The 68,438-nt window shown below is 52.4% G+C and overlaps 2 protein-coding genes across 7 annotated transcripts; one reads left to right on the plus strand and one right to left on the minus strand.

Moving 5' to 3' along the window:
- The first annotated feature begins 554 nt into the window (after positions 1-554).
- On the plus strand, positions 555-31,962 carry COL2A1 (collagen type II alpha 1 chain). Of its 3 annotated transcripts, XM_019748445.2 has the most exons (54): positions 555-1,188; positions 5,288-5,494; positions 6,963-6,979; positions 7,180-7,212; positions 7,325-7,357; positions 7,455-7,508; positions 7,667-7,768; positions 8,755-8,832; positions 9,463-9,507; positions 9,607-9,660; positions 10,062-10,115; positions 10,884-10,937; positions 11,332-11,385; positions 11,517-11,570; positions 11,862-11,906; positions 12,419-12,472; positions 15,059-15,103; positions 15,560-15,613; positions 17,143-17,241; positions 17,550-17,594; positions 17,690-17,788; positions 17,965-18,018; positions 18,410-18,517; positions 18,908-18,961; positions 19,058-19,156; positions 19,308-19,361; positions 19,799-19,897; positions 20,287-20,340; positions 20,731-20,784; positions 21,140-21,193; positions 21,364-21,417; positions 21,641-21,685; positions 21,875-21,973; positions 22,179-22,286; positions 22,624-22,677; positions 22,958-23,011; positions 23,389-23,442; positions 23,840-23,893; positions 24,203-24,310; positions 24,891-24,944; positions 25,352-25,405; positions 26,151-26,312; positions 26,544-26,651; positions 26,895-27,002; positions 27,341-27,394; positions 27,570-27,677; positions 27,789-27,842; positions 27,999-28,106; positions 28,372-28,425; positions 28,870-28,977; positions 29,333-29,621; positions 30,062-30,249; positions 30,583-30,825; positions 31,369-31,962. In XM_019748445.2, exons 1-54 carry the CDS (start codon positions 1,104-1,106, stop codon positions 31,513-31,515), a joined length of 4,464 nt encoding a protein of 1,487 aa, XP_019604004.1. In that variant the 5' UTR covers positions 555-1,103; the 3' UTR covers positions 31,516-31,962. The 3 variants fall into 3 exon arrangements, with proteins under 3 accessions (XP_019604004.1, XP_074181880.1, XP_019604003.1); XM_074325779.1 differs by lacking the exon at positions 5,288-5,494; XM_019748444.2 differs by lacking the exons at positions 555-1,188; positions 5,288-5,494 and adding an exon at positions 6,115-6,553.
- Positions 31,963-35,480: 3,518 nt separating this feature from the next.
- On the minus strand, positions 35,481-41,192 carry TMEM106C (transmembrane protein 106C). Of its 4 annotated transcripts, XM_019748438.2 has the most exons (9): positions 41,052-41,073; positions 40,806-40,899; positions 40,357-40,568; positions 39,000-39,063; positions 38,353-38,512; positions 38,121-38,261; positions 37,619-37,668; positions 37,132-37,185; positions 35,481-36,213 (listed from the first exon to the last, which is right to left on the minus strand). In XM_019748438.2, exons 3-9 carry the CDS (start codon positions 40,538-40,540, stop codon positions 36,117-36,119), a joined length of 750 nt encoding a protein of 249 aa, XP_019603997.2. In that variant the 5' UTR covers positions 40,541-40,568; positions 40,806-40,899; positions 41,052-41,073; the 3' UTR covers positions 35,481-36,116. The 4 variants fall into 4 exon arrangements, with proteins under 4 accessions (XP_019603997.2, XP_019603996.2, XP_019603998.2 ...); XM_019748437.2 differs by lacking the exons at positions 40,806-40,899; positions 41,052-41,073 and adding an exon at positions 41,119-41,192; XM_019748439.2 differs by lacking the exon at positions 40,806-40,899 and having other exon boundaries at positions 41,052-41,121.
- Between the last annotated feature and the right edge of the window lie 27,246 nt (positions 41,193-68,438).

Here is a 68,438-nt window from a genome sequence, read left to right on the forward strand (position 1 = left end):
CAGCCGGCAGCGCCCACTCCCCCCCGGGACTCCCGGAGCTGGGCCAGGAAGAGCAGACACCACGTCTGAGCCTGTAACTAGACGGTCTCCCACCTCGGCAGCGTGCACGGTTTAATCTCGGCTTCCTCTGTCCTCTCTGGCTCCTCGAGCCCCCTTCCCAGGACCTGCCCCCGCTCCCCTCCCCCCTTCACACAGGTCTCCCTCTGTGCTGTAACACACCGGCCCTTTTCCTGGCGATCGGCTCCCGCCAACGTCTGCCCAGGCTCCAGAGGAGGCTCTTTCATCGCATAGCTGGATGGGGGAGGGGTTGGGGGCACTACCGTTCTGAATTTCCAGGTGGGAGCTCGGGGGCCAGGTACCCCGAGAAAGGGCCCCAAAACCTGTCCCTGCTTGCCAGTCTCCAAGATTTTGGACTCCAGATACCTTCACGGGCTCCCCCTGCGCCCTACCCCACCCCATCCCCGCTGCCCAAGGTCCCAATACGGTGCCCCTCTTCCTCCCCCGCTGCTCCCTTCTACAGCATTTCCCTCCTCCCTCCCAAGTCTTTTCCGTCCGGGTCTAGGGCTCGCGGCCTGTGCCTGTGCAAACACCCCCCGCCCCTCCAATCCGGGCAGAACTCCGAGGGGAGGGGCCGGAGGCCCCCCTTCCCGCCTGTGGTCAGAGGGGCCAGCGCTGCAACCCCGGGTGGGGGGAGGACAGGGGCCGTTTCAGTGCCCCGCCCGATCAGACCACTGGGCTCACTAGAGCTGGGGGGCGGGAAGCCCGGCTAGCAGTGAGGGGAGTCCGGCCCAGGCAGGTGCGGGCTCTGGCTGGGCCTGGGCGGGCTCCGGGGGCGGGGTCTCAGGTTACAGCCCCGTGGGGGGCCAGGGGCGGCCCGCGGTTTGGGCCAGTTCACCAGCCTCGAGTGGGGCCGGGCGCATATAACGGGCGCTGCGGCGGGGAGAAGACGCAGAGCGCTGCTGGGCTGCCGGGTCTCCTGCCTCCTCCTCCTGCTCCACGGGCCTGCTGCATGAGGGCACGGTAGAGACCCGGACCCACGCCGTGCTCCTGCCGCCTCGCTGCGCTCCGCTCGGGCCCGGCTCCGCCAGGCCCCGCGGTGAGCCATGATCCGCTTCGGGGCTCCCCAGACGCTGGTGCTGCTGACGCTGCTCGTCGCCACTGTCCTTCGGTGTCACGGCCAGGATGTCCGTAAGTCGCCCACCAATCCTGCTTGCCACCCTTCCGTGCCGTCCCTCCGCATCCTTCTCCTCGGCCCTCTGCCGCTCTGGAGCCCGCGGGTCCTGGTTAGAGAGGCTCCTCGGATCATAGCGCGCCGACACTTGGGCGCAGGATGCGCAGGAGTTCATCCAGCGGAGTTCTGCAACCTCTGTCCAAGCGTCCTCCGTGCGGGCGGCGGTTGGAGGCGTTTGCTGGTCCCTACGCTGCGTAGGAATATTAAACGTGCAAAGTGTAGAATTGGAGAGGTTTGCACACAGATTTAAGCGCTGTCTTTTACACCAGCTTTGATAAGTAAGCGCACACGCACACAACTTGCCTCGCTGAAGCACTCGCAGTTCAGCAAAACAGGTCGTGGCCCATCGTTCTTAGAAGTAGGAGAGAAAGAGCACCAGCGAAGGAGCGAGCAAGCGCCAACGGGTATACTTCGCAGTCGAGTCCAGGGGTTGGTGGCTGGGGCGTTCAAAAGGGAGTTAGACAAAGGAGATGCTCTGAAACTGGTGGGCTGAAATCCGAGGCCACAAAGAAAGGCTTCGGAGGGGCGCTCTGAGATCCCAGCGCCTCTCGCGGTTCCCTCCCCCTCCCGGCGGGCCCTGGAGCAAGGTGCAGCCCTCGTTCGCATCTCGGCTTTCCCCCTGAAACTTCCCGAAGGGGAGGCCATCTGAAAGGCGATAACATTCCAACCAGACCGTGCTTTTCAAACGCCCCGGAAAATAGCGCCCCCTCCCCGCGGTTTTCCCCCCTAAATCCCCGAGGTACTACAATGAGTTACTTTTCTAAGTTTCTGGAACTCACCGAGCCAGGCTGCAGGCCGTGTGTGTGTGTGTGTGTGTGTGTGTGTGTGTGTGTGTGTGTAGCAGGGGAGAGGGGCACGGCTGGTCAATTGCTATAACTATTTCAAACGAATATAGTTAGAGATGGCAGTTTTACAATCTGGTCCAAAGTCCGTTCGGACCGCATCGTTCCTTTGGTAATGTCCCACTGTCTGGGATTATATTCAGAACAAACGAAGCCTGGAAAGTGTATTAGGTAGAGAGATTTTTTTCCACGTGTTTGGGCACGTTTCCGAAGGCTGGGATTCCAGCCCTGTCTTTGTATGTTACAGATTGTAAATCAATCGCAGGGAAAACTTTTTTTTTGGGGGGGAGGGGAGGAAGAAATCAAAGTCCCTCTGTCAACGAGGCTCTATGCGGTCTCGCCTGCCACCAGGCTGTCTCCAGAGATGGTTTGGCAGGCTGCGGGCTGGGGAGGACCTTCCGTCCTTAGAGCGGCTGACCCGGGCAGGGTCAGGAGTGGAGCCCCGCGGCTCAGCCGCAAGGAGCCCGGGGCAGGAGATCCTGGCCAGGTAGTCACGTAGCGCGCCAGTTGGCAGCGCGCTCCGGGGCACCTGTTGAAATACGGTGTGTCTATAAGTGGCCAGGGCTCCACCAGGCTATATTTTTGTCCTAAATCTGCATGTACATACCCACAAAGCTGTCTTCTTGATTGACCTCTGCTTTTAGTGTGTAATGGAATTAGCTAAGTGACTAAAATAATTCCTAAATTCTCCATCTGGTATTAGAGGGTCTCACTTAAGTGGCTAGAGCCCTCTCACCGCCGCCGCTTTCCCAGGAGGGAGTGAATTCCACAGTTCCTTGGGCCCAGCTCTTCCAGGCGCTTCTCCTCCTCCCCAGAGAGAGTGCATCCCAGCGGCTGATTTTGCGCCCTGGCGCATCCCAGCTCCATAACCCCCTCCCCCGGGCCAGCGGACCCAAAAATGTGACGTGGGAAAAGACGCAGTCCGCTCGGACGTCAGGAATGTCAGAAACCTGGAGCTCGGGCACGCCCCTCCTCCCCATCTTTCCACGAGCTTGAGACACTTATTGGCGGCGGCGTCTTTGACCCACATCTGCATTTCACAGCCCTCGCCTCCGAAAGTGCCCCTCGGCTCGGGGGAGAGACCTCAATCCTCCTTTGTGAGGCTTGTTTGCGTTGGGAGATTGGCAGCGATGGCTTCCAGATGGAGCTGAAACGCTGCCCGTATTTATTTAAACTGGTTCCTTGCGGAGACCTGTGAATCGCGCTCTGTGTGCGCTCGAGAAAAGCCCCATTCATGAGAGGCGAGGTCCAGTGGGTTCCCCCGGATTCCCCGACCCCCTCTCTCACAATGCCCCCCTGTGCCCGCCCGCCGCCACCTCCTGGGCTCCAGCCCTGAGCACAGCGGCGGCGGAACGAAACAGTTCCCCGAAAGAGGTAACTTTTTAATTGGCCTGCTACAAAGAATCACTTATGCAGCGCTGCGGTAATGAGCGGAATCCGATCGGGCGCGCCGGGATGCTATCTGCAGCGGTTTGGAACAGCAATTATGGTAGTGTTGGGCTCCTCCGTCCACACCTAGGGGATCTGGTTACGAAGCTGGCTCCTTTCTGGGGCAGTCATTTAATCCCACTTTTCACCCTCCCAGTGTCTGAGGGCGAGCCATGTCCAGAGCCGCAGCCACAAAGAGTCACCCAGCGGCTCTCACACGCAGCGCCGCCTGGTCCCGCCCCCACGCCCGCGCATCCTGGCTGCCTTGCCAAGCGAAATCCGATCCGCGTTCGGGGTGCTCCCCCCTCTCCCTGCATTTCCCTCTCTTTCCATCCTGGGCCCTCTTGGGTGAGGGTGGGCTCTTCCTTAGTCCGAACGGGAGACCATTGACCTGTACGCCAGCCCCTTCCCGGCTGCGGGCTTTATACAGCTCCAGCAATTTTAGCGGTGGGTGTGTCCCAGAGGCTTCCGTATATTCCCTGAGATCCCGGGATCTACCCCCGCCACCCGTGATTGTCTTGACTAAAGGATAAGTGCATTTCTTCTAGTGGAAAAGAAAAAAAAAAAGGTTTATCTTTAGATTTTCAGTCTCCTTAAAGAGCAGGAGGCAGGCCCATTTCTGGCTCCGCCCACTTGGTTTGTGGCTCTTTCCTATTATTCATCTCCTGCAGTTGCCATTGCTTTGGGGATTTTGATGAGAAAAACAGCGCTGGGCGCTCCCTAGCATGTGGTGCGGGCTCTTCAGATCTTGGCGCTCTCCAGAGCGCTCTTGTCAGCACAGGTTTCATTTGCACGGTGGATTCCAGGCGGCAGAGCCCTTGTGGAAGACACTAGTCCCTGCCTTGCTTGATCTGCATTCTGGGTGAAGGTCTGGCCTGGACGGCTAATCTTAGCCCAGGCTCTGCATTCAAAGCCCCCAGCCAAGCAAATTGGGGTATTGTCTTCAGGTGGAGGCAGGATCTTTCCAGGGATATCAGAACCCTCAGGGATATATGAGGGTCCTCTGGCTCTGCTTGCCTCCCCAAGGCATTTTATTAGCCTGCTTGGGTCCCAAATGTGTTGTTTGAATGGGCCTATTCCCCCTCCCCCTCCTCACCCCCAATTCGCCCTGATCCTAATATGGTTTAAAGAACGGGACAAGGTTCTAATTCTAATAGTTCATCCTTTCAGCTACCCCTCTCCCCCCCCCCATATCTACTGTTGGAACCTGGCTATTTATAGACTCTAAATTTTGTGGGTGGAATTTTCTACATGCCTTCTGAATTTTAGCTGTCAGTTGTATTTAGCAAATCCAAATTCCTGGAGGAAGGCAGGAAAAAAAGGCCTCTGTTCCTGTGCTGGGGGGTTTCTCTGTTTTTCTCTCTTCTCTGTTTTTATAGTCCGTGAGTTCCCATTCAGGGTTTCATCTTCTCCTGCTCCCTCTAACTTGCACTTGCCCCTGCCCCCAAACATCACCAGGTCTCCCCAATGTTAGGTGCATGAAGTGAATAGAGTACAGTCGTCCCACCAACCCACCCCCACTCCTGGACTTCAACGCTGCGTCAGGATTGTCATTGGTGATAGACAGCATCGTGCACAGCGCACAAATATTTGTTGACTACATGGTAAAATGAATGATGTCTTAGAAAAATAATATTCGCGTTCTCTATGCTTGGGTGGCCCGAGTCCACATTCTTAAGCCTTTGAATTATGTCAAGTTGACTGCAACCTCTTTCTCTTTTTCTCTCTGGCTCCCACCCCCTCCTTCCCTTTGCGCTCTGCTTCCCCTGCTCCACCCTTGGTGCAGAGAAGGCTGACAGCTGTGTGCAGGACGGGCAGAGATATAATGATAAGGATGTGTGGAAGCCCGAGCCCTGCCGGATCTGTGTCTGTGACACTGGGACTGTCCTCTGCGACGACATAATCTGTGAAGACATGAAAGACTGCCTCAGCCCCGAGACCCCCTTCGGAGAATGCTGCCCCATCTGCTCAACTGACCTCGCCACTGCCAGTGGTCGTAATTTATTTATTTCCTGTTCCACATAAATAAATTACTTGCAGGTGCAGCAAATGCCCTCCCATGGATGCTGGTCATCTCTGTGACGCAGAGGTGCTGGTTATCCATGGGACCCCAGCAGCGGAGGCTGAAAGGAAAGGTCACTTCTTGCTTGCAGGTTGAAACTGAGTGAGCCTGAGCCACTAGGGGTGCGTGTGGGGGGGTCCTTCCTCACCTAACACCTCCAAAATATGTGCTACCCAGATACATGCAAGGACAGATGTGCATCCACAAAGTATACTCTCTGGAATTATCTCTGAAAATTATTAGAGCCACAGTGGAGATTAAATGTTTCATCTGGCCAAACCACAGATTAATTCCAACTCTGTGATCCACACTTGGTCTTCCCCTTAGAAGACCTCTAGCTATACGGTCTTCAGTGAGAAGAAACTTCTGCTGGCTACTGGGAGACAGAGGGCAGGCTCCCTCATTGAGATGGAGAACATTGGTGGCAGTTTTCTTCTGTTTCTACCTCTCTTGGAGTTGACTGCCAGTTAAGAAGCACACTAATAGGAGAAGAACGAGCTGGGCTCTGAGAGTGCTAGTGGTGAAGGGTGGGGCTGGGGCTGGGACAGAGCTCCCTGTGCCTGTACTCAGGTGGGCAGTTGTTACCTCCCAGCTAGAACCAGTGCTGGTGGGTGACCTGTGTGCAGAGAACCACCCCAGCATTCAAACACTTGCCGGCAGTGTGGGTGGGGACCCATGTCTAGGCCTCATGTGGCTCTCACTGCTCTCTTCCTGCTTAAGTAGAGAAAAAGTTGAAAGGGAGGGGAGAAGTTGCCTTTCCTGAACACTTCATCAACACTGGGAAACTGCTTGGGGAAACTGCTTTTATTCCAAGTTCCCAGATCATTTCTGAGGGGGGCCCTCTGTGAGTGAAGTGTTGGTTGCCTTTACTGTTGCTGCTACAAAGGGCAAGGGGTTACTGATTGGGGGTGGCACTGGCTGCAATGCCCTTTATAACTCCTGTGCCCTGCTGTTTTTTTTGTGCTTGCTTCAAGGAGACCCAGCTTGAATGTAAGACCTTTTTAACTACCTAATTCTTCCTCTGGGAGGGCTTGGGCTGCGGGAAGGGCTTCCTATATCCTTTGGGGAAAACAAGAGACTGACAGTTCTGCCAGCTTCTGGTGCTTTCTTCTCTGGCAGCTGATTAGATCTTGAGCTCTTCTTACTGTCCCTGCTCCCTTCTTTTGCATGCTGACTGCTTTTTGAATAACAAAGTCTGGGTCATCTTCCTCATGGGACCTCAGCCACCCCAGGACTCCTGTGACTCTAACACCCCAACAGAGGGTTCAGTAGAGGACCAGGAAGCTGCCTCCTTCCTTGGTTGTGTTTGATTCCTTAAAGACTGTTAGAGTGACAAGAACTTGTATTTCTCCATCTCACAAATCTTACATTCTCCTTCTCTATTTTTTTCCACTTACAGGGCATCCAGGACCAAAGGTGAGGGTTTTTTCTTTTTCGCTTTTGCCTTTATAGTTTTCTTCAGAAGCAATGCTATGCTCATTCAGCCTGTCATTTTTTAGATGTCAGCAGAGGTGTGTTTCAGAGGGCACCTTGATGCAGGGGCTGCTGGGCAGGATTTTGTGCTTGGGGCTTGGTGGGCTTGCTCAGCTCAATCCTGAGAATGTGTCAAATTTCAGGGACAGAAAGGAGAACCTGGAGACATCAAGGATGTAAGTAAAAATTATTCTCACACCGTGTTGCTTCTGCTGCTCTCATTGGGTCATTTCCTTGTGGTCTCCTTTAACATGCCACCCTGTGGGTCTCTCTCTCTCTCACACACAGATTGTAGGACCCAAAGGACCACCTGGGCCTCAGGTAAGAAAGGGAGAAAGTCTTTCCTTCACCTCTTCCTTGAGTTACTGATCTGCAGGCCCCTGGCCTTGCTGTCATCTCAACATTTCTTCGCCTTCAGGGGCCTGCAGGTGAACAAGGACCCAGAGGTGATCGTGGTGACAAAGGTGAAAAAGTGAGTAGAGAAACAATACTGTTTCATCCTTGTGGACCCCCCACCCTGTTCTCTAAGGCCCCGCGACATGTCTGACAATGCCTCACAAGCAGCCCATGGACAGATGGTTCTTGCATAAACACTGCTTCTCATCGGTGCCTTTGCTTCTTTCTGCCAAGGGTGCTCCTGGACCTCGTGGCAGAGATGGAGAGCCTGGGACCCCTGGAAATCCCGGCCCCCCTGGCCCTCCTGGCCCCCCTGGTCCCCCTGGCCTTGGTGGAGTAAGTATCCTTACATCCCCTTTCTTCAGGCTGTCCCTGCAGAAATGTGGCTTCCAAATTGCTACTCACACTTACCTGGCTGACTCCCAGGGCTGCCAGCAGTGTGTACACAGCCTGACCATGAGCTTCTCCCCCAGGCCTATAATTCAGTGGAATCACATATTAGGCATGAGGCTATGGCACTAAGGGTTGACTTTTTCCACTCGCTGGGTTTCTGCAAAGAAAGTCTTCAGTTACCTGGCTCCCTGGCATCTGTACTATGTGGTCGATTCTTGGGGTGGGTGTGGGGTTTGGGAGGGAGGCTGACTGGGCACTTGTAGTTCCCTGGAAGAAGAGTGACCACTGTCCTTGGAAGACATTTATTCTTGGTCCTTGCCAGATACATTCCAAGCAACTATTCATTCTCATGAAAGAGCCCCACTGAGTGAAGGTGTGTGGCTAAAGTTGTTTTTGGAATCAAACCAATCAACAAATTATATTATTGCCCAGGTTTTGCAGGTTTGCCATTTTGATGTTTGCTTTATTTTACATTTTTAAGCTTTAAACTCACAGACGCCTACGACATCCCCTGCTAAAATATTTCAAGACTGTTGATTTTAGTCTTTTGCTGGGCATTAAAATTTGGGGAGAAAAAAAATCCACCTTTAAAAATGAAGTTTTAGTTATGTTCATTGGTGTGTGTCAAATAATGTATTTAATAGTTTAGAATTAAAAATAATAATTTTATAAAAATAAGATGCAAGTAACTGATACTCCTTCAAATAACACTTCATCTTCCAGGGAATTGATTATGCCATTGTCATCTAAGAACACATTTCCAAATGATTTTCCAGGAATCATTGGTAATTCTGGTCAATGCTAGGTTAATCTCCAACAATTAGAGTTTATCTAAATAGAGTTTTTCTCTATCCAGATATAGCTTACCCAGCCAAGTAGGAAAAACCTAGGGCCTCGCAAGCTCCTAATATTGTTGGGTTTATTTGCAGAATTTTGCTGCCCAGATGGCTGGAGGATTTGATGAGAAGGCTGGTGGCGCCCAGATGGGAGTCATGCAAGGACCAATGGTAAGAAAAGACACCAGTTCTTGCAGCCAAAATGGCAGGAGGTGGCCCTTAGCGGAGCCAGAGACTCTGACAACCTCACTTTACAGATAATTGCTTAGAGCAGCTCTTCTCCATCAGTTATGTAACCTCTCATTTAGTTAGCCCAAAGCATTTGGTTTTTAATGGCGATGGATGCCAGTTTTAATGATGCACTGGAGTGAGTAAGAAGAATGAGGATGGAGAGATGCATATAGGCCGATCTGTTAGAAGGTCAGTTGCTATTGCTCTTGGAAGGAGAACTGAAGAATGCAGACAGCAGCCACTGTTCTCCAGCATCCACAAGACTTCCAGCAGGAAATCTCAGCCCTGCAGCTCTGACTTGGCACATGCTAAATGAAACTCAGACTTTAGTAAACATGGCTGCTGTCCAGGAGAAAGCAAGGCCAGCTTCTCTGTCCAAATAGAGCCTATAAATAAAAATAGATTGTTGCGTGGGGAGTGGGAAATGAGAGGGAGCAGCTACTGAAGGCCCCCTGCCCACAGAATAGCTCCTTGTCCTGTGTCTGGGCTGCTGACTCGGAGAAGGTGGCACTCTGGAGGCTGCGGCTGAAGCTTTTCCAGTAAACCTTCTCCTGTTCTGTTCCAACCCAGGGCCCCATGGGACCTCGCGGACCTCCAGGCCCGGCTGGCGCTCCCGTAAGTACCGGGTCTTCTCCTCTCGGTGGCAGTGCAGATGCTTTCACGTTGTCTGTCGGTTTGTGGGGGTCAACCTTGTGTCCTCACTTGACTTTTTAGGGACCTCAAGGATTTCAAGGCAATCCTGGTGAACCGGGGGAACCTGGCGTCTCTGTGAGTACCCGTGTGGGCCCGACCGCTCCTGTCAGACCCCTGTCCTGTCACTCCTCCCTCCCCAATCGATCCTGTGCTTTCCCACAGTGGAGGGTGCAGAGGAAATGCAGGTGTCACTTCTTAGCAATGGGGGAACTCTAACAGAACCAAACATGCCAAGGACCACCAGGATCTCTGTCATCACCATCCCCCTTCTGGGCCACCGCTGGCCTGACCTGTCTGCTGCCTCTCACTGGGATCTGCTCTGGACCTTGGCTCTCTCTCCACACAAAATGGGGCTTTTCCATCTTTCTTCCTGAGAGGGGAATTAGCTTCCAAAAGCTCCAGTCCCAAAGCTTTGTCCACTGATTCAGTGTCTTCCCCCTCCAACCATCTCCTAAACGCTCTTATTTTGTTTATAGGGTCCCATGGGTCCCCGTGGTCCTCCTGGCCCCCCTGGAAAACCTGGTGATGATGTGAGTATACCTGGGTAGTCACATGAGTGGCGACCTCTGTGAAAGGGCCTGGAGAGGATGTGTGTTGGGGCAGAGACTGGCTTGGCCCCAGGGTCGAGGCGTCCTAAAGGCTAAGACCGGTCAGTCAGAGACTCAGGCTCTGTCTACATTCCCACTTGCAACTTAGCTTGCAAGGGCCCTGGGGACTGCTGTGGACCCATTGGGAAGGGAAATAATTAAATCATCATTAGCTCCAAGAAGGGAAATTGAGACATGAAAGAAGGGAGAGGGAGAACACCAGGGGAAAAGATATAGAGAAGAAAAAACAAAGAAAGAAACGTTCAACAGCCCAACATTATCTTAATTGTAAATGAGTTAGGAAAAGCTCAGCCTGAGTCAGGATGTCTACAAAGGATGCAAACGAAATGAAGAGACAAAAGTTGGCACTTCAGCTATTCTTATGAATAGAATTAGACAGTCAAAGTCTCCCAAGGTTAGGGAGAGAGAACCCAGTCAGCAGAGTCCAAGAGAGCAGAGAGGGAACCTTCTGGGGGAGGCGGGGGCTGGTGGCGACAGAGGGGCTAACCTACCCAACATGCAGCTGTCCCAAAGGATACATAGTGACCTAAGGAAGACATTCAGGGAAGTCTAGAATGTGAAGGAGGTGAGGGGAATGAGTAAGTAGATTGCCAAAGGCACGGAGGACTGAGAGAAGAGGTGCTGTTCTGGAGTGTGCCAAGGTTAATAACGTGTCTCCCGAGGAAGCTGAGGTACATCTCTCTTTTGCAGGGTGAAGCTGGAAAGCCTGGAAAATCTGGTGAAAGAGGCCCTCCCGGCCCTCAGGTAAAGCCCCACTTTTCCAGCCTCACACCCAGCTCGTCTAGTTGGGCAGTGGCCTCACACCCAGCTCCTCCACTTCAGTCTGTTCGCTTCTAAAAGGAAATTCCAACAGTCTCCACATATATCGTGCCCGCAAGCTGATGATCACGTTTCTGACCCTAGCACAGGCGTACGGGGGAGGCAGGGCAGTTGTCCTTTCTACCCACTGTGCATAAGATGGGGTGAGGCACAGTGAGGGGGATTCTGGGATTTACTAACAGAGCTGTCCAAGTGCTGGGCTACTCGACTGCTCCCTGGCCACCTCAGGGAATTGGCTCCAAAAGCTGTCTAGCAACTCAGGGCAGCTTTTACCTTGTTCTTCCACTGTGTGTCCTGACATCTCCTCTTTGGATTGCAGGGTGCTCGGGGCTTCCCAGGAACCCCAGGCCTTCCTGGTGTCAAAGGTCACAGAGTAAGTATCCTGGGTGAGAGTACTGGAAGGAAGGGGCTGCCTAGGGGAGAGAAAAGCATTTGAGGGCATGTGTATGTCGTCCTACGTGGGTTCCCCAGAAGTATGCTTGAATGTTTTCTCTTGTCACCTAGGGTTACCCAGGCCTGGATGGTGCTAAGGGCGAAGCTGGTGCTCCAGGTGTGAAGGTAAGGACCAGGAAATATGAGGGGGTGGAGGGAGACGACAGGGAGCCTTTCTTCTCAGTCAAGGAGGTGCTGTTGAGCTTAGTGGAGTCAGGAGTCAGAACAGCTTTGGTTGGGAACACCCAGTTCTACACCTGATGGACAAAGAGAGCTCAGGGAGTTGTCCCTCACAGAACTGATGTTTGGGGGTGTCAGTGACAGCTGAGATGACCAGAGCTTTCAGCCTCTTCCTTGGCGGTTTCCTGTGGCTGGCAGTGGGGTCCCAGTCACTGACCTGGTGCATTTTTTTTCTAGGGCGAGAGTGGTGCCCCTGGTGAGAATGGTTCTCCGGGCCCAATGGTGAGTAATGGCATCACCCCTGGAGGGCCTCCCGACACTCTGCAGCCCTGCAGAGGGCTCCTCCATAAACACCAGGGCTTCCCTTATGCAAAGTACTTATTCAATTTTGTAGACTGAGCCAACTATGAGCACATAGCAAAGTGTATTAAATAGATGATTTGTTCAAGGTTTCACGAATGTTTCCTTGAAATTGCCCTAACACACGTTAAGTGTGCTTGGATTTTTAAAAATTCTGTTTATTCTCAACATTTCGAGGGGCTCATCTATTGTAAGAGGCAACATATGCCTGTAACCAGGCTCCAGATCAATAACAATGGGAGCATCTGTGTGTTCTGCTTGGGCAGAAAAACCTGTGGTTTTTGCACGAGTCAGGAAGGCATCCATACCTTTGCTTCCTGGGTGCATGCAGGCTCCCTCCCCTCAGGTGTCTGGGAAGGGCCTACAGGTGGAAGTGACAGCTCCAAGTATTGTTGAGTCAACTCATGCTTGTGCTGCTCTGGTGTGTGTTCCAGGGTCCCCGTGGTCTGCCTGGTGAGAGAGGACGGACTGGCCCTGCCGGCTCTGCGGTGAGTAATTGACAAGGCCAAACGCCACCATTTGCCCAGCACTTCAGAGTTTACAAGGCAGTTACTTCACTTGACTCAGAACAACCCTGCGAGTATCTTCATTCCACAGGATCCACTCTGAGGGTGCCGTCACAAATTCCCAGGCTGGGTTGGCTCAGTCGAAGGAGGGGGGCGCTGTGGAAGTGTTGGTGGTGAGGGCAGGATTCCCTGTTAACTAGTCTGGATTACTCAGGTAATCCCCTTAACAGTGTGCACCCATTCCCCAGTCAATCCAGTTTGAATTTACCGACAGACTTAGACTGGCTACAGTGCAGTGCTACTTTCTGTCCTTTTGGTTGCTCCGATATAGAAAATGGAGCGTCACTTCACAGAGCCTTTATACATGACATGGCTGCTGCTGGTGTCGTAGGACCAGCCGCCACCATTTCACGGGCACTTCCTATGTGTAGTGCTTTATATGCTTTGTCTCGTGTCATCTTCCCTTAGATCCCATGAGGTGGATTCTTTTATTCTCCCCATTTCAGAGAAGAAGAAACTGAGACACAGAAGGTTAAATAGCTTAAGACAAACAAAGCTTGGCAGCCTCAGACTTTGGTTGGCCTCTTGTTAATGTGGGAAATGAAGAACGAGGGGATTTGCAGCCAACAGAGGGTGCAGGTGCTTAGCTCTGATCCCTTAGCAATAGAGAGCCCTCGTAGGCGCTTGGTCAGGCAAATGATGCGATGAAAGCCGGGTTTAGGAAAGATTATGCTTTCTGTTGATTTCATACCCCAACCACCCAAGATCTGAGTCCCCTCCTCACAGGTCCTTCCAGGGCTGGCCAGAGTAAATCAGCTTCACTCAGTGTGCTGCTTTCCAGATAATGTATCTGTTTGGTAGAAATTTCCCTCAAAAGCAGATCAGTGAAGTAACAAGCAGCCTCAACAACCATTTGTCAGCCAGAGCTGCTGAAGTGCCTTGTCCCCGGGTCACTTTATGTGAGGGGATTAGAGAGTGCAGGGCCTGCCAAGAAACACTGCTGTTTCTTCAGATTAGTGGGACCTGGCTTGTGGCTTTTGGGCCAGGCCTGGAGCCATGGTGGCTGCCCCCTTGAGGGACAAAGATGAGTTGCATCCCGTGCCATGTTCTCCCTCTTTCCCGGGCACAGCAGGCCCTGCTTCTTGGTCAGCCTTGTTGGTTCCTGTCCCCACAGTAGTTAGGCTGGCAGAGTACGCGTAGGATTTGGCGTAGAAGGTTGACAACGTCACATAGTTCCAAGTGTGGGCCTGGTGTCAAGTCTGGGCCGGGGACTGGGCTGGGTTGGCCTCTGCCTGCTGTAGCTACAGTCACGTGGCCCCCCTTGGGCCAGACTGTGTCCTCCCCCCAGGCTTGCTACAGGGAGAGCCTCAGTGCCACCCCAGCTCTGGCCTCTGGGAGCAGCACCACAGCTCCCTTTTGCTCATGCCAGGCCCAGGCCTCTCCTCTGGCCGAGCCCTGAAGATCAGGTTCCCCAGAGCTTCCAGAAGCAGCCCCGCCAGCCCAGAAGGCCAATGCTGAGGCTTTATGTTCTCTCTGACATTTTTTTGTGAAGTATTCTCTTGCTTTCCTGTTTAATGCCAATCTGGAGAGTCTCAGTTGGGAGAAACGGACCACAGCCAGGAAGAAGATTTGAGTCTCATTTAAAACATGAGCTGCCCCTAAAGCATCTTTCTTCTTCAGTTTCCGAGGAGTGGCAGAGGCAGGCGGGCAGGGCGCATCTGGGGAAAGGTCGCCTTCTGGCCTGCTTCCATTCCCTGCCAAGGGCCAGGTGCCAGCCCCAGCCCCACCTAGCCTAATGGTTCCCAGAGTTTGGGTAAAATTTCCCTGGGTCCCCAGGGGCCTTGAGTGAGAAAATGAGGGGTGCTCACCACAAACCCAGGGAAAAAAGCTTCAGACTGCAAGTCCTACAGAGAAAGAGCTGGCAGCCTTGCTTTTCTGTATAAAGGCGTCTCGGCACGGGCTTCAATGTGATCCTCCAGCAATGCTGGGTGCGCTGTTCCCGTCACAGAGCTTCTTCCTGGGCTGACGGCAGACATCCTGCGGGCTTTGTTTTCCTTAGGAGCAGGTTGTCAGGGAGGGGCCAGGGTATGGGGGCAGCCTGGAGTTAACCAAGGGGAGGCCTTAACCAAACCCCAAAAGTGCTTCCCTCTGTGAGCAGGTGGGAGGACCCACATCAGGATTTCTCCTTGGCTATTTCATTTTCCTTTGGCTCAGTTCTCTGCGTCTTTAAATGATAACTTGGCCTTGAAGTCGGGGATATTTGAGATCTACACTGAAGTTTAAGAAATGACGGAATAGCCGGGCAATTAGCCAAGCTTGATTTAAGCTGAGAACAAGCCCTCGGCTGCCTCTTGAACACCCATTCACGCAGCCAGCATGGAGGGGTTCTGGGGCCACTCCCTCCCACAGGGCTGTCCCACAGCTCACACCTTGCCAGCCTCATGCTTAGCCCTGGGACACCCTAGGCACAGTATCGCCCTGTTTTCTATGTGGGGTGGGCTGTGGGCAGGGAGGGACTGGATGTGTGGGCACTTCTTACAATGGCTGCTTCCTTTTCCATGCTCACAGGGTGCCCGGGGCAATGATGGTCAACCAGGCCCTGCAGGTCCTCCGGTAAGTTTGTTTCATCCTCGGCAGATTTGTTCTTGAGGCCCATTCAGCAGCCCAGTGGAGTCTGCTGTTTCTTCCGTGTAAGCGCAGCAGTGCTCAGACCTCTACTAGAAAGGAACAGGAATAATTTTTTAATACGCTTGAGCTTATTGATATGCTTTGAAGCAATGGTTCCTTTTTCTCAGCCACCCTTTCAGCAGGATTTTTTTTTTTTGAGGAGGGATAGAGAGAGAAGTGTAAGAATCGTCTGCTTCCCACCATGTACATAGTCAGAATCTTACGTTGCTTCTGAAGCCAAGCCTGTGGGACAGTTTTCATCCAGGGGCTTTGGCAATGGGTGGAGAGCCAAATCAGTACAGAGGTGGGAAGGAGTGTGAGGTGTGGGGTGGCTTATTCAGGGGTCTGCAGAGATTCTGCCCAGCAACGGCATTCACCTCTGTACCCCCTTCCTTCCTCCAGGGTCCCGTGGGTCCTGCTGGTGGTCCTGGCTTCCCTGGGGCTCCCGGTGCCAAGGTGAGTGCCCTGGTTGTTGAGTCAGGAGCCCCTTTCCCCCATAACCTTTGCTGATCGCCCCCTGGATGATCCCCCTTCCCTTCTGAGGAGTATCTCCCGCCCCCACCCACTGCTGCTGTCCATGGAGCCAAGGAAAAGAATCAGGCATTTCGCAGAGTCACCAGCTGGAAGGGAAAGTGAGATGGAATGATAAAGAGCTAGAGGTACTACAGTTACAGCTGCAGAGAAGGGAAAGGCTGAGAAAGATGGGGAGACACCGGAGACCTGGGAGGGAGCAAAAGACCAGGAATAGAAGGAAAGAAGGCAAAGCTCAGCCGACTCTGGACCGGAAGAGAGTTGGAGGGAAATGGGCAGGGGCCGGGAGATGGTTCCATGCTTCCCTCTCCCCGCTTCCTCTGGGGGCTTGGCTCTTCCAAGTCCTGTTAATTGAGTTCTTCGGAGGATTAATAGAGGCCAGTAGGAGGCCAGCCAGTGCAGGGAAAGGCCCCTGTGGCCCAAGAAGGATTCCAATGCACATGTCCCTGGGAATTCTCTCCTGTCACCGCCAGGAGATGAATAAGGAGCCTCCGTGTGGTCACTGGCATCAGGTTGCTTTTCCCCTCCTGGGGGTTTCCATGGCAACCAGACAGTGTCTGAGGCCCTGGGAGCCTGGTGAAGGAGACCCATTGTGAAGAGAGACAGCGGAAGGTGAGGGGGCCTGACCTTTAGAAAATCATAATTACAAAAGTGAAGCAAGAATGTTCTGAGAAGAAACCTGAGGAGGCTCTGCCTTCCCTCCAGGTCAGCAGTCCTCCCCAGGGATTCTGCCTTCCAGAAAGCCCAGATCTCAGCTAGTTGCAACTTTCAGGAAAAAATGAAAGTAAAAGCAGAGGCCATTTGGGGGCGGGGGGGCGGGGGACTGCCAGAGAAGCCCAGGAGAATTGGACTGTAGTCAGAGCAGGGAAAAGTAGAGTGGGGCACTTGTCCCAGTTTGCGATTGCCCTGGCTTTCTGGCTCGCTTCAAATGGGCCTGGCCCAGAGCCTGGGGCAGCCGTGTTCACACATCAACCAGGTACCAGCAGAGTGGTGCCCTGAACTGAGGTATCTGAGGGTCTCCATTTCCTCAATAAAAGAGAAACAAAGGTGAAGAGGGGGAGGTAGAGGTACCTGCCCATTTCAGCCGTCCGTCCATCATCCCACGATGCTAGGATGGCAGGACACCCCCTCCAGCCCCCCAGCACAGGCTTTCTGATGGGTGCTGATGGGACCAACATGATGCCCATTGCTGTAGTGTGTAACTGTGCATTTGCTCATGGTGGTTCACAGTATCGAGAGGAGATGGAGGGTAGAGAGGCAGTGTGAGGAAGTCATCAGGTCAGCAAGCCTGGTCAGGTGGTCCCTGTGGGAACACGTGTCCTTAGGTGTGTGTGGGGGGAGGGGGGAGGGGGTATGCATGTGCATGGCTCAGCTTTTTGGTGCATGCATACAGCTGACCCTGGACTGTTGCTGGCCCATCTTCCCCTCATTCCTTTCCCCACTGTCTTTTCCAGGGTGAAGCTGGTCCCACCGGTGCTCGTGGTCCTGAAGGTGCTCAAGGTCCTCGTGGTGAACCTGGCAATCCTGGGTCCCCTGGGCCGACTGGTGCCTCTGTAAGTGCAGCTTTTCTTTGGCCTGTAGGGCCTGGGGTCTGTGGCCCTGGCACTCTTGACTCTGTGCTTAGCTATGAGGAAAGTGGAACCCCAATCACCAAACCTTCATTCTGACCCAGTGCCTGCTTCCCCATCTCTACAGACATGTCTCCCTCTATCTCCTATCCTCCCCTCAAAGCATCCAGCAAGACTGTGCCTGGAATGGGCAGCTACTGGCCTAGCCCCTGGACCTGTGGCCTGGGAAGGCTGGGAGAGCTGGGGTTTATTCTTTGCTGCTCATGTTATAATGACACTGTCTCCTTTTTCAGGGTAACCCTGGAACTGATGGAATTCCTGGAGCCAAAGGATCTGCTGTGAGTGTTGCCCTTGGACTTGGCTCCTCCAGGTGGGGTGTCGATCCTCCCTCACACCCTCTCCTGATGACCCCCTCTTCTGCTCACGCTGACAGGGTGGTCCTGGCATTGCTGGTGCTCCCGGCTTCCCCGGGCCCCGTGGTCCTCCTGGCCCTCAAGGTGCAACTGGTCCTCTGGGCCCGAAAGGTCAGACGGTAAGATCCTGGAGTGAACCCCAAGTCCCACTGACACCTTGGAGTCAAAACTCCACCATCTGTCCTTCCCACACTCACACTGGTGTCCTTTGCTGGGCGCCTTTAAGGGTTTCTGGAGGTGGGGGCAAGTTCCAAGGAGAGAACCCAGTGTGAGAACCTTCCTTTCTTTTGTCAAGGGTGAGCCTGGTATTGCTGGCTTCAAAGGCGAACAAGGCCCCAAGGGAGAACCTGTGAGTATCTGCCCATAGCCCTTGTCTCTCCATGCTGCTGCTTTATGGGGCCCAGGGCCATCCCCGGGCCCATTGCCCACCTCCTCTGTAACCCTAGCCCCTCATCTGGGACCTGCCAGGTTGTGCCCAGAGAACGGGATGTAACAGGGTTGAGAAGATGCAGAGTCAGTTCTCATCTCTGGCCTGACCAGTTTGAACAGTTTGAACTTTATACCCTCTCTCTTCCTGCTGGGCCACTTCCATGCTTCCACCATTGATCCTTTATGGTGGCCTCCCTTCCCCAAGTCCCCCAGCCCTGAAACAGTTGCCAAGAATTCCTCCACACGCTGGCCAGTGCTTGTCCAGGGCCAGGTGAAGACTCACCCTGTTTCTCTCTTGTGTGGGTTCTTAGGGCCCTGCAGGCCCCCAAGGAGCCCCTGGTCCTGCTGGTGAAGAAGGCAAAAGAGGTGCCCGTGGAGAGCCTGGTGGTGCTGGGCCCGTTGGTCCCCCGGGAGAAAGAGTAAGTGGGCTAGGAGTCCCTATGTTCACTGGTGTGGGACCTTGAGATTGAAATCAAGTTCTGGTGGCACTGTGCTTTTGCCAAGTCTTGTGGCCTTCTGGATATCACACTCCTCTTTTCTCCACCCACCACCCTGGGGATAGGGCTCCCTTCTTCTTATTTGTGTGCCCCACCCCCAGAATGACATGAAACAGTGAGCTCCTTCCGAGAAAGGTGGGGACAGGCCCAAGAAGTCAATCTCTCAGAATCTTGCAAGCCATAGCTACTGCTACACAGAAACTATGGTTGATGGGTGGGTCAGATGGACCCCCTGGAACCTGGCTAGGCTCTCTGCAGCATGATTGGGTCAGGGACCATTCCAAATCACTGCTTCTCTCCACTTCTTCCTAGGGTGCTCCTGGCAACCGTGGTTTCCCAGGTCAAGATGGTCTGGTAGGGCCCAAGGTGAGTTGAGTTTCCCAGGTCCCAAGATGGTCTGGGTCCCTTCCTGCATCCTTGGTCTAATGACCAGCTGCTGACTCCCTGCCTTCTCTTGGATAGGGAGCACCTGGAGAGCGAGGGCCCAGTGGCCTTGCTGGCCCCAAGGGAGCCAACGGGGACCCTGGCCGTCCCGGAGAGCCTGGCCTTCCTGGAGCCCGGGTGAGTATGGAACTGCTTTTGCCCTCGGCTTTGAGCTCTGAGCAGACCCCTCAGGCCCTTTCCCACCCGTTCCCTCAAACCCTGTGCTGCCAGGATTGGGAGGTCCCGGGACCTGCTCTGACACCCATTTTCCTCTCTCTCCTGAACAAAGGGTCTCACTGGCCGCCCTGGTGATGCTGGTCCTCAAGGCAAAGTTGGTCCTTCTGTAAGTCCATCATCTGTTTGTTGGGAGGGGGTGTGGTATATCCTTGGGGAGGCAGGTGGGAAGAGAGACAGGAGTTTGGGTGGGGGCATCCTGAGAATCGGGGAAAGGGCAGATGGTAGGTACTAGGATCAGGTGTGGCCTGTGCAGTGGCTGTGATCTCTGAAAATGTCTCCCCTTGTGCATTTGGTCCTTTTTCTGGGGGAAGCTCAAGCCTGGTGTGTATACTCAGGGGCAGAATTTCTAAGTTTAGCAGTGCCTTGTCACTGATGGGGTCTACGTGTGTGGTGTGGGCTGCTGGTCGTAACCTTGGTCAATCTCACATGCTGTGTCTAGCTAATGCCTAACCCTGTGCCTGCCACATAGTAGGCTCTTAGTAGGTATTGGATGGACAAATGTGGTCAGCGTGTCTGTTCTGAGAATGGTGTCCTCTCTTTCAGGGAGCCGCTGGTGAAGATGGTCGCCCTGGACCTCCAGGTCCTCAGGGGGCTCGTGGGCAGCCTGGTGTCATGGGTTTCCCTGGCCCCAAAGGTGCCAATGTAAGTAACAACCTGCCCTTCCATTTCTTTCCACATGGTCCTACCTATCTCCCTGCCCCTGGGGAGAGGGCTGGCTCCTGAATATAGTTCATTGAAGGGCAGTGACAAGCAGGGTCCCTGGTACCATGGGCAGCTCAGGCCTCCATGTCTTATAGGAGTGCACGTGATCTGGGGAAACCCAGGGCTCCTTAGAGCTTTGAGACCTGTCATCCATGACATTGTTCCATGGGTCAGCGCCCTCAGTTCATACCTCTGAGTGTAAGAGAAGGTGCTGATAATTGGCTTTAGCCTTTGCTGTCCATCAGGCCCCCAGCCCCAGTCTCCCCAGCTTGTTGTACCCCCACTCTCACCCAAGCCCTCTACCTCACGGTCCTGCGCTCTCTCCCCAGGGCGAGCCTGGGAAAGCTGGTGAGAAAGGACTGTCTGGAGCTCCTGGTCTGAGAGTAAGTACCCTCCCCACAGCAGTGCCTTGGTGTTGGCTGGACACCCACAAGGGAGAGACGTCTCTATGGCATGTTCTGGGATCCCTAGTTAGCAGTGTGGCTTCCTGTGGCTGAGCCCATCTGCTCTGGGCCCTTTTGGAGTCCACGTAGGGGCACTTTTGGTTGCACTCAGTCAGTAGCAGCCCAGAGAGACAGGGGAGCCCCTTCTGCTGAGAAAGACTGAGGGGCCAGGGAAGGAAGGGGAGGGAAAGGGTAGTACACATGGAGTTCCGGTTGGGGATTGTGGCGGTCTGGAAACTCTGGACCACAAAGTGTACCTGCCCAGTCCTGGAGGGTCTGCAGAACTGAAGAAAAGTATGTCATTACGTCATTCTTCCCTCTTCCCTCTAGGGTCTTCCTGGCAAAGATGGTGAGACAGGTGCCGCAGGCCCCCCTGGACCCGCTGTAAGTACCTGCTCAGCCTCTCCAGGTGGTCCTGTGGGCAGGGGCTTGGTGGGGTGGAGGCAGGTAGACCTTAGGCCCACTCAGTAATGGAGCTGACAGATGTGGACTTGGGCTGATCCAGGACACCAACCCCACCCTGGGTCGAGGGGGGGTATCCCACCCTGAGGAAGCAGTGTGGACCCCGCCCTGGTTGTCATTGGTGGGAGGACAGACAACAAAACACATAGGCGTGCACACCTTGTTGGGCAGTGCAGGGCGGTGTCTGTCCTGTCCTCTTGTGGCCACTCCCAGGGCCTCCTGTTGAGGCTCTTGGGTGCTCCAGTGCTGGTTCAACTCACCTGCATTTCCTCTGCAGGGCCCTGCTGGTGAACGAGGCGAGCAGGGCGCTCCTGGGCCATCTGGGTTCCAGGTAGGTGGCTGAACCAGGCTTTCTCGGAGCCCCTTTCCACGCTCAGGGCTCATGGGAGCAGCAGGCATGGTGGGTGGAGGGCCCGCCCCGCCCCCCTCAAGGGGGAGCAGGGGAATGAGGTTTCCCAGCAAACTCACTCCTTCTCTGATGCTTGTCATTTTGGCTTCTAGGGACTTCCTGGCCCTCCTGGTCCCCCAGGTGAAGGTGGAAAACCAGGTGACCAGGTGAGTATGGGGCTCTTTGAACCTGCAACCTGTTTAGATGGAAAGATGTCTTCTGATGCTCAGGAGACAAGGCAGGAGGGCATGAGGAGCCCCATGGAGGCCCGGGATGTCTGGGACCGCATCCCAGCTCTGCTAGATGACAATCGGAGGTCGGGGAGGGTGGCTCAGCCAGGGCTTGGGCACAAAAGCCTTCAGTCTCTCACACATCCTTCTCGTTCTCCAGGGTGTTCCCGGTGAAGCTGGAGCCCCCGGCCTCGTGGGTCCCAGAGTGAGTGTCCTGTCGGCCATTCCTGGTGGTCTCCTTGGGCCTGCTCTCTCCCCGTTCAGTTCTGCCAGCACTTCCCAACTGTACAGCTACCCTGAGTCCTGGGCCCCACTCTGCTTCCCACCTCCCTCCTTTTCCTTGGGCCTCTACCCTGTCTCTCTCCCTAATCGCTCCTTGGTGTCTCTGCCACAGGGTGAACGAGGTTTCCCAGGTGAACGTGGCTCTCCTGGTGCCCAGGGCCTCCAGGGTCAACGTGGTCTCCCCGGCACTCCTGGCACTGACGGTCCCAAAGTAAGTGAGGCTGATGCAGCGACGGTCCTCTGGGCTGGCCTAGGAAGCCTGCTGAGGGGGCAAGAGGAAGGGGAGGGGGGAGGAGGGGAAGAGGAGGTAGAAAGGAAGCCTGGGCAGAGGAGGAGGAGGAGGAGAGGGGGGGTTGCGCACTGGAGTCCTGAGGGAATCTGCCCACCACAGATTCCCTGTCTTCCCCCCACCCCAGGGTGCATCTGGCCCAGTTGGCCCCCCTGGGGCTCAGGGCCCTCCAGGTCTACAGGGGATGCCCGGTGAGAGGGGAGCAGCTGGTATTGCTGGGCCCAAGGGCGACAGGGTAAGTACCAGGCTATGTCCCTCCCCCAAAGCCATGCTTGCCTGCTCCCACACTCACACCGTCTCCCACAGTACCTGGGAGTGAAGTCCCTGGCTACCCCTCTTGAGGAACTTGGAGGTCTCCCCTCCAATGTCTCTGTTCGCCTTTTAATGACATCTTCCCCCACCCTTCCCTCATTCTCACTCCTGCTACTCCTTGTCACTCACCCTGAGACCACAGAGCAAGTCCCCTTGGCCAGGGTCTGAGCTCTGCCTGGAGCCCCATTCAGAGTGACACTGAGCTGACAAGGGGGTCTTGGAGTGCCCCCTTGAGGTATCCCATTCTCTCTATCCCATAGGGTGATGTCGGTGAGAAAGGCCCTGAGGGAGCCCCCGGGAAGGACGGTGGACGAGTAAGTGAATGCAGACTGTTTGGGGACTGGGTGGGGACAAATGCCGGGGACCCCCAGCCCTGCACTCAGGAGATCGGGACCATGGGTGAGTGGGGTCCCTGGTCCTATCTCGGCTGTCTGGGCTGGGCAACCACAGGGACTTCCCTGTCAAAACTGGGGGCCACAGGGTGAGAGGGAGTTCAGGGGGCCATGGAGGGTGCGCCAAGGTTTACTGGGTGTGAGATCCAAGTGTTTGGCCAACTCTCCCTGCCTCCCTCACCTCCTCCTTCTCTCTCCCCAGGGTCTGACCGGTCCCATCGGCCCCCCTGGCCCAGCTGGTGCCAATGGTGAGAAGGTGAGTCCTGGCTCCTTTTCTTCCCTTTGCCTCACTTCCCCCACTGAGTCTCCTTTCCGTATCCTCCCAAGGGCTGTTATTTCTCCCCGGCCCTCATCAATTGTCACCCTCCTGCCCACTGGGGACTGCAAGGAATGAAGGGTGGGGGTCGCGTGTGCCCTGTTGAGTGGAGCAGTTGAACTGGTGGTAAAGTGCATTCAGCAAAGGCCCCTAGGAGACTGCAAGTGCAGGCGGAAACAATAAGGAGAAAGGCTGTGTGTGTGGATGGGGGGTGGGGTGGAGGGTGACCCAGAGCCCCCATCCATCCTGAGGGCTTCCTGGAGGCGCTTTGCTCTCATAAGGCCTCACTCTGACCCGCACCCCCCTCCCCACCTTAGGGTGAAGTTGGCCCTCCTGGCCCTTCGGGAACAGCTGGTGCTCGCGGTGCCCCGGTGAGTATCTGCCCCCTGAGCTTGGCTCTGTCCCCAGGCCCCTGGGAGTGAGGCAGCCTGAGAGCTGGCCCTGCAGGCCCTGGCCCTGGCTCCCCCTCTGCCATTTGGGTCTGGGGGTGGAAGGAGAGATGAAAAAGGAAGGGAGAAGGCATGTCACCCTCGTGATACGGAGAGGGTGAAGGGCCTTTGGGTCACCAGGTCCTCTGACTAAGAGAGGCTTTCTGACCTGGGCCCTTTTATTTAGGACCAAACTTCCTAACGCTCCTTTCAGATGCCTTCTCTCTGGGGGTTACTATGCAAGAGGCTAGACTGGGCCAGAGGGGCGCTGGGCTTGCAGGAGGGAACAGAGCAGACAGGCAGCGCGGCCTTACACCTTCTGGGCCTCCTTCTCTCACAGGGTGAACGTGGAGAGACTGGACCCCCTGGACCCGCTGGCTTTGCCGGTCCTCCCGTGAGTACCCCATCCACCCTCCCTTCCACCCCCTCTACTCAGGCCAGTCCACATCTAGCTCCTGAGGTTAGCTTGCAGCCTGTGGGGGAGGGAGGGACAGAATTTCAAGAAGAGAGGAATGGCCTCTTCCCTCCCTCCTCTCCGTTTATATGTCCACACTTATATAGCAATCCTATCTTAGACCCAACTTTCAGGCCTAGGATGGACAGGCACGTGCACACACACTCACTCAGAGTTGCTCGCCCTTTTGGAAGAACCTCAAGTATTTGGCTTGCCCCTCATTCGCTTGCTTCATCCTTCCTGGAACAGGGTGCTGATGGCCAGCCAGGTGCCAAGGGTGAGCAAGGAGAGGCCGGCCAGAAAGGTGACGCTGGCACTCCAGGTCCTCAGGGCCCCTCTGGAGCTCCTGGGCCTCAGGTGGGTAGTGCCAAGTCCCCTGGGAACTGTTTCCACAGGGCAGGGACTGCTGGGTGCAGGCTGAGGGGTGGCCAGACAGACGTGGCTGGGAAGCCTGGGGGACACCCCACCTGAGTTCAGGGCCCTCCACCCAGCAGACGGGAGCCTGCTGCTACCGCTGCCACAGGAGGGAGGGGCTGTGGGGAGGAGGAATTTGTACTTTGGGATAAAGGCTCAAGTAGCTAAATTGGCTTTCATTGTCTTGGGTGTGGGGTGTGTGGTGGGGGTGCTCGGGGACGGACACAGAGTGAGGACGCACAGCTGGGACAGAGCAGTCTGTCTCAGTGGGGGTGGGGACAGGGGAGACCTGTGACCGGCTCCAATGGATGCCTGATGGGCTTCTCCTCCCCGAGATCTACAACACGAGTCTTAGTGGCCCGGGTGGCAGGCCCCGCTGTGACAGCTTCTCCAGGCTGGGATTTTAGTGCCAAGAATGCTGCATCTTTGAAAACCTAGCCCTTAGGAGTCCATTGTTGGGGTTCAGATAGTCCTTCCCCGGAGCGACCAGGCCTCACTGTCTCTCTCCTTCCTTCCTTCCCAGGGTCCTACTGGTGTGACTGGTCCTAAAGGAGCCCGTGGTGCTCAAGGCCCTCCGGTGAGTGAGGCCTCTGTCCCCACCCTCATCCACGTGGGGTGGAAGGTGCTGTGGGTGCAACAGCTTCTCTCATGCCCCCACCTCCCGCCTCATGAAGAAGGTCTGGACCCAGAGGCTCCACTGCGGTGTTCTGGGATTCACTCACTTCCTTCTTCCTTAGTCCTGTTCTTGTCCCAGCCTGAGGCCATCCTGAGACAGGCCTGGCCCTACCTGAGTGCCCCCTGCAGGAGCCGGAGGCAGAGAAGCTACAGCTGCTCAATCCTGTGGCCAGACCCCAAGGGCCCTTTCTCCCTCTCTGGCTCCCTCACCCTTTTTCACACCAGCCTCGGAGACCTCCCCACCCCATGTTAGATTCTCAATCCTCCTGAGAGCCTGAGGGATTCAGGGGTTCTCCTCTCCTCACACAGGGAGCCACTGGATTCCCCGGAGCTGCTGGCCGCGTTGGACCCCCAGGCTCCAATGTAAGTGCTGCTGCTACCTGGTTCCTTACTCCGGGAACGGGAGGCACAGGTAGGGGCCACAGAGTCTGGCCCAGTCCCCCTTCCAGGGCCCCAGAGAGTGCAGGCTCATCCTTTTGTGCCTGTTCCCACTCCTGGGAAGAGTAGCTAATTGGTCTCAGGCTTGTTCCCCTTGTAGACAGCTAGGAGCAGGGGTTGGGGGTGGGGGGTGACCCTCTTGTTGGCCATAGGCAACCTTCCCAGCTGGCTGAGGCTCAAACCCTCACAAGTCTCGCTTGGTGGGCAGGATGGGGCTGACATAATTGCCTTCGTCATGGACACACATTTCTTGAGCATTCTCTGTGCACTGGGCCCTATACAAGTCATACATCTTGAAAGGCAGAGAGAGGAGGAAAAGTCACCCAGCTTACCGAGTGCAGGGGGACTGAATACATAGGCTAAGGGGGTGAGGGGGCAGGGTTTGAGTTGTTCCTTGAGGAATGGGGGTGGGGTGGGGCAATGGAAGCCCAAGGGAAGGAGGCAGGAGGGCCGCTAAGTAGACCAGAAAAAGCAAGGCATGCAGGGGCTGGAGAAGCTAGGGCTGGCTGCCCAGAGCTCTCATATGAGAGAGAAGATCGAAGAGGGAGACTAGGGGTCAAGCTGCCCTTTTCCAGAGGGGAAACTGCTGTCCCTGGGGCCATGGTGGCTTTGGCAGCCCAGATGGGGAAGGGTGAGTTGAGTTCTCACTTCCTGCATTTGCTCCTTCTAGGGAAACCCTGGGCCCCCGGGACCCCCTGGTCCTTCCGGAAAAGATGGTCCCAAAGGTGCTCGAGGAGACAGTGGCCCACCTGGCCGAGCTGGTGACCCCGGCCTCCAAGGTCCTGCCGGAGCCCCTGGCGAGAAGGGAGAGCCTGGAGATGATGGTCCCTCTGTAAGTCCACAATCAGGCCCAGGCCAGCCCAGGGCCAAGGCTGTGAGAGGCTTCTGAGCTCACAGCGCACGGTCCACGGGGTGCAGTGGTGTGGGTACGCAGGGAGGGGGAGCAGTGCAGAGAAGGATACGCAGGGCAGGAGTGCTGCTCCCTGCTGAGCTGGCAGCCAGGCTGGTGTGGGTAGAACTGACTGTCAGTTCTCAAGTTCTCATCTCCCACCTCTCCTCTTAGGGTCCCGATGGTCCTCCAGGTCCCCAGGGTCTGGCTGGTCAGAGGGGCATCGTTGGTCTTCCTGGGCAGCGTGGTGAGAGAGGATTCCCCGGCTTGCCTGGTCCATCGGTAAGTGACGGGTGCCCCTTCTTCTGGGCGAGCTGGGCCCAGCTGGCTCAGGCCAGAAGCTCTTTACTCAGTAATCGGTGCAGTGGCCTGAGTTCTGCAGAAGCAACACCACCCCGAGGCTTCCACCCACTCAGCACCCTTGGAACTGTCCCTTCATCAGCCCTTTCCCCAGAGAGGCTCAGCGGGGTCCTGGGCAGGGACACTTAGTGGGCACACTCATCGTCCTTGTCATTGTCCTTTCAGGGTGAGCCTGGCAAGCAGGGAGCTCCTGGTGCATCTGGAGACCGAGGTCCCCCTGGCCCTGTGGGTCCTCCTGGTCTGACTGGTCCTGCTGGTGAACCTGGACGAGAGGTGAGTAGTGGGACCCACCACAGGAAGGCCCTTACTAGGGAGAGAAGCCCGTGCATCTCAGTGCCAGGCCAGCCAGGCTAAGTGCTGGTGCCCTGGAGAAGGGGACGACAGGATGGGCGTTAGGCACAAGTGCCCAGGTGCAAAAGGAAGGTTGTGATGGGAGAGAGAAGGGCACAGACTGAGATCTGCTACACAGAGAGGAAGACAGAAGGAAGCTCGGTGAGAAAGCTTTAGACAGAAGGAACAAGCCTGGGGCTTCTGAGGCGAAGACAGGGGAGCAGACAGAGTGGGAGATGGGCAGGGGCAGCTCTCATGGCATCTTGTTTCCCATTGTCCAGGGAAGCCCTGGTGCTGACGGCCCCCCTGGCAGAGATGGTGCAGCTGGAGTCAAGGTGAATATCTGGGGGTGTCTGTGTGCAGTGGGACTGGGAGGACATTCCGTTGAACCTAACACGTCAGCTCGGGGTAGCGGGTGGGAGTCAGAGTCTGGTGTCACTCTGGAAGGACCTTCTTTCCTTGCCTCTTCGGAACCATTTTTCTCTGAGCCTGAGACCTCTCTCCTGACAGGGTGATCGTGGTGAGACTGGGCCCCTGGGTGCTCCTGGAGCCCCTGGGCCCCCTGGCTCTCCTGGCCCCGCAGGCCCAACTGGCAAGCAGGGAGATCGAGGAGAAGCTGTGAGTATCGTGGGGATCCCAGTCTCGGTGCACCAGCCCGAGGGCAGGTAAAGAGGAGGGCCCTCCCTGTCCTGGCCTGGCTCTGACACTGCTCCCACTTTCTCCTCACAGGGTGCACAAGGCCCCATGGGACCCGCAGGACCGGCTGGAGCCCGGGGAATCGCAGTGCGTATTTGAGCGTCCTGCACTGGGTCTCTGACAGAGGCAGGCTGGGAGGGCAGCTGGGGCCCTGTGGATGCTGGACTCCTTGGCTTGGACGAGGCCAGTGGAGGCCTTTTGCCCAGCCCGACCCGACCCAACCTATGTCTGTCTTATTTCCAGGGCCCTCAAGGCCCCCGAGGTGACAAAGGAGAAACTGGAGAGGCTGGCGAGAGGGGACTGAAGGGTCACCGAGGCTTCACTGGTCTGCAGGGTCTGCCTGGCCCTCCTGTGAGTGTTGCTGTCCGAGCTTGGCTCCCCAAGACCTCCCACTGGTCTGAGCCCACTTGCATTTCCCATGCTGCTAAGACAACTTGGGAGCATCCTAAGTAATTTCTAGGACTTCTTCAGGGTTGGAGGGAGGAGCAAGCGGAAAGGGAATAGGGGTGGGACATGTATCTCCTCCGCCAACTCCATATATATATTCAAGAAGGCTTTCCATCCTGGAAGATGGGGCGGTGCTCACCTGTGACCTTTGCCTCTTCCTTCTGCACAGGGTCCTTCTGGAGACCAAGGTGCTTCTGGCCCTGCTGGTCCTTCTGGCCCAAGAGTAAGTAAGACAACTCTACCTCAGGGGGAGGGCCAGGGCACTGCATGGGTGTCCAATGGGGAGCAAAATGTTGCTGCTTCTGAGAAAGCTTGGGCTTGGGGGGCCTGAGCAGTGGAGGCAGGACTGGCTCGGTGTGACTATGGCCAGAAAAGTACCTGAAATCACAGGGAGGATGAACTTGCAAGCAGCTCTCAGCTGTCAGATCCCCTGGGAACAGGATTTTATGAAGAGGAGCTTAGGAGGGCAGGAGAGCCTTGAAGCTGTCCTTTTGGCTCTTGGTCAGATAGAGAGCAGTTTAGGGTTCCATGACTGAGAAATGAGAAGAATTGGGAGCAGCATGTAGCCACCTGCTGTCAGGATGGCCACCTGATCAGCCCCAGCTCCTCCCCGACCTTCCCTCTGCTGATGGCTCTTCTCTTACCACCTTTCTCTCCTGGCTTGCAGGGTCCTCCTGGCCCTGTTGGTCCCTCGGGCAAAGATGGTGCTAATGGAATCCCTGGCCCCATTGGACCTCCTGGCCCCCGTGGACGTTCTGGCGAAACAGGCCCCGCTGTAAGTGTCCTGACTCCTTCCTGCTGTCTGTGGTGTCCCCAGCATCTGGGACTTGAGCTCTCTGGTGCTAAGGGCCTCTTTGGGGGCATCAGCCTACAGCTAATAGTGATGGCACCCTTTATCCTGGGGTCTCCTGGAGGTTTAAAGGGCCTGTGACTGGTGTTGGGAAGCAGAAGAGAGGGGCTAAGGAACAAATAGGGACGATGCTGTGGTTTTCTTGGTCCTGCCCTACTGTACCCCCTCCCTCATCCCTGAGACTAAAGAAGATACTCTAGTACATTCTAGCAGGTGCGGGTGGACATAGGAGATGTGTCTCCCCACAATTCCTGGCTGATTTCTTTGATTCCTGCTTCAGGGTCCCCCTGGAAATCCTGGCCCCCCTGGCCCTCCAGGGCCCCCCGGCCCTGGCATCGACATGTCGGCCTTTGCTGGCCTGGGTGGGAGAGAGAAAGGACCTGACCCCATGCAGTACATGCGGGCAGACCAGGCAGCCGGCAACCTGAGACAGCACGACGCCGAAGTGGATGCCACGCTCAAGTCCCTCAACAACCAGATTGAGAGCATCCGCAGCCCCGAGGGCTCCCGCAAGAACCCCGCTCGCACCTGCAGGGACTTGAAACTCTGCCACCCTGAATGGAAGAGCGGTGAGCCAGAAAAGCAGGACCCCCAGCCCCAGAGAGTAGGAAGTCAGCCCACTGGGCACCACTCCTTCAGAACAAGGCAGGAGATGTCTATTAGTGCAGGGCAGGCCTGGGAGGTGCTGGCAGATGGCTGCTCCCCCATTTAACAGCAGAGCAACTGCAGGCCTGGCTCCTGTCCTGCCATGGCTACGTGGCAGAAGTAACATCAGGGTAGAGTTTCACCCACCGGGCAGGTACTGCTCCTGCCCTATTGCTCACACCCCAATTTAGCACTGGACCTTCCCATTCAGGTCTCCTTGCCCTTGGTCCCTCCCTCTCCTCCCCCCTCCCTTGGGTCACGTGTGGCCCTCACGCCCTGCTCCTCTCCGCTGGTGTCCATGTAGGCCTGAGTGTCTCTGTGCTTGTCTGAGCCCTGACAGGGTGTCACCTCTTCCCCCTTGCAGGAGACTACTGGATTGACCCTAACCAGGGCTGCACCTTAGACGCCATGAAGGTTTTCTGCAACATGGAGACTGGCGAGACTTGTGTCTACCCCAACCCAGCAAATGTTCCCAAGAAGAACTGGTGGAGCAGCAAGAGCAAGGACAAGAAACATATCTGGTTTGGAGAAACTATCAACGGTGGCTTCCATGTGAGTGCCTGGTTGCTCTCGGCCGGAGATGGTTCCTCAAATCTTTCTCTTCTTTCTCCCTGAAAGTTTTTAGAACCTTGCCCACATTCTCACCGGTTTTCTTTGGGGCTTAAGGGAAGGAAAGAAGAGGAATAGTATTTTCTCCCATTTAGAGGTGGAGGAAGAGGTCCTCGAAGGCTTGCTCTCCTCTCTGGAAGCAAAAACATCCTCCCAGGGACCCACTCAGAGTCCCCTTTCACTCCTCTGAACCCTGGACACTCAGCAGCCCTTGACACCCATGGTCCCTTCGAATGCCACTCGTGGGCCTCATACCACTGCTCTCTGCCCTAACAGTTCAGCTATGGTGACGACAACCTGGCCCCCAACACTGCCAACGTCCAGATGACCTTCCTGCGCCTGCTGTCCACCGAGGGCTCCCAAAACATCACCTACCACTGCAAGAACAGCATTGCCTACCTGGATGAAGCAGCTGGCAACCTCAAGAAGGCCTTGCTCATCCAGGGCTCCAATGACGTGGAGATCCGGGCTGAGGGCAACAGCAGGTTCACATACACCGTCCTGAAGGATGGCTGCACGGTGAGTCGGGACAGCTGGAGCTGCCAGGACGATGAGTTGTCTGTGGCCGAGGGCTCAGGTTGGAGTGGGAAGGGTTTGGTCCCCAACAGGCGTCATGGCCCTAAAGTGATGGGCTCATCAAAGGAATGAGGGTGAGGGGTTATGTAGAGAAGACATGCAGAGTGACAGGCGAGGGAGAGGTGCATGTTGTAGCTTCCTCACTCCCCTCGCTCAGGGGAAATAAGACGCTACCCATTGTGTCCAGTTGCTCTTGGAGGAAGATTGCTGTAGTAATGGAGGGGCTGCCTGTGAGGTGGAGCGATGAGGGAGTCCTAGGCTGGGGGCTCACTGTGGGGAGTGGGAAGGAGAAGAGTGGGATGGAGGAAGCCCTGCTGCTAAGGACAGGGTGGAGGTGGAGAGGGCTCTGGCCAGCCAAGAAGAGGTCTAGGGAGCGCCACGTGTTTTGCACTTTGTGTTCTATGAGGCTCAGTTTTGGGGTCCTGGGCAGCTGGTATTGGATTGCAGGGCACCCACTGAATAGCGTCTCCTCTCTTTCTGCCCTAGAAACACACCGGTAAGTGGGGCAAGACTATGATCGAGTACCGGTCACAGAAGACCTCCCGCCTGCCCATCATTGACATTGCACCCATGGACATAGGAGGGCCCGAGCAGGAATTTGGTGTGGACATAGGGCCTGTCTGCTTCTTGTAAAGACCTGAAACCAGAAACAACACAATCCATTGCAAACCCAAAGGACCCAAGTACTTTCCAATCCCAGTCACTCTAGGACTCTGCACTGAATGGCTGACCTGACCTGATGTCCATTCATCCCATCCTTTCACAGTTTGGACTTTTTTCCCCTCTCTTTTTCTAAGAGACCTGAACTGGGCAGACTGCAAAATCAAATCTCGGTGTTCTATTTATTTATTGTCTTCCTGTAAGACCTTTGGGTCAAGGCAGAGGCAGGAAACTAACTCGTGTGAGTCAAACACCCCGAGTGACTGCCCCCCCCAAGCCCAGGCAAGAAGATGCCCCTTCAGGTGCCGGGCGCAGGAACTGTGTGTGTCCTACACAATGGTGCTATTCTGTGTCAAACACCTCTGTATTTTTTAAAACATCGATTGATATTAAAAACAAAAAAAATTATTGGAAAGTACATATTGACTTAGGCTGTGTTCTTTACATCCCATGAATCCTTGATTCTGTAGACATGACCAGTGGCCTTCTTCTGTTGACTTTTTGACCAAAAGGGAGGACACTGAAGCCACAGTGCCTGGTTTAATGACCTCACACAAACACAAATTTGCCTCTTTCCATATACCTTGGCACTGTTGGAACCCAGGGGTGAACTGGGACCAGAGACCAACATTTGGGAAGGGAGGCACGAAAGAGGAATGGTCTCGTTCTTCAGAGTAAACACAGAGCGTGACTCTAGGGCACATCAGGGCAAGAGAAGTGACAAGCTCTGGGCTCAGGCATGGGGACAAAGTGTGGGCCACGTCTTGCTGAATGGGAGAGAGCTGAGACACTCCCAAGAGAGGGGCTGCGGGGTGAGGAAGGAGGGGAAGGGCGTGAATCTGCAGGGGCCCATGCTAAGTGTACACAATCAGACAAACTTGGTGATCTATTTATTTGTGTCTTTCTCTGAAGACTTTTATTAATAGGTCAAGAGAGGTACCCACCCCTTATTCCTCTTCCGCACCTGTCCCTCTGGCTCCCATTCTACACTTCTCGGACCTGCACTTAAGGCTTCCATGGACTTTCTGTCAACACCAGGCTTATGAATGGACAGCCTCCCATTTCTCCCAACCATCAGGTGTTCCTTGCTTTCCAAGGGCTTGTGTTTGTGTGGCAAAAATGAGGAAGCTGTCACCTTGTCCACTAGAGGGGGCTAGTTCATGACAAACTAGAAGCGTAAAATGAAAACATAATTAAGAACACATAATTAGAATAGCTATGGGGGCGGCTGTTTAGCTCAGTTGGTTATAGAGCGGTATTCTTAGCAACAAGGTTGCCGGTTCAATCCCCCACATGGGCCACTGTGAGCTGTGTCCTCCACAACTAGATTGAAAGAATTACTTGACTTGGAGCTGATGGGTCCTGGAAAAACACACCTGAAATAAGTAAAAGTTAAAAAAAAAAATTAATACTTAAAACAAAAAGAATAGCTATAAATAAACAACACTTCTATCTACCAAGAGAGCTAATGGGGGCCCGGGGGAGAGCAGTGAGGTGTACGGATGCCTATGAAACCTTTTCCTCAGACAATAGGCGGAGCTGAAGAGTTCAGTTCCATTCTAACTTGTCAACCACACCTCAGAAGAGCCCATCCTGCTTCCTAGCTCACGTCACTTCCCACTGTGGCGTCAAAGCAGCTCAGTAGATTGTGACCAGCAATTCAGACCTTTGTAAGAGAAGTCTCATTTGCACCAGGGTATCAAAGTGACCCCTTGCAGCCCACCCACTGCCTGGGTACCTGGTAAACCTAGAAATGATAGCAGCTGCTGCATAGTAAGCGAGGAGTGAACCAGAGGATACAGTTCAAGGGAAGAGAAGCAGTGGAACAGAAAGCCCTGCCTCTGTGATTAAATTGAAATGCATCACCCTGGCTGGCAGTGCTGTGCTACTTATTGCGGCCCCCTTGTCCCAACTTGGCCACGAAGGGAAGATGGGAGTAACCAGGTTCATTACTAATACCCATGATCCCTGAAGCCCCAGAAAAGGCAGAAGTTCTCTCCAACCTCTCAGATAAATTCCTGACACGAGCAGGATCGAGCGGACAGACCTGGGTTACTAACTGTGAGGCCTCAGTCAGGTGACTGTTCCTCTCGTGAGCTTCCTCGTCTGTACGAAAGTGTCCAAAGGCTTTTAACTAGGAGTCAAGAGGATGAGCTCCAGCAAAGACTTACTCAAGTTCCCTGGATCCTGGGTAAATCATAGAACATCTGAAACAGTTTCCCCTTCTAAACAAGTGAAGGAACACAGAATCGTAAGAGTGCTCTAGAGGTGACGAAGAGACTTACTTATAAAAGCAAAGAATAAGGATTACTTTTGCCCAGAGGAAATGCTTGGGACCCTTTAGATTCATGTAGAGCATTTACAAATAGGCTGATTCTTTCAGTTATTTCTTGCACCCTTGGGGTCAGAATCCCTTAACAGTTGACCCAGAGATTGTGGGGATCCTGCTTTTGGGTAACTACGGCTGCATCAGACAATAGAGGTAAGTTGTAGCCTAGATGGGGCCAGGTGAGTATAAGAGGCTTGTGATGGTGTTTTGAACTTCTAGCTATGACTCTGGACAAAATGCACCAGAAAATGCAATTCTTAGCATACAGCAGATGCTCAGTACTTTTTTGGAATGATAAATGAACAAAGGGAGGTTGCAACCAGGTGACACAGTGTAAGTAGTTTGAGAGCAAGAAAGAGGTCACAGTAGAGGCCAAGCCAGGAGCTACAGAGATCTCTGGTGAAGTCTCATCTCCAAGAAACACATTCTTTCCAAATCTCAATCCACTAGAAATACAATGATGGCAATGATGCCTGAGCCAGCCACTTCCCATTTTGATGTTGCTGAGAGCAATTTGTTCAATAACTGACAGATAGCACGATGTAACTACGCAGAGCACCCCGAAATGCAGTTTAGGGTGCTAAGAATGTACGTAGGTATGAGAATTCATAGCATTATTGGGTCAGACTTACTGCTGTATGTTTAAAACAAGGGCTTTCATTTGAACAGCACATCTGGATTTAAAGTAATATTGAGAAGAAATGCTATTGAGGCAGTCACAAAAATTATTAAAACTTAAGTACCAATATGAGTAGTTTTTTCAAAATTACATGAAAACCATGCTAGGGGCTATTTGGAAACTGGGAAAACTAAAGAGAAAGTGTAGCAATGTGAACAGCTTCATGTGTTTAGGGCAATGTTCTGAGAAGTGGTGTACATTGGCTTCCACACAAGTGGTGTTTCATCATCAATGCACAGTCACACTGTCGTGTTCATACAGACCATTCAAGGATCCAGTGTGATATTGAAACAGCTTTCAACCCTCAGCTTCCGGGTTACTCAATCATGGTCAGTGGCAGCCAAATAGTCACAAAATTTAGCCTTGGTTAAATAAAGATTCAGTGTCAAAATCATTAAGCAAATATTCAAGGTCAAGCTATGGGAATGACGACTAGTATAAATCCCACCACCTCCTGCTCCTCTTAGGGTTTCGCGAGGCTACCTCACCGAGTTCTGAAACCTGACCACTCAGGCTTCCCAACTAGATTCTCTGCCATCGTGGGGCTATAGCCCACTCTTTGGTGGCTGACAGCACGGAGACAGCTCAGGGAACTTTCAACCTCAAACCAGGCCCTCTGAATCAGCACTTCGGGAAGTTATTCCTCCTCAGGTAGCAGCTTCTTTCTCCCCAGGCATCTCTGCTCTATCCCCTCCAACCTCCAGCGGGCGTTAAGTGCTCCGTTCTGGAAGAGCAATAGGGCAGCCCGGCACCACCAGAGGCAGATGGAGAAGAGAGGCTGCTTTCTGTGATTAGGAGCTTCCGGGGACAGCGCAAATCAGGGCTCCTTCTCTTCCCTTCCCATCCTGTGCTGACATACTTAGCAGGTGACTATTCTACTGTCCCCAGAGGCATCTATGAAGACATCCAGGCAAGCAAAGGAGACGCAGATGAATCAAAAGCAGGATTTATTCTTCTACCAAATCCCCAATCCATGTTCCAGCCAATGGATGAAGGGTAAGTCAAGCTTCACATAGACTCTTGGTAAAAACAATTATAACTTTCTGTAGGAAAACAAAAAAGCTTTTGCTTTTTTTTTTTTAAAGTTCCTAGGTGTTTAGGAGACGAAAACATTTCACATATTGGTCTGTGCTTTCTTCTTTTACATATTCAAATGTTTCCTCTGCAGCCTCTTCTGTGCAGGTGAGGTCCTGATAACAGCTGCGCAGCTGCATTGACAGTCCTATCTCCATGTCACTCTATGGTTTGATAACCAAGTACCACTGTATGCTTTCAATTTATAATGCTCCAAGAATGGCTGAAAAGATCTGAATTAAATTCAAACCTTCTTGGATTGCCTACTATTTGCTGGGCATAGCCTGGGCCCTGGGCAGTGATTCTGCTGGTTCAGAGAAACATAAATGGTGCTACAGAAAGGCATTTTCCGAAGTGGCAGGAGGATGTTTGCTGGGGATTGAGAACCAGCTTCTCTACTTCTGCCACCTGGGGTAGGTAAGGAACTCAGGCCCTGGGAGTAGATGCTGTGTCTTCTCACAGGTGCTGCCACGGAAGAACCAAGAGCAGTTTCTAAACAGCTGTGGAATTTGCTCCACAATCCACATAGTGATGTGTCTCCAAGGAGCTCTGGGTCACGTGGCCCATATATGAAATCTTCACTGAAGTTCTAGGAAAAAGAAACCGAGAAGAATTTTGTTTTTGAGATGAAATAAGAAAAACTGCCCAAATAATTTCTTGCAAGCTTAGGCAACAATATCCACAGGTCCCAGACACTTATCTTCATGGTGAGTTAACTAGGGGGCCAGAGGATCTTTCTATATCCACAGAGATGCTGTGCCATGAAGGTGACTTTCTAAACAAATGTTTCTCAATTGGAGAAGACTTTTCCCCACAGGAAACTTCTGGCAATATCTGGAGACATTTTGGATTGTTACAATTGAGACGGTGGTGAGTGTTACGAGCATCTAGTGGGTAGAGGCCAGGAATGCTGTTAAACATCCTGCAATGCACCAGACAGCCCTCTACAAGTAACGATCCGGCCCCAATTGTTAATAGTGCCAAAGCTGAGAAAACTTGCTCTAAACACTCATATTTCAAATGTATGTAGCAGACCCACTTGTCACCTGCAAATTTAACAGTCATTTCTAGAAATACCCTTAAAGGTCCATGACACGTGGAATTTGTGTGACTAGAGAGTAGTATGTGTAAGTCTGAACAAACACCCAATACTTAGACCTTGGGAAAGCTTTTCTGTTCTTTACCAGTCTCATTAGCATGCTAAAGGGATTACAAAACTAGACCCCATTTCATGGAGAAAATTGTATGTCGAACTGTTCACTGTGAGTCTGGTGATTTGTGAAGTGCAGGGGATTTGGACACTACACCGAGAGTTTACTGTATCTGTGGCGAGGATTACAAGAGAGTCCTGCTTATTAAATGTGACTTTCACCACTCTGATGCCATCATCATCACTGGGTGTCCCCTCTTTGGTTGGGTGCCTCTGCCTTGTGCATCACACAGGGTCTCCCAAGCAGAGGTGGCAAGCTCACACAAAGGCCGCGGAACTGGAAGGAGAGCGACGTACCTCATGAAGATCACTATGTTGTGCACCTGGATGTCAGGTAAGGTGCAGAAGAAGCTACCAAAGAGCAAATAGGAAAACAGTCAGTTGGTGAAAAAAAAAAGAGAATCAGCAAAAGATTGACAAACACTGTCAAACTGAGGAGCAGTCAGCCTTGGAGGAGGGCTGCCCCTCCCACACCCACCCTCCTGACCGAAGTGCTGACATGGCTCCCTCGTTCTGAGTCACCAGTGTCCTTTTCACCTTCCCACACTTTTTGTTTTTTCAAACCCATCACATAAATGCTAGAGCTTGGAAATGTTTCTAGTGGCTTAACGTTTTTAGCCACACATCTAAAAACACACCCTCCAAACAAACCTCAAGACGGTCAGAACTAGGGAACCTATAGGCTGGGACTTAAGGCAGGATGAGCTCCAATCAATTGAGAACAACCCTGCATCCCTTTCATCCAGTAGAGCACACACACAGAGAGAACAAACACCGTCCTTACTACACATAGGAATATGGTCCTCCCATCTCAGCCTGTACCGTAAAATTCACCTGAAAAGAAGATACCAGAGTCAGTCTGTGGCCAAGCAGGACCGACACAGAACAGTACCATTATAAGGATCCGAAGACCCGGGAGCATCCTTCCATCACGTACAAAATATTTCCCCAAGATTATCCCTCAGACAGACTATGAGCCACTAACAAAGGCTTCCAACCTCGTCCCTCTGAGAGGGCAGTGGATCTCAGACTATCATCCTGCCTCTTCTTGATTTGTAGCAAATTGATTTCTTTTACAAATTCTTTTGTTCCCTTATTACTTAAATGCTAGCTGGTTTTTTTCCCTAATTTTTCATAATTACAGAGCCCATCATCAGGTCTTCCTCATCAAACAGTTCCTACAAGTGGGAATGAGAGGAAAAGGGAAACAACGCGGCTACAGCACTCCCACAGCCCCTACTCTCCCCTCAGGCCTGTGGGGCAGGGATCCTAAAAGGACAGCATACCAGTTGCTCGCTCCGAGGTGGGATGAGGGAGCTATCAGTTGTCACATATGACCCAACCACTGTGTTCATGTACTGAACCTGGCTGGACAGGCTGGTCACTGCCACAGAGTAGAAATTGGAGTTCCTGATTTTCAGGGTGGCCTGAATCATGGCAAGTGAGGAAACAAGTGTAAGTGTCTTGGGTCCAAGACTTACAGGTGCACAACCCAGGAAGGGAGGTCCTAAGTCTTACCTTGATGGCGAGGATTACAAGAGAGTCCTGCTTATTAAATGTGACTTTCACCACTCTGATGCCATCATCATCCACAAGGACTGAATGTGGAAACAGGAAGAAAACCACCAAACCAGATGCCAGGAGACAGAGCAGGACAGACAGGAGGACATACTGCTTACTGCAAATGACACGGCACATGACCAACTTGGGTAGTCAGATATCAAGGTCCAATCAATTAAGATTAAATGCAAAACCAGGAAGGAGGCAGGAGGGACAGGAAAATACAAAGGTTAGGAACTACAAACCAGGCAAGAATGAGTAGAAGAAGCCTTTTATACCCATTGGAGTGCTGTCTGCAATGTTTGCAATGAGGAGAGGGGCTGCGTGGACAGAAACGTTTCCTAACCTCCCAGGATACCACCCCATTCTCCAATGCCTTCCAATTCAATTCCTTCATTTGGCCCTCAGAATGTTTCTAGCTTCAAGTTTCCTTCCCCAGATAGTGACAGGGGCAAAGATACCTTGCTTGAGCAAATAGTATGAAAGGAAATAGAAGAATTTACAAGAACAGATAAAAGCTTTCAAAAAGTTAACTGGCATTCATACACATAAAAAGGGACTAGGGGCAGAAGTAGGTATTAACAGGAGAGAGACAGGTAACTCACGTTCTCTGAGGGCGCAATCTCTGATCACTGTGTGGGATCAAAGCTACCAACTCATTTACTTGCTCTAGGAAAGAACCAAACAATTATTGGGTAGTTAAGTCCCATGTGTTGGCAGTACTTTCCACATCACACATCAGCCTGCTCCAACATATACTTGTCTGGAATTAGACATTTAGAAGATATTAGTTTCACATTTTGGGTCTAATGAACAAGAAACAAGTAAATTTGTAGAGAGTGCCACAAATTACAAAACGTCTATCAGAGCTGCCAGGGCAGTGACGTGGAGGTTGAGAAATCTAGGGTCTTGTTTTGGCTTTCCTGCATGACCTTAGGGAAGTCATTCTCTCTCTAGGCCACTGTCTCTTTATCTCTAATATGAAGGCTTTATAGTTCTCTAAACCTTTGCAACTCTCCACCTGAACTGCTACGATTTTCTGAGGGCCACTTCGTGATAGATAACCCTGCACCTAACCCAGGCTCTACTCCTGAGCATTTGTTTGTCTCTCCTCACTTGATATATTTTTCATACATTAGGTTAATGATTCACTATCTGCTTCTTCAAACAGAAGCTCTGAAGGTGGCTCCCCCCACCACCCCACCAGGCAAAGCTGTGCTAGGCCTTATGAGTGAGAGCAATAAAGAAATGTACCTGTCAACAAATCCTACCATGTACAGCAAACTGTTAAAGAGAAAACCACAGGACCAAAATGGGGTCACTTCTGCTAAGCCCATGACAGTGAACCTAGACTTTATACCTGACCTAACTACAGTTTCAACCTTCTCCAGGAATGTAATATTAATCTGTCAGTCTGGAATTTTCTGGTCAGTACCAATGGGGTAATCTGTCAATAGGGCCCTCTCTATCAACTCTCCCCACCACCCCCAAAAAAATGTACCCTTGCCTGACCTAATTCTTTCTTTTCTTTTGCTACCAACTTTCTTGTCCCACAGTTTCTGCCTATAAAAGCCTTCCACATTGTACAGCTTCTCAGGGTTCCTCTATACTTGCTAAATGGGATGGTGTTCGATTCACGAATCGCTCAATATAGCCAATTAGATCTTCAAACTTCCGAGATGGAATTTTTGCTCTTTAATAAAACCAAATGTTCCAAACCAAGGAAACTAAGAACCAGAGAGTGGAAGTGAAGAAAAGGAAGGCTTTCAAATATAAGGAAACCTAGAGAAGTTGTGGAACCTGCTGGTTTATCAAGTCAGCTGAGCTGGCTCCTGTTCAGAGCACAGTATGTGACGGTATTACTACCTAGAACAAAAGCTCTATGTAGGAGACAGAAGAAGCCCTCTGAGCGCCTTGGGATTCTCGTTGGGAATCATCCTTCTCACGATCAAAGATTCTTACCTGTTGGAATGTAGCCTGTCCCTTGGCACGTGAGGCAGGTGACGCTGTCCCGACCCGTGAACTCCACATACGGGAACTGGGCAATCGCTTCTTCCTGCTCCCGCTCATCCAGCAAATCCTCCCTGTCATCTTTCTTCCGCTTGTAGGAACGGGGGCGGGCAGAGGTGGAATGCTGGGATCCCATGGCTGGGATGTGCCACCTGTGTCATGTCCTGGAACGCAGTTAGGTTAGTGCAGTTAGTGGCCACACTGGCCAGGAGAGAAGAAACGACGAGAAAAGTGAAAACACAAAAATGAACAAATTGCCGTCCTGAGTGTGATCCCAAACACTTGCACAGTTTCTATCAGGTCTTCATTTTGCAGCAGTGCTCCCCACCCCGCCTCCGACCCCCATATACAGCCAGAGGGACGGAGCCCGCCTCCGCCAACCTGCCCAGCTCCTAACCTACCCCGGACTCGGGGCACCCCGGCTCCTAGCTGGTCCAGCCTCGCCCCTTCCCGTTCGCTATCTGCAAACTCTGTGCTTTTCTCAAGAAAACCTTCCTGAGCAGACAACAAACACCAAATTAATACAGGCCTTAGAGATCCTCCCACCCCACTCCCAGCCACCGGAGGCGGGCTCGGGTCACGCCCCCTGACAAAAAGTGACGCCCCAAGCCCACCAGAATCGGAAGCGAAACCCAGAATCCCCGGACCTGCAACCCAGGGTAGTTCCTTTCGGGGACGCATCCCCCCGCCACCAACCCGCTTCGGCGTATTTACCTTCCTCTTGAGTCCTCGGAGCTGCTCACACTCGGTGCGCACGCGCCAAATGGCAAACTGGCCGGGAGGGGGGGGCCCCCCCGGGGTGCGGCGCGCGTGCGCTCTTCGCCGCCCGGCAGTCGGCGCCGCTAGAGGGCGGCAGAGGGTGGGGGACAGCAGCACCTCGGGGCCTCGGGGAGGTGGACGCCGAGAGGGTGATGCCCTGCGGTTTCTCAGAAACGGTGGGAAAGGCTCTAGTCAAGTTTCCTGAACAGAATGTCTCTCTTCCGGCGGGAGAGGAAGGAATCCCCGGCGGCCGAAGCCATTCTTTGAGCCTAGGGCCTGTGTAGACGCTGAAGGTACAAAAATGGCAGAAGACACCCAACCTGCCTTCATCCTGCTTTAGGACCTCCCCTACTCCAGCCCCCCCACACACAAAAGGCAAGCACATAAGGGATTAGGGGACACTTTTTTTTTTTAAGTTTCCGGTGTACAAAACGTAGAGATTAGACATTTATGTACTTCACAAAGTGGTAACCCTAATAAGTCTATTACCCATCTGACACTACATACAGTATTATTGACTATATGCCCTATGGTGTACTATACATTTCTGTGACTTTTTTAAATTATAGTTGACATTCAATATTATTTTATATTAGTTTCAGGTGTACAGCATAGTGGTTAGACATCTATATAATTTATGAAGTGCTCCCCTGATAAGTCCAGTACCCATCTGACACTATGCATAGTTTGTACAATATTATTGACTATATTCCCCATACTGTATTTTACATCCTTGTAATTCTTTTCTAACGACCAATTTGTACTTCTTAATCCCTCCTCTTTCTCACCCAGTCCCCTAACTCCCCTCCCAACTAGTAACCATCAGTTTGTAGAGACCACTTTTCAAAGGATGGGTTTCTCTGTAGGTACTGCCGTGTTGATCCGAGTCTGCCACAGAAGGAAGTGAGAGTGGACCTTAAGCAGGTAAAGTTACTAAAGATGATGCTGGGGAAGAGGAGAGATTCTGAACTGGGTGAATGAGGGGCCTGCTTGGCAATGGGGAGTGAAGCTGGCAGCTCCGAGGTCTCTGCCACCTCCATCTCTTTCCTCATTCTCCTGTGGGGAAGGCTGATGCCACTGCATCTGTCTAGCCACCTGCCCAACTGCTGGTCGCAGTCACCCCCCCACCCCTGAGCCTTTAGAATAAAAAGTGTTAACGAAAAAAATATTGAATGACAGTTGTTGAAGACAGTAAGGCGGACTTTAGTCAAGAGGTCCATGGTAATAGGTGTAGGGACCACTGCCATGGGGTCTTGCAGTGGGAGAGAGAGATTGGGCTCAGCTCTGAGTACAACATGGGCAAGTAGGAATTTGTAGCCACGGGCAGGGTGACGGTCACTGGATGGAAAGTTACTAAGAGGAAACATTAGGGGAAAGGGGTGTTCTGGCTAAACTGACCTAACAGTATTCTTGCTGAAGACAGGCCAGGATGATCAGACATCACCTGGGGGTGGGGGTGGGAGGTGGAGGATGAAGAACCGGATCAGATTTGAGGTTAAGCAAATATTGAGGGTTGGAGGTTCTTGCTAAGCTGACTTAGCAGGGTTCTTGCTAAAACTGGATTATACAATAAATGTACAGAGGGGCCTAGGAGAAGGTTCAAGAGACTGACTAAAGTTTGGTCAAGCAAAGAATCTTTGTCAGAAACAACAAGGATTCATTGCTCATCTTTTTCCACCTCTGCCCACACCTTCTCCCTCCTGAAATCTGGCCTTGACTTCTCCTTGCAAGCACTATACCAGTTTATATTCCTTATTTGTACAAATCTCATTTTGTTAGGGCAGCCGTATGCTCAATTAAAAAATATGTTTCCCAGCCTTTCTTGCCATGTGACATAATTCGAGCCAATGAGCTCTAAGCAGAAGTTGTGTGGACTTCCAGGAAAGCTTGTTAAAAGGTATGGAGATGCAACTGGTCCTTTGACCTTTCTCCTCCATGTTGGAGGTGGGGCAGCCATTTTATGACCATGAGGCAAAAAGTGCGTCCTAAGAAAGGCTGCATAGGAGGATAAAAGGAGCCTCGGGCCCTATAGCACTTGGAGCCACATTCAGACCCTGGACTGCCTGTCTTCTGACTTCTCATTACATGAGAAAAATAACCACCCCCTTAAAATTGTGGGGTTTTGGTTGTCTCTCTCACAATGGGATGCTATCCTAAAAGATACACAGAGCTAGTAAAGGGGAAAGCCTGGATTTTAACCCAAGCATTCTGACTGCTTTAACCACACACCATGTAGACCACGCTTAGGTTTCTATCTTTTTCTAATGTCTGCCCTTGGACACATGTCCTTAGAGAGAGAGGACCCCTTGCCTATCTGAGGCCTGTCTTCCAGTTCAATTTTCTTGTCTGAGGACTCACTTCTGACAGGGAATTCACTTGGGGAATCTGGGGAATGAGCCCATCCTTTAGTCACCTGGGTGTCACCTCACTTGGTAGCCTGTGCTGGAACTCTGCCAGGGACAGGGTACAATAAACCTAATGTCTGTCTGTACTATGGATGGACGTGACAGAGGGTTGTCCAGGCTGTGCCAGAAGCAGGCAAGGTGAGGAGGCAGCAGTCTGATTCACACCAGCTTAAGAAGAAGAGGAGGCCAGGGAAAAATTGAAGGCTGTGGATGCTTTGAAAGGAAGAGAAAGAGGCTAAGGGCTGGGGCCTGTGGGGGAGAAAGGGCAGGGCTTTGGGTTGATGGGGACTATAAAGGGGTCTACCCAGCATAGCCCTTGACGCTTTCTGATAATATGCTTCCGAAAGTGTGTCTGGGACAGACGGACTGGACTCTCCAGTGTGGCTATTATTCCTCCTTGTCTCCCCAGCACCTCACTCGACAGCTGGTGCATAGTAGGCCCTCAAGAAATGCTTGCAGAATGACAGCCTGGAGGCTGGCCAGCATGGCCCAGGGGAGTAGTCCCAACATCCGCCTGAGCCATCTGGGAGGCAGTTTTAATTGGGCAGCACATTCCTGAGGAGACACCCATCACTTCTCACCTGTGCCTGGCTTCCAGGTTTGTCTCATCATTCTGGTTATGAGCAGTGAGATTACTGCAGACGTGAGCTCACTGGGGCTCTCCAGGTGGGCTGGGGCAGAGCGGGACCAGCTAGACATCCCTGCACCCCCAGACTCCTGTTTCTCCATGTACATTATGTCCCCCTGGCCACACAGGTGAGGGGAATAGAGGCTGTGGGGACAGAGCCAGGAGTACGGTTTCCAGGCTCTCGGCCTCACGTGGAAAAGTACTGGCTCAGGTAGTAAATGGCCATCAACTGTGATTGGATGGCCATCAGCTATGGCTAGTTGGCTGTCAGCTGTAACCGGTGAGCCATTGGCCATTAATATAATTGCCGTGGCTACGCTAGCAGAAAATGGGGGCTAGCAAGAAGATGGTGGCTGAGCTAGCAAGCAAGGATTGCGGTTAGGATGGCGGGTTGCGGACAGTGTGGATCCAGCCTCCAGTGAGACTATAGTGCCGCCAGCGGGAATATAGTGGTATGACTCCCCTATCTATGGCTCCGTGGGTGTTCTTTTTTGGCCTCACCATATCCTGCGTTCTTATGTGGGGAGCGGGAGCTGAGACTCCGCATGCCGCCCAGCACGACAGAAGCTTTGAAAGGCTGCTGTCCTGAAAGGCCTCGAGGGGCAAGGGGAGGTGAGGACTAGCTCTGCTCTGCTCCGCCACCCCACCTGCCCCTGTGCACAGGACGGGACTGTGCAGGGGGACATCTAGGGCGGTGTTAACTTTCCTCTGCACCGACAGGGAAACTGAGGGCTTAGCGTTGACAGCTCTCTTCATAGTCTTCATTCTGTCCGCCTTCACTTATTCCAGCTGGGAAAACTTGCTTGAGGTGCAACAATACCCAGTAAGTAAAAGAACCAGAACCAGAACCAAGTCTGCTGTTTTCTTGTTTGGTATACTTTCAAAGAGATCAACAGACTTGCTAGAGCTTGGAGAGTTAGGGGCAGAGCCAGGTCTTAACCTTGTGCTGCAGCCACTGTGGTACACAGGTGGGTTTCCGGGCTGCACAGCCCTTGTTATGTAATGGACTCTGTTTATTCTAATGGGAATTCGAGATCTCAGTGCACAAAGTGCTGGCCCACGTGCTGTCCAGATAAAGACAGAAAAAGGCCCCATGCTCTGAAGTTCCAGGTTGGGTTCTCTAAAGGAGGGTCTAAAGGGAGAAGGGGAAGAAGAGGTCCCTCGCGTTTAAGAACCTCTCATAGCAGTAGAGCATTTTGCCACTTACTTGATAAGTTCTTTTGCTGTGAAACAGCTTTTATTTCCATTTTATACAGAAATACAGTCAGGGAAGTGGATTGCCCCAGCTCTAGCGGTAAGGTAAGGACAGAACTGGATCATGGGTTTTCTGCTCCCAAGTCCTGTCTCTTTTTACTGTGCTATTTCCTATGAAGAATGGTCGCGGGAAGAAAGTTTACAGACCTGCACTAGGCAGAGGAATGGCTCAAAGGGTGCTTATATGTAAAAGGGTCTAGGCAGGGGTTGTACCTGTGTGCTGTGCCCACAGAAGTTGGAGGCAGGGGGACTCAGAGAGGTGGTCACCAGTGATGGGGAAACAGTGGGGTACAGGGGCTTGTGTGTTCAAGGAACTGACAACCCACCACAACCTGGTAAAGGAGACCCCTGAAGCCACGGTCAATCAACATGGCTTGCAAGGCCAGGGTCTCCTGATTCATTCTCTGAGGGGCATAAAGGAGGCTGATTGTGGGGCTCACGTTCGCCTGGTTCAGGGGTGCACTCTGGAACAGCCAATACAGTGTTCTGAGTGCTGGCTGCAGCAGGAGGTAGGAATCTTCCTCCACAAACCCAGGTGGACAAAAGATGTCCTAGCCTTAAAAAATGGAAACCAATCTAAATCCAACTCAGCCCCATCCTGACTGGCTGACAGGCCATTGAATTTCTACGGTTATTGAGGCTGCCTTCCATTCCCCAAGGTTATTCAAGAGTCCTAGAAACTTGCTTCTTAGAACCAGGAAACAAGGGAAGGAAGGGTCTCACACCAGCCCACTGGTCACACGCTCTCTTCCTTGTCCCCACAGGCCTCTGATGTGAGTGTTGTTATGTCTACCTCAGAGCCCGTGAATCTTTGCCCAGGCTGGCAGAGCTGGTGCCCAGGGTTGGACGTGTTTAGTGCACAGTGCAGCCATTCCTCCACGGCAATGCTCACGGCCCTGTCAGCAGGCTTGCTTCCCACCGAGCGCAGGCGTTGTCTCTCCTTGCTTTCCCCATGTTTTCCCTTTTCTCTTCAATGGCAACTCAGGAATACCTGATATTACCTCTCCGTTGAGCTGAATCATGGATGGAAGACAGTTCGAGGGGTTGTCTTAAAGCAATGTTTTAAGAAATATTTCTACCCCGCAGCAATCAAAGAAACTCGAAGGGCTGTTACCTCCGTGGAATGGGGGACAGAAGTACAGGGAAAACCACAACACAAGCTAACATCGTAAGGAACACCTAAACCAGGCCCTTAGAGGGGGGCTTGCTGGCCGAGGAGACAAACAGCTGGCCCCTAAGTACTATTCATAACTGTCCCCAGGCTGAGTGATGGCTGTGGGGGCCTTGGTCCTTAATAACTGCCAAAGTCCCTTCACTGCTGGCAACCTCAGATGAATGCAAACCGTAAGCCACATCGTCACGAGTGCGGCACGTGTCAGCTCGGTGGTCCTCCCGCCCCTCCAGGGATTGCCAGCCCTAAGCACCCCTGCCTAGAAATTCTGGACCACCTCCTGCATGGGAACTGTGTGAGGAGCTGGCAACCTCTGGGCGGTATGGCAGGAAGGCTAGAGAATTTGGGAAGCTGTGCTTGAGGGGTGGGCCAGGGGTGGACACTGTGGGGACACAGCCCCAGAGAGCAGTTTCCAGGCTCTCGGCCTCACATAGAAAGATGCTGGCTCAGGTAGTAGATGGCCATCAGTTGTGACTAGTTGGCCGTCGGCTGTTACCGGTTAGCCATTAGCCACAGATATAACTTCCGTGGCTAAGCTAGCAAGGTGTGGTGTGGTGGTGTGGCATTCTGGCGTGGCATGGCGGAGTATGGATTGTGGATTGCAGAGAGGCGGATTGCAGCTAGCAAGTGAGGATGGTTGGCAGAGACAAGTGGATGGCGGGTTGCGGATCGTGTGGCTCCTGCTTCCCGTGTCTCCATCCCAGCCGCCAGTGAGACTATAGTAGTATGACTCCCCTATCCATGGCTCCGTGGGTGTTCCTTTTTGGCCTCACCATATCCTGCATTCTTATGTGGGGAGCGGGACCAGAGACCCTGCATGACACCCCGCATGACAGACATGCTGGATTTCAACTCCGCAGTCAGTGTTTGATGAAACCCAGAAAATAGATAGCAGGTCTTTGTGGTCAGCCTCCCCCAGCACTGCCCTTCTTACCCCCCTGCGCCAGCTTCAGGGACAAGCCTGGTGGCTGAACAGATCCACATGTGATTGTCTTCAGAAACCACCATTAAACTCTTCTCGGTGGGTGCTGTGGCACTGGGTGTCTTTCCTGGGGCCTCGGCCAGCAGAGCCTCTGCCTTATCCCGAGCAGCCTCGCCTGAGACCCAGCCAGAAAAGTGCAAGAGGGACGAGCACTGAACAAGTGAGCTATCGGCACAAAGCAGGCAGTGAACACCCTGGAGGGTGCTAGGACTAGGGCGCCACGACCCGAGGACAAAAGGCAGCGATGAGTTCCAAGAGGAGTTTTCAGAAAAACAAAACCCATACCCAACCTCATGCCAGAAGTCAACAGTCTGAAATAACTCTTGGTGTCTCCTCCCATCCACAGTCATGGTTGAATTCAGGCCCTTCATCTTTTCCCAGGCAATCAATAGCAGTAGGCTTCTGAGTAGACTTTTGGGCTTAAAAAATTGTAATTTACCGAGTATCTACTATGTGTCAGGAACTGTAGTAGGCACTTCCTACACATTCTATCATTTCGTCCACTCAACAGCTCTGCAGGCTGGGTAGCAATACCCCTTTGATGGATGCGGCGTCTGTGGCTTAGAGAAATGAGGTGGCTTGCCCAGTGTCACATAGCTGGGATACAAGCGCTACAGCATCTCTAGCTATGGGCTCTTCCTCTTCCCACCGTTGGTCTAGTGGTCTAGGCTCGTGCTCCTTTCCTAAAATGCAAATGTGGTCATATCTTGCTGTTTCTTAAAACCTTCGGTGCTTCCTCACAGGCTGCAGGAAAAGACCCAACCCCCTTCCACAGCTTGCAAGGCCCTTTCTGCTCTCCTGCTCTTTTCCCACTAACCACACACTCCTACCACAGAAGACTATTTGTAGCTCCCTAAACATGCTGGTACTTTTTGTGCTTGCTCGCTCTGTCGTCTGCAGAGGACATTCTTTTCTCCCTGACCCACCTCACTCCACCACCCATTTCCTGTACCCAGAGAGACCCTACATAACCATCCACGCCCAGCCCAGACGTCACTCTGAAGCCTTCCCTGCACACCCATCTCCTGCCGCCCCTGCTCATGCGCAGTGCCCCCCGTCAGTGCGCGGTCCTCACACCTGTCTGTCTTCTCCGCTGGACTGTTCTCTAGCACTTGCGCTTCCCCTACTCTATTGTAATTGCCTGTGAACCAGGCTGAATGTCAGACCATAAACCCCCTGAGGGCAGAAGTGGTGTCCCTGGAGCCTAGAGGAGAGCCTGGCAGAGAGTAGGAGCTCCATATGTTTTATTGATGGAGTGAGGGAGTCAAATGAATGAATGGGAAGCACCTGAGGGCAGGAACAGTGTCATAGTCACAGGGGACAGTATCCCCATCTCGTGGCATGTGCCAGACACCCACTTGATGTGCAGTCAGGGTGAATGAATAGAGGCCAGAGAAGGAGAGAAGATGGAGGGGAGAAGGGCAGAGGGAAGGCTGGACTCAAATGGTAGAGCAGGCGTGGGCGGCGCAGCTCTGTTCATCCGCCAGGGGGCGTGGGAGCCCCGGAAGTGAGGGCCTCCAGACTGGTGCTTGTCTTCTCCCTGAGTCTCAGCCTTAAAACCCACAGAGGTGTGTGGGCTGGTTGTTTCCCTCCGTGGAAGGGTGCAGGAGGCAGCTGGGATCCAAGGGAAGGAGCCCACCCAAAGCTGGGTTAGTGCCTCAGCAGGCCTGGGACTGGCCTGGCCTGGCCTGCCCTTGCCTGGTGGGACAGGAAGGAGCCAGCTCCCTGTCTGAGGATCTGGATACACCCAGGCCAGGCCCACCTTGGGACAGGTAGGGGCTTGCAGTTGAAGGCTGTGGCTGGAGTAGTGTTGGTCCAGAGCTGGGAAAGGGCTCGAAGGCATTCACGTCATGGGCCTGGGAGGAGAAAGTTTGCAAATTCCTGGACACGAGCAACTTGTTAGAACCCATAGCTTTGTCTCTCCACTCTACCCCATGCTACTCAAAGCCACCCCAATCTTCCAGGCAGTTGGGGCCCTGGGAGACACTGAGGAGCAGGACATAGTCCCTGTCGTCCAGGATCTCCCCGCTGACGGAAGCCCTGAACCTGCTCCTTCCAGTGGCCGCTGAAGCCAGGTCACCTGTGGGGCAATCCTGGCTCAGCTCCTCACTAGCTGTCTGACCTTGGCACTGTCCTTAACCACACCCATGCCTCAGTTTCCTCATACGTAATGTTCAAATGATGAAATACGTTAGTCCGTGAGAGCCGCTAAGAATAATGCCCACTAGGCAGTAAACAGTCAATAAACGATAGCTATTACCGTGATGATTCTCTAGCAGCAGTTCCTTAGAAGCTTCCAGGGGGCGATACACAGGAGACCAGGTGGACCTGCAGCCTGGCAGTGTTGCCACCATCTTTGGATTAACCTTGAGCACCCACCCAGCTGCCTGTTCCATGGCAAAGCTATAGAGAAGAGGGCTGAGCACTCTGAGGTCATGGGGCTTTAGGACCAGAAGGGGAGCACACCAGACAGATCCAGATAGAGAACTGAGGCCCAGAGATGCCGAGTGACCTGAAAAGGTCACAGAGACAGGTAGCAGCAGGGCAGAGAGAAAGGTCCCATCCACTACCCTGTTTCTTGGGGTCTTGGGACTACATGGCTGTGTGGCCACCCCTGTGGGCCATTCATTCCAACCATGACAGCCTGGTCATTTTTGTCAAAATTAGATGGCACCAACATTTGTTTTATAAAGAGTTTTTGGAGTGTTGTGACTTGTCTTTCACCCTCCTCTGTGAACACGTTTGCAATGGGTAAGAATGAGAGCCTTGAGTGGGCAGGGCAGGTATCAGAAGGAGGTGAGAAAGCAGCCTGCTGGAGAGTTGGAGCATGAATCTGAGTCGCTGTCCACAATGGCTAGGCCTGGCCTGGCTGTGCGTCCTTCTCTGGGCTCTGGGCTGCCGTGAGGATTGCCTCTGGAGTGGCGGGAGCCATACTTTGGAGCTGGGCCTCTTGGGTCCTGTTTCTGCCTCTGCTCCTGCCTCAGCAATATGCCTTCCATCCCTGCCACTGAGCATAGGCTTAGAATCCTCAGTGTCCTCCCAGAAGCAGCACGTATGTTACTGCCTCCAGGAAGCACTCCTGGATTCTGATCCTCTGCCAGAAACCATTCCCTTCTTTGAATTCTCATGTTGATCTGTTTGTACTTCTCTCCCGGGTTTTTTGCCTCACCCTTGTATGATCATACAGAGGTGGATAGCTCAGCGGCTGAGAGCATGGATTTTGGACAGACTCCCTGGGCCCAGAGGCTGACTCCACCATTTACCAGTTGTATGATGGTGTGAGAGTTGCTTAACTTCCGTGTGCCTCAATTCCCTCCTCTCTAAGATGGGGATAACAATAGTACCTTCCTTATAGGGTTCATAGGGCTTTACGTGAGTTCATGCTTAGGCCAGGACCCCACACACAGGAAACACTCTCTAAGTGTGTGCTGTTGTCATTGCGTGTTTGTGTGTACGTGTGCCTTGTCTCTTCGTTAAGCCCGCAACTCCTTGAGGAGAGGATGAGTCTCTTTGACTTAAACTGGTTTGTTTCCCCCCGTGGTCTCAGCGCAGGGCCTGGCCACAGTGGTCCTCACTGACCATCTGTGGAATGAGGCTGGGACCCGCGTGCCCTCTCCTCTTGTCTGCTGTCCCTGCTGCGGACCCTGCAGAGCGGGGCTGTCTCTGTGGCCATGGCCCTTCCTCCCACAGCCCCGCCTGAGCTCCGGCAATTTTCCTTGGCAGCTCCCACGTTCTGGACTAACTTTAGGGTTGGTTTCCAGCTGTGGTTGGATGTTTCTGTTTGAAAAATATTTTAAGCAGCTGGTGGGGAAGAGGTGGAGAGGTGGGAAAAGAATAGTAAATAAGCTTGTGAAAAGAAGATTGTCTAAATGACTTGGAGCTGCTGTAGCCTACAGCTTGGCTCTGGGTCGTGCCAAGGACTGGGGAACTATCAGGTGGTTGGGGGTGGGGAGGGGACACCCTGGTGGCTTGTAGAGAGAGATTGCCCCTCATAAGCACCTCTTGTGCACGCTTCCACAGGGATTCTGTGGGCGCAAGAATTAAATAGGTGGGAAAGAGCTAGGTTTACAACAGGCGGGATTGAGGTTAGACACCAAAAAGAACTTCATATCAGAACCTATCCCAGAAACCCACCTTTGTTTCACCCCAGACTCTGTTTTTCTCTAGAACTTGACTTCCTCTTAGCTCCTATTACATAATACCTCAGACAGCCCGCCCCCAGTTGCTCTTCACCCCCCCTAACAATAGCAGTTCCATCCTCCTGCACCCCAGCTTTCATCAGCTTCCTCTTCCCTTTGAGTTCTCTGTCACTGAGGCCCTCAGGCTCTTTTTGGAAATCGTCACCTCAGTCACCTCCCTGGGTGGGGGTGGGGCCTGAGGCGGGGAGACCTCCCCAGCAGGAGCAGACAGTGCCCAGGCTGCCAGCCAGGAGCAGAGGCCCGTGGGCCACCCCACACGCAGATGGAAGGCTCCTGCTGGCCCTGTGCTGGCTGGAGAGGCTTGTGGAGACAGAGACCGACAGAAAATCAGGGATGGGAGAGAAACTAAATCATAGAGTCAAACAGAAGCCGAGTCAGGAAGAGACAGGGAGCGAGTCAGATGTAGGGGTAGGGAGTGGACTGTCACCGGGCAGTGCTTCTGGCCAGGCCCACATGGAAATTCCTGTGGCCTCTGATGGCAGGGTGGGCTCAGCCCTGAGGGCGGCCTGGTGCCGTGGTCAGGCCCAGCATGGGGTCTCAGGCCTTGGGGACAGGGAGGCCCTGCCCTCTATGGCCGGCTCTCCTGAGGGCGCCCTCCACTGGAGTCAGAGCTGGCAAAGGGGTGATGCCCTTGTACAGGCCAGGCTCTGAGGCCTCGAGGAGCTGTAGGTGGCAGAGAGTGCCTCACAGTCTAGGGGAGCCAGCAGCTGGGGGTAGGAAAGGCTGGAATGTGGGGGGCTGACTTTCCAGGAGTGAGGTGGGACGCCAGTGGAGCAGGAAAGTGCTTTGTCGGAGAACCAAAGAAGGGGTTGTGCTGTTGAGGATTAAGGGGTGGTGGGCAGGTATGGAAAGGAGGCTGGTTGGGGTTCAGGGAGTTTTGCTGGGGTGAGCATTACGCCAGATGCCAGCCAGGAAGTCTGGGTGGGAAGACATGTCCGCAGCTCTTAGCAGTCTGCAGGGGGCGGGGGGGGGGGAGCCCCAAGGGAGGAGAAGGGAAAGCCTACTCCATTTTGAGTGGATTGACAGCTTTCTTTAAGGCCTCGGCCCTAGCAATCCACGCCCCTTAGTCACTGCTGCCCTCCTAGGGCTCCCCAGCGAGGAGAACACCAGTCTAAATTCATCACGGAAATCTCTACTTATTAGCTGATCCTTGCCACCGACTAACTCAGACCACAGCAAAATTTAGAATCCCAGAAGCTTCTGAGGGTAGGAAAATGGGAATTTGCACTTCCTAATACTATTTTATGTTTATACTGAACGTGAAAATTTCCAAAGCATTTTTTTATTATAAAACATGACATACATATGTTAAATACATGTGTAGACTTTAATTAATAATAATAAACCAAACACCCATATTTCTATTGCCTCGGTCAAGAAATAGAATACTGCCAGCGCTCCAGAAGTCCCTGTGTCCTTCCCAGGTCACAACCCCATCCCTCTGCCCTAGAGGGAACCGGTATCCTGACTTTTGTGATCGTCATTTCCTTGTTTGTCTTCCAGAGCATTTAGTCTCTTAGATGTTATCTTTGAGTTTCACAATAGCCATATTATTCCCATTTTACAGATGAGAAACTGAGGCTCATAAAGATTAAATAACTCATCCAAGGCCACCCAATCATTAAGTGGCAGGATCGGGATCATATTTAGATTGGCTGATTGCCCGTGGGCAGTTTCTTAGTCAAACCAGAATCCACACGGAATTCTGGGACAGCCCCAGCCTTGGAGACCTGTGCGCCAGTGTCCCCGTGAAGAAGGAGGCCATCTTCATGAAGGCAGGCCAGGTACTCCCCTCCTGGATTGGTTGACTGTCTTGACCCCCCAGAATCCTGCTTTCTGAGTACCTGGCAGGAAATGGTGGCGGCTCATTGGAGAGCAACTGGAGGTCAGGGGAAGCAAGAGGAGCTGGGAGCTGACCTGGGATGGGATGGACACCTCGCGAGATTGTCTGGTCCTGCGGACACGTGTCCAGGGCCCCCAGGACTGTGGGGTGTTCCGGAGCCAGCTGTGTGCCCATGTGTCTGCCAGCTGTACCAGGTGTATCCTCCTTGGTGGGCTAGGTGCTTGGTGTGAGCTGGCGTGTGTGTGTGTGCACCCAGCTCTGCATACACACTTGGATCACTCTGAACACTTACACATGCTCGTTATAAAAAATTCAAATACAAAAGTCTCTCCTCTAATTCTAATCCAAATTATCCCAGATGTAATTTCTTTTAACAATTTGGCATTTGTCTTTCTTCATTCTAAGAACATTCAAATACATAGTTATTTAGATACACATATCCAAATGCAGTAGTTTTAGGTGTCATTATTTTTAACAAAATAGTATCAGAATCTACCTTTCTTCAACACTTTTTATTTTTTTATTTTTTTACTTAATGTACCTTTGTCATCTTCCCCGTCAGTATGTCTGGATTTATTTCACTTTTTTTTTTTTTTAATAGTTGAAGGGTACTCCATTAAATAGATGTACCATCATGTGTTTAACTGGGAGGACTCCTCTGTGTCCTAGCTCCCCTCGTACCCCAGAAGCTGAGAGAGTAGGGTGCAAGGGGAGAGGGACTATAAGGAGGCTGGCTCCCCAAAAGTCAGCCATGCCCTGGGAGGCAGCCCAGCTCCCCTGTGACCCCCTGCAAATGGATTCCCCTCCAAGCCCATCCACCCAAAGTCCACCCCTGTTCTCCTGTCCACGGTCCCCTTCCCCGTCTCCCTCTGACCCTTGACTGCTGTGCACCGCTGCACATTTGGGGGCTGTTGGGTGAGTTCCTGGCCTCTGAGACTGTCTGATCTCAGAGAGCTGGGCGGGATTGGGCCTGAGAGACCTAGACTTCAGGAGGGTCCGCGCGGGCCGCCGGCACAGGCCACAGCTGCCCCAGGAGAAGGTGTCATGCTGATGGTGAGGCTGGCACTGCCTCCTGCTCCCCAAAGGGCATGGATGGGAACTGTGCCAGGTAGGTATGGCGCCCCCACCCCTGCATCAGTGTCATGGAAAATTCGAAGTCTTGATCTTTGTTCTTCATTGCTCCTCCTCGATGTTTACAACTGGAAATTTGAGGCCTCTTGGTGCCCATCAGCTTGGCAGGGAGGTATTGAGGGGGGCCGGGGCAGGTAGGTAGGCTCAGGCAACAGCTGGGGCGTACAGAACTTGGCACTGCTGAGGACCAACCTAAGCCCTTTTCTCTCTTATTCACACTCATAGTTTACCTATAAACACGCCGCACTTCTGTGGAGCAGGGAGCAGAAAGGGCAGGATGGGCACAGCCTTCACTGTCCTTCGGGGTAAGCCGCCTCCCCTCACCCGGGGTCAGCCTCCAGCTGTCCAGGGCAGTGGGTCTCCCTGCTCCAAACACCACTCTTTCCTCTAATGTCCCCGTGGCAAGTGGTCCCCAGCCCTTCTCATTCCTCAGGGCAGGTCCAGCATGTCTGTTTGCCACAGGATCCAATGAGAAGTTTGCAGCAAGGAAACCACTTTGCCAGGTCGCTTCCCTCCCCAGCACCTTGCCCAGCTCCTGCTGCCCTCTCCTCCTCCCTTCTCCCTCATGGCCAGAGTTCATGGAAACTTCTCAGGTCACTGATTCTCACCTTCCTTTCCTCCTCAGGAGACGGGCGCCCAACCCCCCTTCTCTGGAGCCTGGCATCTTCCTTCCTCAGGGATGGCATACTGTGGGGGTGGGGGGGCGGGGGGGTGCACCCAGAGTACAGCATCCCCTTTAGGTCTCCGCTGTCTCCTGGCATTGTCCGCTGGATGAGCAGCTGTGCCTCTTGCTTCCTTCCATCTTAGAAGTAAGCCTGGGGAGCAAGAAGGTAAAGCAGAGAGAAGTGGGAAAGTCTTTGCCGCAGGCGAAGCACAGGTGCTGAAGCAAAAGACCTGGAGAAAGCCCAGGTCTTCATTCAGCAGCTCCTGCACTCAGAAACCAACCTACCCCTCATCAGTTCATAGGTACTGTTAGATCAGCATCCCCTCTGAGGAACCTACAATGTAGCTGTGTGTGGAGGTGTGTGTTGGGGGAGATGTGTGGCACGAGCTTTTGGACCTCCAAAGGGAGACCTGAGAGAGGCTGGCTCCTGAAGGGGTGGGAGGCGAGCTCAGGTTGGGTCAGCGGGTACGGCCAGAGAGCGGGTGGCAGGGGGCTGAAGGGAAGCAGGGCAGCCTGTCTAAGTCCTGTGCTCAGGCCTTGTCTGCCTGGCTGGGGCTCAGTGTGGCTCTGCTCTGTCTCTGTCTGTCTGTCTGTCTGTCTGTCTGGGTGGATGCTGTGTTCACCGGGAGCCTAGAGCACGAAGTAGCCGTGGGCAGAAAGAATCAAGCTCACTGACCTGGGTGCCCAGTGCATGACCTTCACTTGATGATGCTCTGTCTACCAGGAACCATTGCTCCTGGCTGGGCCAGAGCAAGGCTGCAGAGAGCAGTGCTCACCCCTGTAGGCCCGGGAGGGGTGCTGCGGGCTGAGGGACTATGGGCCAGGCCTCTGCCGCCCACATCCGATCTGCCTCGCTGCCCAAGCGGGACAGATTATTTTTGCTCCTTCAGACTCTGCCAGTGCCTTTGCCCCCTTTCCATGAGTTACTCAGTTACCAGTGTCGGTTTTCTATTTCCAGAGCAAGGCAGGCCCCCCCCACCCGGCTTCCTCCACCCCAAGCCTCCATAGGCATTTCCCTTCCATTCAGTTTGGGGAGGGGCTGGGTCCAGGTCCAAGGTCAGGGTCACCCTCATCTCATCCGAGGGAGGGTTAACCTGTCTCTCTCTTGCACCTTCACTCTCCTCCCTCCCAGACCATTCCCATCAGCACATGCTCTAACTCTTATCTTTAAAAACATCCTTTTCCAAAACCCAGGTCCCTTCCAGCCACAGCCCATCACTCTGCTTCTTTCACAGCCACACTCCTCACCAGAGTGGGGGACACTTGCTACTTCTACTTCCTCCCCAGACTTTCCCTTTTCACCATCCCCCCAGTGTGCCTTCTGCCCCCACCCTCTCCACTGAACCCATCCATATTAAATTCACCAAACCCAGTGAACACTTCTTGGCCTCCCTTACCCCGCCTCTCAGCAGCTTGAATTCAGCTGACCCTTACACTGAAGCGCTCCCCTCTCTGTTTGCCCACATGGGGCTCTCCTGGTTTTCTCCTTGTGCTGCTGGCAACTCCTTCTCAGGCTTCTTGGCAGGTTCCTCTTCAAAGAGCCTCATGCCAGTGCCCTTGGACTTGGTCTTGGGCTTCTCCACGTTTCCATGGCTGTAGACACCACCCACAGGGTGGCAAGTTCATGGTTCTGACTCTCGCCCATTCCATAATCAGTTTCCGCTTGGTATTTCTACTTGAGGTCTCCCAGACCTGTCCCAACAAGCTCTCTTGATTCTCCTCCTGGTACCTTCCAGTCTTGCCTACCTCACCTCTACCTTCCTAGTTGCTGAAGACTGTGGTCCTTGAATCCTCCTCACCTTTCACGTCCAATTCATCATCAAGTCTAGCAAATCCTACGTCCAACGTGTACTTCTAATTCCACCGTTTCTCTCAGCTGCCACCCCCACCCTGTTGTTTTCTAAATTACTATCCTCTCTTACCTGGACTCTGCGGTGGCCTTGTAACTGGTCTCCCTGCTTCCAACCTGAGGTTCCTCTGTTTCAATGTCCATGAAGCATTAAGAATTGTCATTCAGACCTTAACACCTTTTCCCCACAAGACTTTCAGTGTGTGTGTGTGTGTGTGTGTGTGTGTGTGTTCACAATGTCACTATAGCCTCTTAGGCCCTGAGCGATTCTGGACTTTGCCCATTTCCCCAGCTTCACCTCATGCCGTCCCCACGGGCCAGGCACTTGGGCCTACTTTCCTCATGGTCAGAGTTCTCTTCCGGTCTCCGGGCCTAGAGTTTCTGTCCCGCCCACAGCACAGCCAGTCTATTCTCATCCTCTGGTCGGCCTGTCATCTCCTCAGAGGTTTCCGTTGCTGTCCTGTCAAAACCAGCCCTCCTCCTTTCGTTTCTATTTTAATCCTTTATTTAGTTTATTTGCATAATAGTATTTACTACCTTTGTAATTATTTTATTTATTTGTTTACTTACTTTTACTTTTGTAGAATGTAAGCTCCAGGAGGGCAGGGCCATGACGTTTTCACCACTGTACCTCCAATGCTTAGCAGAAGGCTTGGTACTTGGTGGACATGCAATAAAACTTTTGTTTATTGCACGTCTACCAAAAAGAGTGAATGAATAAATGAATGAATGGTCTCAGCTGCTAAAGTCACTTGGGTTTTGGTGGGGCTGGAAGAGGCATGGAGGAAGGGAAGGCTGGTTGGTGGAAAGACACTCCCTAGGCAGGGTTGCCAGATTTAGCAAATGAAAATACAGGATGCCCAATTCAATTGAAATTTCAGATAAACAGCAAATCATTTTTTAGTAGAAGTATGTCTGAATTAAAATTTAATTGTGCAGCCTGTATTTCATCTGGCAACCAGGTAAGTGAAGAGAGTGGGGCAGGAGGGGGCGGGGAGCTTGACGGTATGGTGAGCTGAGAGGCAGTACGCAGGCGAGTGGAACCAGTGGCAGCTGTCGTGAGACCTCATCGGGTAAGAGCAGGGCATGTCAGCAGTGGACCAGTGTGCAGTGCCTCAGGGCGCGGTGCCAGGGAAGCTCTGCAAGACCTGGGCTGAGGGGCTGGATCCTGGGTGCTGGGGGGATTCAGGTCCTTGCCCTTCTAAGGTTACAGGCAAAACCTGTCAGACCCTTCCTTTTCCATGACCCTTCTGGCCTGTCGCATTTAGTTTGTTTCCACACATGCCTTCTGGGTGGATGCCCTAGCGCATGCTGGCTGCTGGGCCAGGTATTGAGGGCATACAGATAAGGAAGCCTTCCCTGGTGTCCCTTCCACTCAGTGCCCAGTGCCCGAGCACTGGCCAGCATGATCTGGCACTGGGAGGCAAGCCAACACCAGCACCCACTGTCCCCAGACACACGCCTTCCTTGTTTGATCTCATTTCATCCTCCAAACATCCCCTACCCGGGAAGGCACTTTTGCTGCCATTTCACAAACAAGGAAATAACTGGCCAGGTGATTCTGTAACGTAGCAGAGGTTCCATAGGAAGTAAGAGTGGAGCTGGATGCAAACTTGGTTTTCTGATCCCTTGCAGCAGAACTCCCCCCTCTCAGAGGCTCTCAGGTCAGAGCTGGTGGACTATAGGACGCGAGTGGGGAAGGATTTTCCCGGATAAACCACTGCTGCTTCGCTACAATGGCCAGAACACCAACTCCCTAACTGTCTCTGTAAACTCAGGCCCGGTGGAGCTGTCTGGGCACATGACAGGGCAGGCCGTCCGCACAGGTCCTGCTCTCACCACTTCACCCGATGATATTAAACATATTGTCTACTGACTTGAGGCCCCCAGCGGCTTCTAAGTTGGGGAATACAAGCAGTGTGTGAGAAGGGGCTCGTGAAATGCTAACCCCACCCTGACCCCCTCCCACCCTGAGGGCTCCTGTCCCTTCTAACTTGGGAGCTACAGCTGGGCTCATATTCCTTTGCTTGGAGACCCCACGTGCCCCAGGCTCTCAGATCAGGCTGGGCTCTGAGAGGGTACCTTTGCCCTCCTTCTGGATGCCTTCCTTGCTGTATTTCATTACCCCCACTTTGATAGGCAGGTCTTGTGGCATCAGAGATCCCTGGGACGGAGAGGCTGCACAGCCCATCTTGCTCACCCTCCCAGGGTCTTCTATGCCTAAGGAATAGAAGCTTCCACCCAGTTTTGTCCCTCCCAGTGACATTTGGGGCAACTTGCTGTAATCCAGGTCTCTGAGAGCCAAGATGACGTTGGAATTTGCTGTTCAGCTCATTCTTTTTCTGTCTTTTCCAGTTCCCCATGGCTCTATATCTTTACTATGTCTTTATTATCCTTTGTGTCTCTACTCTGCTTCCCAATTAATTGTCAGGAAGATATAGCGTGGGCCTAAGGCGTGCCCTCCTTGAGTCCCTCATGGGATTGACACATGGGGTTTCTCAGCATTGGATCCAATGCCTAGTGCATCAGTCTAGACACACACTTTACACACTGTCCTAATCCCATTTGGTCTAATTCTTAGGGCTGCTCCCTACACGTTTTTTGTGCACACACAGTCACACATATGTACATTTGTACACACATGTTCTCTCACCAATGCTTGCACATATATTCACACACTTATACTAGCACCTGGATGCCGTCCATCTCTCTGTCCTGTCACAGAAGGCACGGGTGTGTTGGCGCAGGAGAGGCCCACTGTCACTGACGGTGTGTGGGAAAATTCATCCGCAGCCCTTCTGTTGAACAAACAGCATGATGTGGGCCATTTGGGCTGAGGGAGGCAGGCCTCAAATGGATGGGCTTGGACTGAGACAGACATAATCAACATAGGAATTTGTGGGTAAGGGCTGTTTAGCTTAGGAGCTGGGATGAGGAAGGAGCCATAACATAATAGGAGGCTTGAGCCCAAGTAGAAGACAATACCCCATGGTGGGAATGTGGGGAAAGGGAATAGCTGGAGGACTTTTAAGGACAAAGATTCTAGTAATCAACATTATGATCTATTGTGTGGCAAAGAACTGCCCCTCCTTTCCATATCCACAGGGAAAGTCTACTGCATCCACTGATCTTGGTGAGTGATGTTTTGGAGAAATTATGGAAAATGGACTGAATTAGATGTTTGATTCAATGCAGGTGGAGAGAGGAAATGTCCACAGGAGGGAAGGCATAAGAGAGAAAATTCCACAGAAGCAAGAACTTAGAGCCAGAAGTAACTGGGGGAAGTCGGGGAAGAGAAACACAAAGTCAACCTCATTCCCAGTCCAAACATTTCTAGAGATACTGGGAGGGAGCCTGGACTTCCCCCCACCTGTGGCATGAATGTTTGAGTTGGTATTATCTCATTTCAAAGAACTAAAGGACCCAAGCTGAATTACACGTAAATGCGCATTAAAGCCCATGTGTGTTCACACTCACATGAGCGTTTCTTTCCTTTTGGTAGGATGCGAATGAGGCAGGGATTTGGCAAGTAAGAGGTTAACTTTATAAGTGAAGACAGCCAAACCAGAATATTTAGCTTCAAAAAATCTACCACTGGCCTGAATTATCTGGTTTGGCCATCTAGACTTAGCAAATTAACCAGAAAATTGCCAAAGTCCTCCACTTTTGCTGGACATAGTTTTAGGGTGTCCCACATCCTTGCAGATACATAGATATCTCCCCACATACTATTATTAAGTCCATATCTCCACATGTTATTATAGCTAATATGTATTTGTAACCAACTCAGTGATTGTCCCAGATTATCCAGGACCAATCTTTCATACCACGCTGGTTTTCTACAGCTGCCTCTCATGTGACTGAACCCTGGGTATAAAACACTGAAAAAGTAAGGCATACAACAGAGAAGGCCATGATTACTTCTGATCTTGTTATTGTGTTTATTTCCTATTAATGGGTGCTCAGAAAATGCAGTGAAGTTTACAATTGGCTTAAATTGCACATACCTGGCAAAGAAAGCCTGCTTTTAAATCAGAACCCAACATAAAAAATCATAATAAAATAAAATAAAAACATAGGAAGAGGGCAGGTATAATGAAAGCTTTTGAGTCAAAAGAGAGATTTGGGTTTTCACTTCAGTTCTGTGAGAGACTTACTTTGAAAATTTGTCATCGTCATCATGTGACTGAGATGGAGCAGGTCCGGGTGCTTTTGAGAAGTCCCTTCCATCTCTGAAATACTGAGAATGTAACTCAAGTAGGTCATCAGGTGTTAGGAGGAGTGCCCTGATGTGGGGGAAATGCTGCATCTCAAGTTTTAATGTGCATGTTACATGTGAGTCACCTGGGGGCCTGTTCATTGCAGGTTCTGATTCACTAGGTCTCCACTTAAGGTTCCTTCTAACAAGCTCCCAGTTTGGATGGTGCTGCTGGTCCGAGGATCGCACTTTGAGAAGCAAAAGCGTAAAACTCTGGGTCTGGAGTGAGAAGTCCCAGGTCTGTGCATCCTTTCTTATCTTTGCTGGGTTCAGTTTCCTCTTTTGCAAAATAAAAACCGTGATGAACACACACTGCGAGAGGACGCCGTGAGGCTCTAGGAAATAACACATTTGAAAGCCCTCCCTGTATCGTAAAGGGCCTTACAAATGTTTGTTGTTCCTGTTTTGGTGCTGCGTGGCTTTACCTTCAAAGACTCCTGAGAGCTGCTGACATGGTAGGTGGATGATGGAGTGATGGGGCGGCATCCTCACGTCCGGTCCACAGTGGCTCACGTGCAGCTATTTCCCTGGCAGCTGTCATTTGCAGAGCCAGACGCTCTGAGTGTCTCCCTCGGCCCTCTGATTGCAGGTCTGCTGCTGCTCCTGGCCATGACCCAGGGAGGCCACATGGCTTCCAGCTGTGCTGGGGCATCTGGGTCTCGTTCCGCCCCCCCCTCCCAGCTTGTGGGCGCTCCCTTCAGCACACCACAAGACCGGGGCTGGCCCTGGGCAGAACTCTGTACTCGGCAGTTTTTCCCCTCTGTTTTCCCCTCAGGCAGCCAGTGCCCTCACGCCCTCATGCCTTCCTGCCCTCAGCTCACTCCACCCCACCCTCCCCCATCAAACCTCACATCAGGAAAGGGCCTGATACTCCAATTCACAGAGTTGGCAATGCTTGATAAGACTTCGGGGTGACCTCTCCTTAGGGGACAAAGCCAAAATGGGAGTTAGAGCAACAGAGGAACGGTTCAGGCCGCAGTGCCTGGAAGGGGCGGCATTTTTGGAAGCGGTTTGGAGGCCTCTCTCCCACCTCTGAAATCCTAGACTTCAGTGTCCTGCATCTGTCTGCCTTGCCATTTCTATCTCCAGCCAGAAACATTCCAACCTTGCCGTGTTCCTGATCTTGCTCCTGACCCACTTAGGTGCTGGAGAAAGCTGAGACTAACTCCTTTGATTTCGTAGACTCGTGAAAACCGGGCAGTTCATGGGGAAGTATGGGCACCGCTGTCATTGTCACCTAGGGGTTCTCAACGTGCTTCCCCCCCAACAGCCGTGGCAGTGGGTGTTCCTGTTTGGGGCACTGTCTCCTCTGAGTGCCCAGGGCAATGATTGCCACTCCTACCTCAGCCCCGGGCCCAGCTATGGCTCTACCCCTTTGTTGTTCAGGCCAATCTCATCAAAATAAGGGAGAAGAATATTATTATAAAGATAACCTTGATTCGCTCTGATTATTATTTTTTAAAGTATAGTGTTCCTAAACTTCAGTGCTTATTTAACATTAGGAACAAATAGTGACATGTGACACTTGGTTGCGAACTCTGTCCACTGACGGTTTGCTCCAATGTGGGCCAGGGACGGCCTGCTCCAGAAGCGGATCTGATTTTATACAGCAGATCCACTGAGTATCTATTATGTACTGGGCTGCCCGCCTATGGAGATACACAGATAAATAAGACATGGGCACTGTGTGGCAGGCTGGAAAGGGGGAAAGAGATCTGTCTCCCCTAAGGACGTGATACTCTGTCAGGCTTTTATCATATCTACGTTACCTCTAGTCGCCAGTAAGGCTGTTTCTGCCACCTTCCTCTCTTTTTTTCTGTCTGTTTTCTTCCTAGATGAATCTTGCTCTTTTCTTTTTCTTTTTAAGTTTGTCTGGTTTAGTATTCTCAGAAACCAGCTTTTCTGTTTGTTTCCTGATTCATCAGTTGTGGCTTTTATTTTTGTTTTTAACTCTTTGACTATCCTCTTGATTTGTTTTTTATTTGAATATGTAGCTCATTGACATTCAATCTTATTTTCTAATCAATATATTTGAAATCATACATTTTCTAATAAAGACTGCTTTCACTGCATCCACAAATTTTAATATGTATTGATTTCATTGAAGTTTGCCAAATAAAAATTTTACTTATCTTTTTTCCATTGAATTTTTATTTTACTTCACTGTGGTCACAGAACATATAAAATTTTTTTTTTTTGGTCTTTTTTGAGACCTGCTTTATGGTCTACTTTTATAAATATTGTGTCACATGTTCTTGAAAAGAATATGTATTCTCTAGTTTTGGGTGCAAACTTTTTATATATCCTTCAGATCAAGATGTAATTATAAATTCTATTAAAATGACTTACGTGCTTATTCACTTTTGACTCCTTAAGCTATGAGTTTCTGAAAAAGATAAGGAAATCTGCCACTCTACTGGTCGGTTTGTTCATTTCTCCTTATAATTTTGTCTTTTTTTTTTTTTTATGTTGAGATTTTTATTGCATTTTGCAGTTGTAAGAACAGTTTTGAAGTTCTTCAGAGTTGTGCAGAGTACTTCTAGATACCCTGGTACACTTTGCAGGGGTTCCTAAAGGATGTAAATCTTAAAGTCAAGGTACCACTGTGAGGTCTTGTTTATGCTGATGTTGAGTGAATCCTGGGTTGACCTATCACCGGGAGTGTTATCAGCGGCCGACTGCTAAACCAGCAGTGTTTCAGTTACATTTTTCCTGTGAGTATTTCTGTATCTTTTTTTTTTTTTAATTTTGTCACTTTTTGCTTTATGTATTTTAAGATTTTATTGCTAAATGTATGCAGATTTCGTTATTAGTGTATCTTCCTGGCATAATATCTTTAAGTAATAATCCTCTTTATCCCTGTAATACTTGTATTTTTTCTTGCTTGACAGTCTATTTGGTCTGATGTTAATATTGCTACACCAACTTTCTTTTTATATCCTTTTACTTTCAACATTCTTGTGTTATTACAAATTATGACAAGACACAGATCGACTGGTAAGAATCCAGTCTGAGAGTCTGTCCGTTAGCATTCATTATCATGATACACATTGACGTCTTTAGTGTCCCTAGGTTTTAAGCAGGAGGTATCCAGAGGAATTGAGAATGACATTGCCATTCCCAGGAAAATGAACATGAATTATTGTCTCATAATTCTCCTGAGTCCTGGCCCTGGAAGTTGCCCCTCCTGCATTTATGTAACCTTTATCTTCCATTTATGGTGCAGACATCATGTGTTAGCCCTGCGTCTGTCCTGTGTACCCCTGACCCCCACTGCTTGGCTGACTCAGTCCGCAGGAGGGAATTTGACTTGGGGTGTCCATTTCCTTCAACGCACGAGAGGGATGTACGAATGGGCTGGTTCAGGACAGGGCGTCCCACTGACAATGCAGCTTGGTTGCGATTGGCGTGCCCACGCTCTCTCCCCATCCAGCCTGAGGTTAGCCCTCAAAAGGCTGAGCTGAACTTGAGGTGGTATCGCTTCTGAAAGGCCCCCCTAATGGCTTAGGGGCTGGAAGCTGGAGGCTGTGTGAGTGTGCTCCAGAGAAAGCCTTGAAAGGTGGGAGGCAAGGGCTCTGATGTGTTACTGGGGCTCTGCCACGTGAGCACGTCGGGAGCCTGCAGGAAATGCAATGTGGGCAAGTCAAGGGAGGCCCCAAGAGACTGTGAGAAAAAGAGCACCTGACCTTTCCACAATGCCACACTGCCTGTCAGCCTAGCAAGAGGGGGCTCTCTTAGGGCCTGATCAGGTGCCAGGTGAAGCACAGGGAGACAGGGTGACAGAGCCTGGGGTGGGAGTAATGAAGGGCCATCACCACCATCCAACCTTTACTGAACTGGCAGGACCTGCAGACCAGCTCATCCGAGACCCTCCTGGGGGTGGGAGTGGAGGATGGCTTCCATTTCTTGAAAGCCTTCCTGTTGGTGGGAAATAATCAAAGGGGCCAGGTTTTTGTAGTAACCAAAGGTTTCTCAGAAACTATAGCCTATCCTTGGGAACCAAAGAACCCCATGCAACATATATTTTCACACGTATCAGTGACCCAAACGATACATTGCAATAATTTCTAAACAATATCCTCTGGCCAATCATCCTAGTTTTCAGGACTGAAGGATGAAAGGCAGTGATGTGTAGGCGGGCTCATCTGTACACCTGCTGCTGTGTAAGCTAAGAGGTCAAAGCTTCTACACGTGCCCATCCTGAACGTGCTGTTTGGCCCTTTTATCTACAGCAGGAACGGGACTATATTCTCACTGGGTAACTTCCTCCTTTACTGGGTGCCCCAAGCACCCAGACATAACCCAGCCATCTCACATCCGCTGGTCAGGACTGACCTGGGTGGACAGAGGAGAGCATTCTCGGCCGTGGGCGCAGAGCAGTGAGCATACCTGGCTGGGGGCAGCAGCCCACAGCATAGGGTGCTGTGTGTCTTAATTTTAGGATCCCTTCAGCACCCTGCAGCTCAGGTTTTCTCCAGGCAGCTCAGCACAAACCCAGATCTTTCAATGGACTCTATGCAGACATCACACCCCTACCCTATGTCGCCCAGTTGCTTGGCTGAGACAGACTCGAGGTTTGTAGCATCTTGGGGATGGGGAACAGCTCTCTGCCCCCCGTGCCATGCCTCGGGTCCTTTCTCCTCTGGTGGTGGTGGGGAGGGGAGCCGTCGGGAGCAGTGGGTACACAGTTCCCGGAGAGCACCGGCGTGTCAGCCCCACTCAGAGCTCTGGAGGAAAGTATCTCAGCAGTGGGTGTGTAGGTGGGTCCCTTCCTCCCCAGCACCCGGCAGTTAGAGTAATTGGCCTGATTACTGATTACTGCCATGGCAGGTGAGGTGTGTAATTGTGCTAGGGTGTGTGTGTGTGTGTGTCGAGAGGCAGAGAGGGGGAGCAGAGGGAGGTGTTGAACCTAACAGTGAGTTTAGGAAATTGAAAGCTGGCTTAGTGATGGGAGAGAACTCTTGCACCTGGTGCCTCTGGAAGGCAGAATCTGCTCCAGGAGGCCTTGTGGCCCGGACTTGGGGGTTAGGGTGAGGATAGGTACTGATGGTGCCCACACAGCCCCAACTTTGGGTCACTTGCTTACAGTGCATTTCTCTTGTTATAGTGAAGCTAATAAACTCCAAGTCCCGTCTGGCCCTTAGTTTGTCTTTGGACATCAAACCAGCGAGCATCTGATGATGGCTGCCATTCCCACCCAGCTCCTGACCTCACCCATCTTTCTAGTCTGCACTTAATGTACAAAGTCTAGCTGAGGGCTTCAGCCCTGGGAGTCCCCGGGGAGCCATGGAGGGCCCGGACAGCAGGGGCTATGACGCCTCTGTGTGTGTCTCGCCTGTGGTCTTGGGCAGGCTGCAGATAACGCAGGGCAGCGTGGTCTTGGTGTCAGCTTCCAACCTCCCCACTGGTCATGCTGACCTGGGCCTCCCACTCCGATCTTGGGCTGGTCTCAGGGTGTCTGGGGACCCAGGGAAGAGGGCCTGACTGTGCAAGTTTGGGGCCAGATCTCTGCCTTGGGGCCTTTCTCTGGGCTTGAGAGGGAACTGGGGGCATGGAGCAAACAGGCTGTGTTCCTGGGAAGAAGCGCCCTGACCAACTGCTTGAGGTTGAGGGAGAGGGCTCAGTGTCCAGACCCAGAGCCTGTGGGCCAGGCCACACAGAATCATCTGGAGGGGGGGAGGCTGCCCTCAGCTAAAGGGTGAGTCCTCGCGTGTGCCTAATGCCTTTCCTGGCCCTTCATCTGGGGTTTTGGTTTGCCTTATCTTGGCTCACAATTGCTGACCTGGTCCGTAAAGTCCCACAGGGCCGGAGACGCCTGCCTCAGTGAGCCTGGGGGCTGGGCCAGCTGTGGGGTTAGGCCAGAGGTGAGAGATAATACTTAACCTTTCTGAGCCAAGCATTGAGAGGAAGCAGGGGGGTGTCCAAACTGGGCAAGGAAACCGGGTGGTGCATGTAGTGGGACTTGAGTCATTCAAGGGCTTCGTCTGTCCTAATAGTACTGACTGTGGCTCTTCACCAGAATTAATTTTTAAGCCGCTGGTTGGTCAGAAATTTTCCAAGGATCATTCTAGGCCTAAGGAAGTTATTTTGGGAAAAGAATGTCCTTATTTAAAGCTGGGGGGAAAAACCAGTGTGATTCTTGCTGTTCTAGTAAATTTATCAATCCCCTATAATTTTCTTGACCCCAAAGATAACAAGCCGTGCTCTTAAAGAAGGACCTGACCACATCCTTCCCCTGTGCAATCTCTTTCCTGCCCCTCTCTCTCCAAAACACAACCTTACAGCCCTGGCAGAAATGGTCAGTCCAGCCCACAGCTCTAAGCATTGTTTCCCATCATCTGAGTATGTAGACCCTAAATAGTTCAGACTGCAATCTCTGGGAAGCCCCTATTGTCCTTGGGCTAGACGTTCCCACAAGGACATGTGATATCCCTGTGTTTTCCCCCCAAACCCTCTCCTTTTACGGGAGGTGGTTGCACTCATAGAGGGTCCCTGAACTGCAGATGTGAGCTTTGCCAAGATGTGAGCTTTGCAGATCTTTCCGCCTTTCAGATGGTCCCTCTTCTGGGCCCCCCCAGCAAGAGGACAGCCCTAGTGAGGGTCCCAGGGTTAGGAGTTGTCATGGTTGAGCCCATCCATGGCTGAGGTCACAGCAAAGTCACTTGATGGCCAATGAGTCTCTTGGTTCCCTTATACACTGTCACTCTCTGTTCCTCACTCCTGCCTCACCTCCAGACCCATTCTCTTCTCTGTCCTCAGAGGCTCCCCCCTCTGGACTACATCTCCCTGGGCCCCTTTGCCAACTGGCTTCTGACTGGATCTAACCAGAGGAGGCATTTTCAGGGGACCAGCGGATGGGAGGTGAGAGAGGCTGGGTATTTCTCCCAGCTC

This window comes from Rhinolophus sinicus, linkage group LG02 (assembly GCF_036562045.2).
Source record: "Rhinolophus sinicus isolate RSC01 linkage group LG02, ASM3656204v1, whole genome shotgun sequence".
Classification (NCBI taxonomy): Eukaryota; Metazoa; Chordata; class Mammalia; order Chiroptera; family Rhinolophidae; genus Rhinolophus; species Rhinolophus sinicus.

Bases quoted from the DNA above. Each gene is read 5' to 3' on its own strand.
- COL2A1 (XM_019748445.2), top strand. From the start codon at position 1,104: ATGATCCGCTTCGGGGCTCCCCAGACGCTGGTGCTGCTGACGCTGCTC. The intron at 11,907-12,418 runs GTGAGTAATGGC...TGTGTGTTCCAG, and splicing joins ATGGTTCTCCGGGCCCAATG to GGTCCCCGTGGTCTGCCTGG. The intron at 28,978-29,332 runs GTAAGTGTCCTG...TTCCTGCTTCAG, and splicing joins CTGGCGAAACAGGCCCCGCT to GGTCCCCCTGGAAATCCTGG.
- TMEM106C (XM_019748437.2), bottom strand. From the start codon at position 40,540: ATGGGATCCCAGCATTCCACCTCTGCCCGCCCCCGTTCCTACAAGCGG. The intron at 38,513-38,999 runs GTGAGTTACCTG...TGTCATTTGCAG, and splicing joins AGATTGCGCCCTCAGAGAAC to TAAGCAGTATGTCCTCCTGT. The intron at 38,262-38,352 runs GTAAGACTTAGG...GCCATGATTCAG, and splicing joins TTGTAATCCTCGCCATCAAG to GCCACCCTGAAAATCAGGAA.